This window comes from Pistacia vera, unplaced genomic scaffold (genome assembly GCF_008641045.1).
Source record: "Pistacia vera cultivar Batoury unplaced genomic scaffold, PisVer_v2 Contig20, whole genome shotgun sequence".
NCBI lineage: Eukaryota > Viridiplantae > Streptophyta > Magnoliopsida > Sapindales > Anacardiaceae > Pistacia > Pistacia vera.
The window spans coordinates 99,262-171,350 of NW_022196002.1; the positions used below are offsets into that span (position 1 = coordinate 99,262).

At 38.4% G+C, this 72,089-nt stretch overlaps 2 protein-coding genes and 1 non-coding gene across 4 annotated transcripts; 2 read left to right on the plus strand and 1 right to left on the minus strand.

Moving 5' to 3' along the window:
- Window positions 1-29,278: 29,278 nt before the first annotated feature.
- Window positions 29,279-29,385, minus strand: LOC116128443. The gene has a single exon (XR_004127759.1). It is a non-coding gene; the product is annotated as a small nucleolar RNA R71 (small nucleolar RNA).
- Window positions 29,386-29,720: 335 nt separating this feature from the next.
- Window positions 29,721-31,057, plus strand: LOC116128425. Its single transcript, XM_031414148.1, has 2 exons — window positions 29,721-30,770; window positions 31,046-31,057. Exons 1-2 carry the CDS (start codon window positions 29,721-29,723, stop codon window positions 31,055-31,057), a joined length of 1,062 nt encoding a protein of 353 aa, XP_031270008.1.
- A 7,297-nt stretch (window positions 31,058-38,354) lies between these two features.
- Window positions 38,355-39,695, plus strand: LOC116128438 (lignin-forming anionic peroxidase-like). Of its 2 annotated transcripts, XM_031414162.1 has the most exons (4): window positions 38,355-38,599; window positions 38,681-38,872; window positions 38,963-39,128; window positions 39,217-39,695. In XM_031414162.1, the coding sequence occupies exons 1-4, from the start codon at window positions 38,384-38,386 to the stop codon at window positions 39,441-39,443; spliced, it is 801 nt and encodes a 266-aa protein (XP_031270022.1). In that variant the 5' UTR covers window positions 38,355-38,383; the 3' UTR covers window positions 39,444-39,695. The 2 variants fall into 2 exon arrangements, with proteins under 2 accessions (XP_031270022.1, XP_031270021.1); XM_031414161.1 differs by having other exon boundaries at window positions 38,963-39,695.
- Window positions 39,696-72,089: the final 32,394 nt, after the last annotated feature.

Sequence of the window (72,089 nt, forward strand, 5' to 3'; positions counted from 1 at the left end):
TGAATCCTAAAATGTGTTGTTTGAGTCTTTAGTTTGAGTCTAAGTGAAGTCAGGTTGGATGTTTGTGGTATCACGCTGGAAACCCACGAGACTATAACTAGTCAACTAAAGGGCCGCCGAGGTTGTTTTAAGTCTTGTATGCAGATCAAACAACCGTGACAATCTACGGAAATGATTTAGGATAGTTTATATCAAAACTTTATGTTGCTTGCGTTTTCAAGCTAAAGGACTTGTTCTAACTGCTAGCTTGCTAGTACTAGCAAGACTAGTTGGGGTTGTGATAAGAGCTTGAAATACACTTTGGTTGTAGTCTTATGGGCGATTAATTGTGGGGAAATTAGGCTACATTTGGTAAAGTTACTTAGAATTTTCACTAATTGCCTTTTACACGGGATCACGGGTTGGTTTTGAGTGTTTTTTAGTGCTCGTGCTTAATGTTTGCTTGGATGAAAAATCCTGTCGGCCACGGATATGAGTGACGAGTGGAAACAACACGACAAGATCGAGTTTGAATTGAAGAAGTTTAGAGTTGAAGTACAAGAGCGATCTCTAGATTACGTTCTAGCTTAAGCATGCTCGGTTTTTGAGCATACTCGAACTATATAGAACTTTGATTAAGACGATTCTTAAACGTGGAACAGCTTTCAAAGGTTTACTTTCTATGTTCTACCACTTTTTCAAAATTCATCGTTTCGAGTTCAAAATCACTATCCTAACGAAATAGTGGATGTGCAGAAGAATGCCAACAGCTACTGTGCCGTGGCACCTTTTCCAGTAGCTACTGCTGCCGCGGCCATAGTCACGGAAGTTACTAACTTGTTATCCTTTTTAGGTAGGCGAATAGGGTTAAGGGTTCTAAATCAATAGAATTAAGGAAAAACAAAACCTAACCCTTAGGGGTTATAAATAAATCTTTTTAGTATTATTGAGGGATCTGTGGTGAGAAAAAGGGAGAAAATTCCTGCAGAAGCAGAGAAAAACAGAAATTAGGGAGCTTTGCTTCACAATGATAGATAAGTTTCCTTGTTCTTTCTTATAAACTCATGATGAATGTTTTTAATAAAGTGATGTTTCTTTCATGTTTATAATGAACTAATTTTATTCTCTAGGGTCTAAGAGTTAGCCCAATCTCTTAATTATGTATTGATCTTGATTGCTTAATGTTTATTAGATTCTTCGCTAAGTTTTACTATTTTCCTAATGCTTTTGATCTTAAGGGCCCTAACGAATGAAAACTAATGCACTAATGAGATCGGAGATGAACTTAGTTGGTCTACGGTAGTAAAACTATTAGGTTGAGCGAACCGCCAGTAGATATGTTACCCGCGTTTGTGAGTTTTGGTACCCCACAGAACGTAATGACTCTCCAATTGCTTACATCTGATTAGGATTCGAGTTAGTAATTAGGGGTTAAATTTGATAATTGTTCGAGACAAAGTTCTTGCAAATTTAAGGAGTTTGACCTGTCAAGAAGACCTTAACAAATAGCATAGTGACTACATCATGAATACAGAATTGTGTGAAATCTATACCCTAGGTCTAGTCTTTGTTTTTATTACACCACGTTATTTTAATTGTTCTTTTTAATTTCAATTGTTATTTTATTATTAGGTTCTTTGACAAAGTTGGATTGATCAATATAAGTAGGATAGTTATTGGTATTGTAATAGCTAATTCCCTTGGGTTCGTATACGTACTTTATAACACTTATACTGCCACGATTTCGTATATTTGCGAAAATCAACAACATGAACACTTTTACTTTATTTACATTCATAATATAGGTATTGATCTCCTGGATGTTGTTAATTATAATAAATTCTATTCACATTGTTGTTAGAATTCTTATATTATTTATTTAAACCTGATTTTTCTCTTATATATAATAATCTCACATAAATGATTCAAACAGCCATTTCGAAATTTTAAGAGATTAATAGCAATTCCCCTGGATTGACAGCTCAAGCCTTTGCTTATTTCAATCAAATACTTTGGCTCGGTCTCTGGTGGCTGCTTCATTGTTAAAAAATAATCTTCATTTGTTTTTAATTCGAAAACGTCAAATTTTGTTTGCTGCATACATGCATGGATGAAATGCATTACGGTTGCCTTGTTATTATTGTTGCTTCCATAAAACCTAAAACTATGAAATCGAGTTTGACAATCTGGAATTGACTTTATCTTTGTTTTCTTTCTAGCGTAGAACATATTTGTTAGTTGTAAGATTTCTAGACATAATATCAAAATTTCATAAATAAATCAGAAATATTATGGAAATTAATCAGTAATTTTCCTTAAAGTTTCATCAAATCGTCACAAACCTTATTTCGTAACATACTAACGAAATCTGAAACTGGTGTTATAAATTTGAACAGTTACGTACAAAATTGTGCGATTTTGTTGTATAATTAAGTTTCTAATAATTAATTAATTACGGAAAGCTAGAACATTTACTATTAAACTTTTGGAATTTTTGAATTGTATTTTTGCCATTAATCTTCATTTGACATATGTAAGGTACACCAAGGTTTTAACCTTTGATGAGTACAAGTAAAGAAGGTGAGAGATCCTTTCAATAAGTGCATTGCCAAGATATAAGCTTAGGAGTACCTGGGTTAAAATAAAATATTTGAAAGTAGTTAGTATTACTAGTAATTGGCTTTGGTTAAAAAGGTCATTATCAAAGCGTGAAGTAAGTGCGACGTGTTGCATCTACACTATATTAAGAAGGGTTAAAACTTTGTACAACTCTTTATACAAAAGAGTTTGTACAAACTACGATATGATATGTTCTGTTATATGAAAATAGATTTATATAACATTAATGCAATATAAGTTTTGTGGGACTTCAAGACCACATGATATGTTATATAGAAACTGTAATATGTCACGTCAATATCACAACTTTCTTTGTACAAGAGTTTGTACACAATACATCCCCGTTAAAAGAAAGCCATGTGCATTCTTGTGATTCAGATGACATAACAGAAAATTTTCGTTCTCTTTTCTCTCAAATTACTCTCAAGTTTTCTTTCTTCAAGTGTAGATAACACCTTTCATGCTTGCTACTTTTCACCCCTCATTAAGGCCATTTTTGGTACCAGCTGGTATCCTTAGCTTAATAAAATTTTGTACATAACTTTTAATTTCACTTATAATTTTAATTATTGACTAATTATATGCATTAAAGTTTAGTTTATCCTTAAACTCATTAAAATGATCAAATTAAAAGGAAAAAGAATAATTGACCAAGCAAATGCAAAATCACCGATTCTATTATCAACTAGATTTTTATATGAAATGGGTTCATCTTCTACGTTATTATAGTTGCTTCTATAAAACTTGGAAACTAATGAAATCCAGAGTTTGACAATCTTAAACATTGATGTATCTTGATATATCTTCCTTAATTCCATAAGGAGTTTTCTTAGTTGGTAAGCTTATTCATATACCCATACTTATTTAAAAATTCTCACCAAAAAAAAAAAAATGTTCATATTAATGAAAACTATCAGTCAGTCCGTCAGACTTTTTTTAATTATCACTGACGAAATCCAAAACATTGTTTTAATCAATTCTGAAAAGTTACATACAAAATCTTGAGGTTTTGTTTTATAAATTCTAATTAATTATGGATTTTTGTTAGTTTTAAATTTTAATCTTGACCATTAATCTATTTGACAAGTACTGGTACCACACTTTTAATATTTTAGATTAAATATCATAGAAGTGATAAGCGACCTAAGGTTTTCTTAGGTTTTGACACGGAACAAGGTATTATATCAATTTTCATAACCTTGTCAACTAAGGGCATCTCCAACCCCACGCTAAAATGTGTGCCAAAAAACACCAAATTGGCAGGGTTGGCACTCCAACCCACGCTAAACACTGCACCAAAATGGCGTGGTACTGTAGCAAAAAAAAATATTTTTTTAATTTTGGTTTTTTTGTTTTTTTGTTTTTAATTTTGTTAAGTTATTTGAGTATTAAATTTACATCAAAACTCACACCAAATTTGAGTTATTGTATTTAATTCAATTTGATTATTTTATAATATGATATATTTAAAAATGATGAAAAATAATATAGGAACTTTATTCAATGCAAAATAAACCTACATAACTCAAATAAAATTAAGCACTAATTTAGAAAAACACAAAATCAAAAGAAAATCAACATAAACTAAAATACAATTTAGTATGTCCGTGTAGATTAGTTTCCGGTATTCCAGATAGATCATCCAAAAGTCTTGAAAAACTTGAATCACAAACATCTTTTTTTTTTGTTGTATACATTTTATATTAGATTGTGAATGTTTTCTATAATGTTTTTCTATATATAAGTAATGTTTATTTGAATTAAAATAAATGTCTATTCATATTCAATTTAGTTAAACTTTTTCAAATATCTATTATTCAATACAAAATTCATTTCCAAATATTAATTATATATACAAAAATAATGAGTGAGAATGAGCTTATGTTACTTATATAATAAAGAAAAAAACAGATATTCTAAGAATATATCTTTTGGTGCAAATATTTGTGGTGGTGTGTGTGATGATGGAAGCTGTTTGCACCAAATTTGCACCAATTTGGTGTAACTTTTGCACCAAATTGGATTGCAATGGGTTTTGAGATGGTCTAAGGGTGTTTGTCTAGTTAAGAAAATTAGCTATAACAAACAAGTGCTTATAAATTAATTTTATTATAAGCATTTAAAATTTAACAATTTACGTGTTTATTAAAAGTACTTATAATGACTGCTAACGTACTAACGTGTTTGGAAACAAATGTGACTTAAAGTAATTTTATTAAATACATATAAAAGTAACTACATTAAATAAGGGTATCTATAGAATTTTAAATTAAATAAGGATAATAGTAAAGATACTTGGTCAAATACGCTTATAATCAGAGTGCTTATACAGCCAAAAAAAAAAAAGTGTCTCCCCTCCCACCTCAATTATTTTTTTTTTCTATTTCTTTATTTTTTTGCTTAATTAACGTTAGCTAATACTCATAAAAAGTTATCAAACAAACACCGTCCGCTAATTTTAGGAGTAAGTTAGTGTTAACCAACTTAAGCCTTAAAACAAACACCCCTTAATTTAAATTATTTTACCGAATCAAAATAAAAGGAAATGAATATTGATCGAGCAAACGCTGAATCACGAATTCTCGTTATCAACTGGAGCCAAACTTCATGAACACTCATAATTGAGCTTGAAAACCGCTTATTGCTAGCATTTGGCTTGCCAGCAAAATAAGATTGTAGAACAAAAACTGTCATTCATGTATGCGATTATATTATTATCATAGATGGTGATGAATTATTCCAAAAAGTTTGAAGGATACACACAAAAAAGGCCGTGATCAGATGTAGAATACAAAGACTTGATAGGTAATAATGCACGGCTGGCTTTTATTTTAACAGAGCCGCATCATGGACGAGCTTGATCACAATCTTTAGAACAGTATTTCGTTGACATTGAAGACTATACATAACTGTTAACATTAAGATTCTCATTCTTAATTATACACCATCGCAATCTCTTTCAACATTATTTCTCTAAGTACTATCACCAATTTAGTTTTTTTGCTTTCACGTTGCTAATAAATGGCTTCATTAATCTAGTTATCATTTCTAGTGTTGTCAATCGTTATACTTGTTGCATTACTGTATAAAGTGCAAGCTAACCTCTCTTCAACATTTCTATGAACTCTACATGTCCCTAATGCTCCACACAATCCGCACTCGCTATTAGGACTGCCATGTCTCGAGAGAGCGTAGAAGTGGCAGACTTCTTCCTCTTCGTCTCCATTTTCATGATGCTTTGTTCAGGTATCATAAGCTTGAAGATGAATTAAGCAGTTTTTTTTTTGATCATTTTTTTACTAAGACGTTGTGTTAATTAATTGCAGGGACTGGTGATGCATCCATTGTTGAAGGATGTCTCCACAATCACGCATGAGAAAAAATGCCCTGCCCAATTTGAATCGCAAGGGATAACGAAGTCAAGATAATGCAAAGTCTCAAGTCGAGCAAAATTTGTCCGGGTGCTGTTTCGTGTGCAGATATTCCTAACTGTTGCAGCCACCGGAATGTCTCATTTGCCCAGTAGTTATAATACATCATTTCAAATCCTTTTTCGTTATCATATATCATCCAATCCCTTTGTGAAATGGCTTTTTAATAGTGACAATTAAATAGAGGTTGGTGGACCATCATGGATAGGTTCGGAACTTGGAAGAAAGACTTCTACCACACGCAAGTTTAAGCGTCACTAATACGAACCTGCCCTGAGCGTGTGGAGATAGCCATTGATAACTTAGTTTCGATGTCGGAGCCAACAGGTTGGTGCAGAGGCCTGGCTGTCTTTCAGGTTCGCATACAATTTGGACAAGACACAGTGTTAACACTGTCTTCGTATATATGATTATAACAACGCAAGTGATATACGATGCTGGCTTTGCGTAGTACCGAAGACGTCATGTCCAGCTACTGGTGGGAATGCAAATCTTGCACCTTGAATTGGTCACAACCGCAATTCTTTCGATAATAACTACTTCAAGAAATCTTATTCAGAAGACGGGGTCTTCTTGCTCTGCTCAAGTACTTTATGAGGAATCTACTGATAGCATTGTGATGAATAGAGTAAGAACCAACAAAATTCAAAATCGATTTTGCAGCTGCCGATGAAAGAGGGGAATACAACTCTCTTAAGGTTCTGAAGGTGCCAATACGAAGTAGCTATGCTATTATGCTTTATATTTTATCAATTAATTGTTATGATGCATGTTAGTCTTTCGAATTAATATGGTGCCTTTAAGTGCATCCAATCTATTTTATTCTATTTTCATTAAACTTCAAGTGATGAAACAAATTGAATGGTTCTTACAATGTAAAATTAATAAGATTTTTAGGAAGAGGTGCATTCCTTAAAAAAGAAAGCATTTCTTTTGTATTAGCTTATAATTTAGTGTAATATCAAAGTTGTTTGTGTTTGCTTTAAATAAATGCAAATTTATATTCAATTTAGGTTATTTTCCAAGGAAAATAGCGTAAAGTACTGAAAGAAAACAATAAACGCTGATTTTTCATTGTCCAGGCATGGAGGTTTCAAATGATCCAAATAGATAATTAAAAACCATAAAAAATTGAATGAAGACTGATATGTTTTGATGCACAGGAGTGTATCTTTGTCATTATGAAAGCGCCATCATCGACAGGCTTACAATCAAATTATATCCAAAATATAAATATATATCCAGGGTGGAATTTAATTACAACAAAGTAAAAATACTTGTCTATATACACTAAACTCCGTCTCTAACTTGATTCAAGGTTCGTCACAATCGCTTCCTCCAGATACCTCCTGAATAGCTTCTCAGTTCATGGCCTTCCCTTCAATTCCGATTGGTTTCAACTCCTTGCTAACCCTTAGGTACCTAACAAAGAAACACAAATTCCTACACTCAATGATCAACAACTGATGATAAAGATTAAATAAAAAACAAAGAAACCTAAACAAAAAGACTCTAAAAAATTAGAGGTTTAATGGAGTTCAATATATCAAGTCAAAGAAACGCAAGGAAGAAGGGAACCATTATATCCTTGCACTTTTTCATCTCACAGTACACGTACAAGGCCACTTTTTCAATAAGGAGCCTTGGATCACTCTTTTGAAAGAGTGACACATAGATAGGTGCCAAAGCAATGCAAATATCATGCATTAAAATAAACTGATAATCAAGAAAGAAAAATGCCACATTATTGGGAACAAATTCTGCAACAGAGAACAATGTGTCCACGTAATTTGTTCAATCACATTCAAAGAAAACAAAGTAATTTGTGCCTCACTGAATTACAAAAAATCACCAGTTTTAAAGAAGGAGAAAGAAGCAACAAGGTAATTGAACTCTTTAGAAGAAATCCAAATCTTAGCTACTAGATTTCTTAACTGAAAAGAGCAAAGTTAGTTTAGTTTATAATAAAGAACGAAGACCAACTAACTCTCTAACGTCACCGTTTTGGTGTTTTACGAGACAACCTTTTGACATTTTGCCAAATTACACTTTGAGCCACTATGCTTGACATGCCTCCTCAACTGACTATCATGATCTGCTGCTGAATTGACCATATTTAGAAAGAGCTTAGTCCAATATAATTGACTCGCTCCAGTCAAACTAGACTTCATGAAGCCTTGTGAATTGCTCACTTCTTGTAGAGAACTTTCTGAACAGGTTGACTGTAGCACACTCATTCCGTGAAACCAACCAGGTGTCATTCACGAGATGCGAAAACAATGTTTCTTGAATCCAGGCATAAAGCACTTCCTTCACAATCATGCAAATAAACATATTGTAACACTAGTATGATAACACCTCACACTGAACTACCAGAAAAATAATGGTAATTTGAACAACCCAATTCGTGTTGACGCACACTTACTATCACAAGCTGCAAACACAATGTTTCTGATCCTAACAGACACAATCGTTCAACACTATAAACAACTAAACCTACAACTCTTGTTTAAATAGAATGCAATCAAAAACAAATGCATTTCCTGTTAGTAAAAACAAGCATCTCACATAAGCCAATACAAACTTTCCTTATAGTGAAAGCTTCCAATACTCAGGTTATAAATAACATCATCTCTGCAGAGCCACGTACAAACTTATTCCTATAGTGAAACTCCGTAACTCGGTTCAAACACGAACACATTTCTCTACAGTGCAAAGGTCAGCTTCTAAACAAACAAAGAGATGTATTGTTGTCAAAACAAAATCTTAGTAACCCTGTACTAAAAATTTACGCTCTCATACCAAAGCAGAATACACAACTGCCAGTAACCTTTTCTTAAAGCTCTGCCCAAGAAGTCTGCACAACAAAATTCAGCTCTAAACACAATTGCACGTGTAGTAGCAAATAAAAGTCATTTCAACAGGGGGAAAAACATTGGCGAAAGAAAATTCTACCCATGATTAGTAAACCTTTAGAATATTAAATCTCGTTTAAACCTAACACCAGTCAGGTATCTCCTTAGGTCCGCAAATGGGCATATGACAAAGGTTCGGGTTAATGATATCAGCTATTTGAGTTGGAATGGGAAAACATACAAATTGTAAACGTGTTTTAGCTATACCTGCTCCGAATGTAATGTACATCAATTTTATGGCTTAGTTCTAGCATGGAGGACAGGATTTTTTCCACGTAGACTCTTGCACTTACACTTAATAACCCACACCAATGACAGGTGGGGTGGACAAAGATACTCCTAATTCCAAAAACACTTTTTAACAGGGCCATTCAATCTCAATTTGAGCTGGAGCTCGATCATTAACAGCTTCGTGGGACTAATGAACAACTTTCGCTTCGTGGACTCCACTGTAATCAATAGGACCCATATTACACACAATATCCACTTGTAGACCTCAGTGTCTTTAGATATAAACCTCATAAGCTCGCATAGCATTCACACTTGAAAGACTCCTGTTTTTGTATATGTAAAACCATAATCCAAATGAACCTTTCACTACCTTAGTATGCTTTTACAGCTTGCCACTGTAGTCAGGTAAGAGCTGATAAAAACGACTCACACTTATAATAGGAAAGCTAGGATTAGGTCAGAGTTGAGGTACACGGAGAGCGCACCTATGGTGATTTAAGAGCGTCGATTTTCAATGGTGCATTGTCAGTGGAGACAACTTTATTCTCAATGCCTTGGAGTAAGGCAGAATAGCATCTTGCATCTTGTCGTTGATTAACAAATCGAAGCATACTTGTTTGTTTCTGAGGTGAATACCTCTTGAATTCGAGTAGCCTTTAACCAAGAAAATATGAAGAGAGCCAAGTGTCTTAAGGGCAAACTGGACCATGTTGCTCGTGCCTGACAATGAAACTGAGCGTAACATAGAGGGGGAAATCAAACCATAATTAGCGGATTCACTACACTAGGACCAAAACATAGTTAGTGAACCTTGTTTGTTTAAAATAAATAGGTTTGAATTTGACACATAGAGGTATCTAATCCTTTGCATGAAGGGTGGTATTTTGCTTATCAAACCAAACTCTGTAAGCTTGTTTGAGAACCATAAAGATCCTTATTTAATCGACATATATAAAAGGTTTATCAGGTTCTTCAAGCCTCAAAGGTTGCTGAATTAAACTCCTCAGTAAGTGTGTCACTTGAGAAACTACATTATTCACACAACTTGTTGAATATCCCATCCTTTAGTAACAGTTATATGAGGATTATTTCTGATGGTGCACAGGCTTTGATTACTGGGCTAAAAGTTTTAAGTAACCAGGACCACGGGTTTGTTGAAAACAGGGCAACAAGCTTATCTTTATACCTTGTCAAAGAACCCACAGGCATGATACTTAAATTCTAAACGACCCCTTTTTGCTGAAACATTGATATAAGGATTTGTGGCACAAGGGTCTAAGGTATTGTATATTTTTCAAAGCATCAAATTCATTTGCCATAGCAACTTTCCACTTAATATAGTAAGAACATCAAAGGTATGAACGGGCTTTGGTTTACTTATCTTTATTTTTTTTTTTGTGACTAGGGACTATAGTGTGACTGGTGCTAGAACTGGTAGAAGAAAACGGGTTCTGGTTCAAGAGCTCATGTTAGTATACTAGAGTTTTAGATTTGTGATTCGTGCTGGGTTACTAAGAAGATAATTTGTCTACTATTGCGCTTGTAATCATAGGATGGGTTTGAGAACTCAGATTTTGGACCAGAGAAGCACTGATTTTGAACCAATGGAACCATCATCAAACTTGGATAGTTGATACATCAACTGTCAATCGAGCAGATAGCCCTACATCTTAGGTGAGGCTATGACTAGTAGGAGGAAATTGGAACAAGAAGAAGTAGTGCTAGTAGTTACCTAATTGAGGTGAATGGGGTATTGAGTGTGAGGAGGTTGTGTAAGAATATGTGAGTTTGTTGTTGGTGTGGGTGTGGTGTGTAGTGTGTTTCTATGAAACCAGTTGTAGTAGTATCCTAATTGAGGTGAATGGCTGTATTTGCGTGTTTAAGGAAGGTGTGTAAGAGAAATGAGTTGGTATGGTGTGACAGTGTGGTTTTTTAGTGAGGAACCCGGTTGGTACTGCCTAATTGAGGTGATAGGATCTGTGTTCGTTTTTAAGGAAGTTGTGTAGTACTCGGTGAATGCAATGAGAGGTGTAGCATCAAGTATGTTTAGTGAAACAAGGTAGATTAGGATGAACTAGGAGACAATATTAGGGGTAGAATATTACTTCTGTTGTATGTGTGATGGATGTGCTGAGTGGGAGAAGAGGGCAAAAACTAGTTATTGCAGAGGAATAGCAGCTATCTCCAGTTGAAGACATGAAGAAAAGGGTTTGAAGTATGGTTAGATGCACCGGAATAAAAGCACAGGAAGCATGTAAAACAGAAGATGTAGAGAACTTGAATATTAGAAGAAGGACAATATTGGCTGGCACAAAACCATTGTCTTGCGAGAAAGAACTCACACTAATAAATTTTCACACTGGTGTGATAACAAATTTTACCATCCGGTTTTAAACATTTATACCTTTGTGTACTTAAGCTATAACGAACAAAGACCACTTGACTGAGTTGAAAACTACATTTGTGTTTGTTAAGAGACTAAGGAAAAGGAGAAACAAGAGCAAACACAAATACCTTAAGTGATCATTGGCATGACAATAGATAAATAACTTTTGATAAGGAGATATATTCACAAGTGTAGGTGTAGGCACATTTATTTATTAGAAAAACATAGTATCAAATGCTAACCACAAAAATTGTAAGGGCCTGGGACGCATGTGCAAGAAGTAGTTAAAAACCGGTTTCTATTGTGATCTAGTGTTTCCTTTCAAGTCTGCATTTTGCTGATGGTATATGTTGAACATAAATGTTTAAACTGAATTCTAACTAGTAGTCCAAGAGTGAAGAGAATGTTACTCTCCCACCTTGGTCAGAATGTCAAACACGTGAGTTTGTGACAAATTGCCCTTTCGACTAATGCATAAAATTTGATCAAAGATTGACTTATCTTCAGCCTTGGTTCTAAGAGGAAACAACCAATGTACATACTATGAGTCATCTAAAAATTGAATAAAAATCTCAAGAACCTGAGCGTGAGAAGGCAAAGGAAGCAAGCCATCCATACTCATTATGAAACAGTTGCAATGGTGCACTAGCAGTGAGGGAAGAGGGTGAGCTACTGGTGTGATGTAGTTTCCCTAATTGGACACACATCACAAAAACTTCCCAAAAAAACGAGAAACCAATTTGATGATAGATAGACTGATGGGTTAATATTTTTGGTAATGTAGTGAGTATGGTTTGCAGGGTAGTGAAGTTGGGATGGTCTAATCTTTTATGCCAATTCATATAAGAAGAATGAGTACTATTTACAACAAAAGTACAATAACTAAATATTGATATCATAAGTCATTGCACACTGAAAAGAACATTATTTTTATTCATAGGTAGAGTACAATCATTACATTGAGAGACTAACTTCACCTTTACAAAGACTATTAGACAGGTAGCGAATACAACATGTATATACTATAGTTTTGTACTATTTTCCAGGATAGTTCAATCTCTGGTTTCTTACATTCGACTCAAGAGATTCGTTTTGGACAATTGGGTGTAAATTTAACTGACTTAATTTGTACCGCTGCACTGAGTAAATAGAGCGAATTCTAAAAACAAACAGAACTTAATACCTAATAACTTTTATCTGAATTACGAGACAATGTGATGAATGACAAAGGGGTTTTAAAGAAAGACCTATCTATTGATACAAGCCACCTTTAAGCTCCCCTGGGCATAGTGTGCCTAGGTACGGGCTTGTACCTTAACAAAACAATCATTCAACATTAAAGTTCAACTAACTACACTATTATCCTGAGTAAATTAGAAAGCTTAAAAGGATTCTTTGTTATTTTAGGCACACACAAAATATTTCTAAGATGAAGATCATTTTGAATGTAAAAGCTATGGATAGAAGACACAACCAATATGAGAATCGGTGAACACTCACCTTACCCCTTGGAGTTGATACCAAACAGTCAAGGTCTGACGTTACTCCAAGGGCTCAAATCTGATGCTAACATGATCAGTAGCTTGTGAGTCATGTACCAAAGAGGATCTAGGGAGTAAGAAATGTACCCAAGGCTGAATGTGGAGCTTATGAGGTAGAAGAGGTGATAGACCAATAAGCACTATTGAGTGTGGTGCTGTACAACCCACAACATTGCTAGGCAAAGCTTGATTGGTTCACTCCTGACTTGTTTACTAGGTACTCCAAGAAATGGCTGTATGTGACGATTGGTCACCCATTATGTGCCTGAGGATGTGTTTGATAAGATCATTCTAATAGGGTTATTCTTATGTGTCTAAGGGTTGTAACCAAACATTTCCCTATTGAAACCTGTGAGTTTTGGACCAGAATTGTAACCACCTATGACCACGTGTCATATTAACAAATGGAATTGTAAACACTTGGAACCAGAATGCAGACCACTAGTATTTGTATTCCAACATGTAGATTCTAGTGTATGTCGTATTGAACTATGGTTGCACATTAGGCAGCTGATGACCAACTTTAGGAAAAACTGACAAATCAACTTGCTTATCCCATTTTCTTGACCTCTCGCCTATTACCACCAATTTCTGAAAACAGATGGTCTGTTGGGACAATTATAGGAACTGTTGGATTGGATAAAGTAGGCATTATCTCCACCATGTCAGAACCATAATCTTCTGTATAGGTTAGGATAAGTCTGAGCAAAGTGGGATTTCCCAGTGGAGAACAAGAAGAAGAGTATGATTGGTAAAATGAATGAGAAAGTAGGCTTAAATCCCTCCAGATGAGGCAATCTGCAGTAAGGCAAGGCTGAGTTATAGTAGGTTTAATGTCACTAACAGGCCATAATGATTACTTGCGCTATAATTGGTAGAGCTATTATAAAATCGTGGAGTACAAGTCTCAAGGTTTGCAATTTCAAACTTCTGACCAAAGAAATTGGGGCTATTGTAAAGTAACTTGTCCATTTTTATTCAGTCTAAGGTGAGATTAACAACTACACGCATCATTTGACTTAAAACCACCAAGTATGTATTGTCAACAACTTTGTCTCAATAACACCAACCCCATAGCTGAAGACTTTCGAAATTGCTTTCATTTTTTTAACATTTTCTTCAATACTTAAATTGCATTTTTGGGTGTTTTGTAACAGTTTTTTACGTGTTGATTTTGGCCTTTGAATCATTCACAACGCATGTTGTTTAATGTGAACACAATTTTTGTGGAAAATTTGTTCATTCTGAAAACATTGCCACATGTTCTTCATAAATGACTTCCACACACCCAACTCATAAGAAATACTATCCACGCTCCACATGTATAAACAAGACAAGTTGGATTCACCCAGAAGCATATCACTAGTGTGCTATAGATTCAGGATTTGTGGCTATTCATTCTCCATTTCAGAATTCGAAAATAAGACAGAGAGACTAGGAGACTTAACAAAATACCATGGTCGCAAGTTTGTGGAACCAACCACAACTACGACTTGTGAGCTCCGAAAATGGAGGTGTATGTCAAGTGCGCTAGGGTTTCTATACTTTTAGATTCGAAGCTAAGTGAAAGTAGTGCGAAGTGGAGGATTCCCGAACCTTCCCTCAACAAAACCGTTTAAGTAGTTGAGAAGAAGAGCCGGAAACATTCACCATGTGACGTCAGTCACTAAACGAGAAAGAGAAGCAAATAAAGGGAATTGAAGTCTTTTAGAAGATCACAGAATCTTAGTGCTGTATTCTTAACTTGAAAAGAGTATGGTAAGCTGTGGTTCAGTTTTATACAAAATGAAGATCTCAATACTCTAAACGTCACCGTTTTGGTTCGTATTATGACAAAGACAACCCTTTATTTTGCAATATTCCTTTGAGCCCTAGAACTTGAAAATTACATTGCAAACATAAAAAGAGTTCACAATTGTGCGTTAAGTACAAACTCGCACACAAAGTCGTAAGTCCGATAATACAAACTGTCAAGTATCTGTGGGAGAAGACCTTTTTCTATATCAGAACGCCAAATCTAAAACATGGTATGAACAAATTTTTGAAAAAGTTTTAGTAGTAACGCCCCAGAAACATCTATGTTGGTATATTGATTATGTAGGGTCATGAGTCTATTCTTTCTATACTGTATCTAATATATGCCACTTGAGTGGTTGAACCTGACGATGGGAATCCACAAGTAGTGATAAGTCTTGATTGTGAGATCCCTATGATCACCTTTGGTGGCCATGTCTAGAAACGTCCGTACACACAAAATTCCTGATTAGGGCATAGATAATTACGTCTAAGATTATCATCAAGCGTTGAAGACCTTACGAAAGGTAAAGTGGACAGACTCTCGCATGTCAAGGTTGTTTAGTGGACACTGGTGACACATACAGGGTGCTTGGTATTAACGATCCACTAGACTGGCCCATTATAGAGGATTCTTTATAGATGGCAACCTATTTTCCATGGATATATAGCCTTTAACCAGAATGATGGTGCATGTGTCCTTAGACTTGAGATTACCGGAGTGTAATATGGGTTGAGTTTGCTACACTAGCCAAACTAATCCTATTGTATGGTTATCACATGGTGGTGATTGACTGCTTAAGAAGTAACATCAGACTATGGTGGTACGAGTTATGTGTCCGTGATCGTTGGTCCAGTAACCAAATCTGAGTATGTTCACGGTGTTTATCTTGAAGTTGGACATTCTTTTAATGCTTCAAACTTGATGGAAGATAGGATAAAAGGTTTGATCTGAACAGGTAACCATATCATTGATAGGTAAAGAATATGCCTAAATCGAATCTGTCGAGGTTCCCGACCATGATGGCCTTGTTAGAGGGCCACTATCTTAGTCTGTGTGCATGAGAGTGAGCTGATTAGAGGGTGTGATCATGATGTTACATCCTGGCAGACGATTATAGGCAGACCCTACGAGTCACACACTTAAAGACAATTTAAAGCGATAACAAGTAAGGGGCATTTGACATCATTACTAAGAAGGGGTATTTGTAAATCTCTATGGAGCAATAAATTGCTAGAAAATGTTTGTTGTCTGGATACCCATCTTGAATGGACCACTTTAGCTATGTACGATGCCATACTTACCTTTTACAGATTATTTCATATGTATATTGTAATAAATAAAACGTCATTATTTCAATATATATATTGAGGTATTCTGTTTTAAATACTGAAAAATCATATTAGATGAAATAAAATAATATGAATTAACACCACGGTTAGTGATTTTCTTCGGAAATAAGAAATCTAATTATGTTTACTAGGAACAGGTTATATTTGTACTATACTCTAATTAGGGATAATATACTCTAATTAGGGAAATGGGGGTGCTATTAAAAAGACACTTTGCCCCAAATTTCCCTAAGACTCCTTCATTGCGCTCAGAGAAAAAAGTTGGGAATTTTTCTCTCTTGACTTTCTTACTTCCTTCTGCTTTAAACAAATCAACCAATGCAACTAGCAAAGTGATGTGTGTGTTGATCTTGCCTTTGGTGGTATAGTATATGCTCACTTCTATCCTGATGTGTGACATTTTTTTCATGTCAAACGTTGGAGCCTCCAACGGTGGGTAAGAATCTAAAACCTTGGAATAGGTTTTTGATGTTCATAACTGTAAACAATGTATATCTCATATTTGGATTTTGGGGCTTTTAGTGTTAAGTAGGTAAATTTTTGTTTTCTGCTACCTGTTTCTTGATATTAAATCCTAACAAAAGTTACGTACAAATTTGTGTAGAGTTTTTTTTATAAGTTCTAATTAATAATTTGAAATGGAGATGACATTTATTTTTGTATTATTAAAATTTGGATTTTTGGGATTTTTTTTTTTTTATTTCTACCTTGACAAATGTTAATGGACAAATAGACACGTAGCCACATACAAACATGTGGATTCATTGAAACCCACTAACTTTAAAAAAAAAAAAAAAAGTAAAAAAGTCTTTAGGTTTTATATCATTTACAGTTTGAACCACCCCACAAGGGTTCATTGGTGACCCAACAGAAAATGGATTATTAATTAAACATTTTTTAAACTTTTCTCTCTTCTGCATTTCCCCTACTTTTTCCTCGTTAAAAAAAGGTTACTTCTTTGGATTACAAAGTAAATTGATGTTCATTTTTTTTTTTTTTTACTTAAAATTCTTTTCTTTTAGCTTTCCTGTAATTGATAAAATCAGGCTATGAGTTTTTTGTGAGTTTGAAATTGAAAAGTTAAATTCCTATATTTGATGTGGGTTTTGTATTAATCTTGTTTATGTTGAGGTAGGGTTAACTAGTTAGTTACACTAAGTTGGATTTGAAAAATTCTGTGTTAGTTATTGAGTTAATTTTAAAATTGGTTGTTTAAATAATTATGAAATCTTAAGTTGTAGATATTAGAGTATTTAGTGGTAATTTTGATTTATTGATTAATTGTTTGATATTTAGAGTGGGCTTGGAGAGGTTTTTATGGATTATGGTTGAATTTTAAATTGTTGGAAAAACCTAAGTTACAAGATTTGGGGCTTTAGTTTAGTGATGCTTTGGCCCCACTGACTAAAACTTGGCTAATCAGTGGATACAAACACACATTTTAATCTTCTTTAGATTAAGTATTCGATATAAGAAGCAAGAGAGATCCTTAAGATTTCCTTAGGTTTTGACATGGAAACAGTAACACCCCCACATATATTTTGACATAGAACAGTATTAATCAGTTTCCATAACTTATGGCTGATTAATTATTTTAACGAATCAAAATAAAAAGGAAACAGAATAATGGACCAAGCCAAATGTTTGATCACAAATTCTATTATTAACTGCACCAAATCATGAACTCATTAATTAGTTGGAAACTGCGTAAGAGCTTGGTATGTGTAGCTAGCAAATTGGCAAGCTCCAAAATAAGAAATGATATCAAGCAGCATTAACCACAAATAGAAGAGTAACACTGTTTATCCCACCTAAGGTTTGCCTAACGACACACTGTTGTCACCCCAAGAAAACATATCAAATATCACTTTTCCATCAAAAGGTACAATTTGTTACTACCCAAAATAGAAATATTAAATATGTCATAACGTACCCACCTCGTACCTCCCAAAACAGCTCATCTTTAGTAATAATCTAGTTCTTGTTTCAAGCGCAGTTGTAATGTAGCTTAGCTTACGGCGGCTGCTATAGTTTGTGTGATTTCCTTTATTGAACTCTTCACTTGATTTCTGTGTTATGTTAAGTTTTTTGTTGATTGCGAGATTCTAACACAACTAATTCAACACGGTGCCGTAACGTTGAGTGGTCCAAGAGACAACCATGATTATGGGTTTTGAAAATACGAAATAATGCAATGAGAGCTTTTAAAGTGTTCGGAGCTAAGTAGCAAGTCCTACGTCTACTGATTTGTCTAGTATTGTGGTCAGGTCGCAAAGCGACTGACTTACAAATGATTGGGCAAAGTAAATACAAGTTTTTCAGAAGCGAGTGCTCAAGGTAAAATGGGCCCGCATCCCTTTAATGAACATGGGCTTTTCTCTCTTTTTACACGGGATGATGCATGTAATCATCATTAAAATCCATGGGTTGGCTGTGAAGTCAGGACATAATCCGGCTTTACGTCCCATTGCTCCCATTTCCTAGCTGATTTCACGCGATTTTGGAGCAGGGAACGGACACGGTGAGCGTCGTAGTATTGGCAGACCTGACGTGCGCTTAACGTTCTGATGGGAGCAGGTCACACGTCATCACGGACTCCCCACTCAGCCCTTGATTTGCCCAGGATCGTATTAGATAGTCCGTCTTTTTTAGAGTTAGAGGACGAACTCTTGGAACTAACTTCATGAATCCACGTTGAGGTTCTAGTCATTTCGACCTGACGGAGAAGCTCGAGAGGGAACTTTTGAAAACACGACCCCACCAATCTTTGCCTAAACGGACCTAAAATCGTGCATCCAGCGACCTGTATTCATCGGACACGCTCTCCTCACGTCCTAGTGGTAGATTCAATAACCTGTTTCGAGTTTGTCAGGCGCTCTAACACGTGTGTAAGGCGTCTGAACAACGCATAAATGCGTTGTGGCGGACCCGGCGTTGTTTGACAGCTTAATTGGCACGACGCAGTTGAAACGAGTGACCCTCATCACCAACATTAAATGCGAACGTTGGGCACATTTAATGCGGAGAGAGAGAAGGCTGTCGTTTCGGATTCCGAGGCCAGGGTAACCATCGGTTCGCAATCCATTAAAAAGCCGCACTTTTTTTAGATGATGCCCCACCAGAATCCCCTTCTTCCTCAAGCGAAACATCTTGCAAATCGGAAGCTTCGTTCTTCTCGCATTGGCACTCTCGTCGTCCAAAACAAGATTCGTCACGTCGGCACGCGCCTGTCCGAAAGGTAACGGGTCCTTTTCCTTCTTCCTTTTTTTTTGTTGTGGTTGGTGGGCAATGCGTTGGGTCTCCTGGTGTTTCATCAGAGACGCGCTTCGTCGGATTCGAGCAGGGGGATGTCACGACTCGAGTTATGTTAGGGTTTAAGGGAATTGTCACCATGCCCCTCCGCGCAGGACTAACATGCAATGGCTAAAATGACCCTGTCTGTCGGTGTGTAGAACTTGGCGATGGAACCGTAACGTCGCGAGAACAGATGACTCGTCTTTCGCGGGACATTCCCACGGACGCATCCCTTGTGTCTTTCGGTTCCCACCCAGCAGAAGTATCGATAGGATCAAAGGCAGTTCGACGTCTGTGCAGTAGTGTCCATCGCAACACCCAATTCGTCACGGCATCCTTCTGATGGCTGCTGCGATCTCTGAAGAGATCTTCAAGGGTTGAGTGGATTGATTCCCTTCATTCTTTTCCATCAATTCGTCCTGGTCACTCGGGATCGACCGATGCAGTTTGACGCCAAAGCATATGTCATCGCTCTCGACGCTGTACATCGCATGTCGCGAGAGTGGCTTGGCAAGCCAAACGGCGTGTAGAACTACGGTTTGCCTACTATCTCAAAGTAGTAAGGACCAAGGATATTCCCAGTTTTACTTGTCACAGCGTACCTACCATCGCCGGAAGGGATACATAGCTATCCCAGCAACGCGGTGGGGCCCTACGAGCCCACAAAAATCTTCTTTTTCTGCTTATGACGCGCCAGTCCGCTTTCAGAAACCAAGTAGGTTCTTCTTCGCAGGTTCATTGTCTGTTCGCAATGCTTTTGTCATACGACCTGACCCTGTTCTTTTGCAGTTAAATAAGACTGACCACACAGACGCTTGACGACTCAGACAGGGGCTCGTGTCTTTTGGATGCCTACCCGAGGAAAGCTGAGACGCAGGAAGCTCGTGACAATCGCGAATCTTGCGGCGAGTAGCGTTTCATCGTAACAATGCGTCTTTGGAGACTCTAGAAGGTAAGTACACTGATATCCTCTCTGGTCACGGAAATAATTTTGTTTACTAATAACGTTGCTGCAGCGACATGCTTCCAAATAGAGTCCAAGCCAGCCTCGCTTGCGAGCACCGTCGTCTTCCCTCGCATGAGGAGAGAGAGTGTGCGACTAAGCCTCGTCCCATTACGGGCACAACCGGTGAGAACAGCCGCCCTTTCCAGCCCCGTTGTGCCAAGAAGCGACTAGGACAGAATAGGTCGCCTTAGGACACCACTGCTCGCCCAGCGGGAAGGCTTTAGCCCAGAGGTCGGAAAGGAAGTAGATTCAGGTCGACGAGTCGAGACTGATATGAGGAAGAAACCCTTGAGGTCGCGACCGGACCTCATAAAAGACGGTCGTGCAAGGAACCCTGGACGAGGGCAATTGCTGCCGAAAGGCGAGACGCACCAGGGTGTGACTCGTTGGGGAGCCCTGCCCTAATATCTTGCAAGTCGTAGGTCCTATTCTTGCCTTGAGTGTGTGTTCTAGGACGTCATATGACGAGGTTCGCCGATCACGGCCCGCTGACCTGAGACCCACGTCTTCAAGCATCTAACAAGGTAACGAACTGCTCTTATAGTTTGTCCGCCGTTTCATTCTAATCACTTCTGAGCCGCGCACTTTGATTGGCGTAGGATGGCTATGGGAAGACTTCGGCTGGGGGGACGCGAAGGGGGCAAGCGACTAAAGGATGGAGGTCGCGAAGCTCAAGACACAGCCGGAGTTACGTCGAAGCGAAAGAACCAAGTATCGAAGCGTGAACATGTACCTGAACCAAAAGGATGCCGCTTTGTGAACAGGAACTCCAAAAGGTGGACTTTGAACGACGTGCTGAGGAAGTAAAGGAGCTTCAAAGGACACACCGCTAGCTCTCTAAGTAGGTCGGAGAAAAGGACCAGGGATCCAGTGACCTCCTATGGCTCAGCGAGCTGAACAAGAACGGAAGACTTCTGAAAAGGAAAGTCTAGCTCCGACGGTTCCGAACTATAAGAGCAGTCGTGGAAATGATTTCTTCACTCTGAAGACGAATTGCGGATCCGATTGAGGAGATCGAGGACAAAGGACGCGTTGGGCAATCGGTGTCCACTCTATACCCTACGACCAAAGAACCCAGATCTGGATATTCGCCTCTTAGAGCGGAGGCACAAGACCTTGCGGGTTCTGGCGGAGGAAGATGATCAAGCAGCAGCGGCCACCAGGCGATTCGACCAGCAGAGGGTTTTGGCTCCTGCTGTCCTACGGATCCCCTGACTAGCCATTGTAACAGAGTCTGACGTCCATTGAGATAGGGTCTATACTTTTTGTTGTAAATAAATGAAAATTCATTTTGCTTTCAATTGTTGTTCGCTTTTTCAACATAAGTGCGTTTACATTAGTTTACATAGGCAATTAATGGGAATCGTTACAACGTGAACAGAATAAATATGAACTGTTTCAGCGAACAGAATAAGGACTTTCAACAAGAGGGAATCAAAATAAAAAACTGATCATGAAGCGGTAATCGGATTACTGATAGTCTGGCAGAGGTGGCTGTGGCCATCCAAGCTCGAGGTATTTTGGACCGTTCCAATCTTTAGATGGGTAAGTCCCACGATCTGATCACTTTGTCGACCTGGTACGATTGCTCTCCCAGTTAGGTGTAGTACCCCCGCACTTGGCTCTCTAGTTCAACGGAGAACTTGCTTTAGCACAAGGTCTCCGACCTGGAAGTCTCTTCGGGTTTCTGACCTTTGAATCGAAGAACCTGTTATGCACGTTGCTAGTAGGCCTTCATCCTTAGCGAAGCCTTTGCTGCGGTGCTCTTCAACAAGATCCAAACTTCCCTAATAAGCTGTTTCGTTTCACTCATCGTCAAGTCTCTTCCGAAAAGAACCGTTCCCACCTCTACAGGAACTGTGCTTCGCAGCCATAGGCTAGCGAATAAAGTAGTTTTGAGGTGAGGTTCCTTGGAGTGTCCCTGTATGCCCATAAGACTTCGGGGAGTATCATCCCAATTTCCTTTGGCATCTACCCCAAGTTTTGACCTTTAGTGTTGTGCTTGAGTGGTCTTGTGGACAGCGTAACCTTGGCCATTTCTTGCGGCCCTGTCCTGGCGACTGAGGGACTTTTTTTTGGATGCCCGCTTCGTCCAGAAACTGGTTTGAACTCCTCGTTATCGAATTGCCTTTTCATTATCCGAGAGGAGGGTGTTGGGGAATTTCCGTAGCGGCAAACTATGTTCTTGAAAACGAAGTCCTTTCAACTTTCCTGTCGTGATCACGGCCATGCGGTTCGACTTTCCACCCATTTCGTGAAATAACTCTACAGCACTACGGCAACCTTGACCCCTCGATTCTTTCGATGGAATGGACCGATAGTCGATCCCCAATGAAAATGGCTAGGGGCTAGACACGTCGTTATCAGCTCGTCGCTGAGGGGGCTACGGATATGTTCGCGAACCGCTACACTTATCACATTTCTGACAAAATTGTGCGTATCTTCTTGGATCCCGGGGCCAATAATATCCCTAACGAACAACCTTGTTCGCAAGAGATCGAGCACGGTGTGATTACCTAGATCCCTTCGTGAATTCCCTCATGGATGTAGTCTGCTTCTGTCACTGGTTTACACATCGGAGGAGAGGGGCATTGAAAAAATCCTCTCCTATAACAGCTGGTCCACGAATCAGTGTGTAACAAGCCTGTATCTTGCTCGCGGACCCTTGCCCGACCTTATCGTTGGCAGATCTCATCCTTGAGGTATTGGAAATGGGAATCTCCCAGAATCCGGTTGAGTCACATTTACTGTGGTTCGGGAGCTGATAGTTGGACTATCCACGAAAACGAACAGGATGTTGTCTGGAGCTTTGAATCCAATCCGAGGCTTCTTTGCTGGGCATCGCTATAGATTGACTTCTGTTGGGGATCTGAGTGATTTCAAAAGTTTAAACGCCCAAGAGCGTCCTTAGCTTCTTTCAGGTAGGGACCATGTTCTCGATCTTTGGCTGGTATTCCCCTAAAATTTAGTTTTGACGACTAGGCATGGAGCCTGTAACATATGATCGCGGTTTGCCTCCTTTCTTTGGCAAGTCCCAACCTGGCAAGCAGGACGTCATACTCAGCCTCCTTGTTGTCGCCTTAAACCCAAATCGGGAAATACCATGAATCGACCGAGCCCCCTAAGCTTCACAGGAGAAGACCTACCCAGGTCTTCTTATCCTGTTCGATGACCCGTTTGACGTAGAGGTTCCAAGTTGATAGGTTTTGAATTCTTTCCTGCACGACTGTTCGACTTGGCTGTTGCTCGCTTGGGATATAGGAAATTATGTCAAGAAGTCTGCAAACAGTTGCCCTTTAATGGTGTCGATCTGGGCTTGTACTGTCGGTCGACTGGCCTTAATTCCAGGCCCAATTGGCAGTTACCATGAGACTTCTGGTTTATGGATGACTGCCTGAGGGGGTAATTAGTATTATGTGATTTGGGGTCTCCGTGGACGTAAGATCGTAGCTTTTTGGTGCGATCAGCAGAGCAAAGGCTAGTCCGGCTCCTTTTTCGTAATACATCTCGGCATCGATAGATGATTTGCTTGCTAATATAACTGGCCACTGCCGCCTTTTTCCTCTTCCCTACTAAAGCTGCACTAAACCCGCGAACTGAGAGACTGCACAGGTAGATGAGACAGGATTCCGTGGGAAGAGGTTAGAGAAGAAGGGGGCCTTCCTAGGGTGTTCGTTGATACTCTGTGTATGCCTGTTCGCTTCGGGGAGTCCATTCGAATTTCTCTTGTTGGACCCGTTTCAGTACATTGAAAATGGCAAGCACGCGTTGTTTATCTCCATATGTAAATCGACTAGACGTGCAAGCCTATTGGCCCTTTAGGACGACTCATGGGACGCCTTTCGACCTTGCTGGTCGGGGCTCTCCATACAGCAAAGCTTGAATCTTCTCGTGGTTTACTTCTATGCCCCGACTTGATTAACCATTATCTAGGAACTTTCACTGACATATACCCGACACGAACACTTGTAGAGGTTTTAAACTTCTTCTGTAATAGTCCGACCCGAGGAGGTCAACATCTTAGGAGATGTGCATATGGTTCTGAGGTTACCTGGATTGGACCACGCGTACGTCACATCAGACCTCCATTGTCTTCCCGATCTGTGTCGAGAACATCCGGTTAAACCAGACCGTTGGGAGGTTGCACCGGCATCTTGGTAGGCCGGGGGGCAGCTGAACTGTTGAACAGTACAGCCTACCGGTCCATATGAAGGACGTATGACTCCATCGCTGGCCTAACATCGGGATTTTGATTGTATCTCGGACTCGCATCCATGTAAGCTTAACAGCTCATGCCCGAGGTGGCATCAACACGCCTCGGTCGAATTCTCGGCGAGAGGGAGTTTGTCTTTCAGGCAATGCTTCCGCTTGAGGTCGCTGAGTCGCAACAGCGAAGTTCTGGCCGCTTTGCGTTGGCTATTTTACCAGGACCGGGGTTTGGCAACCAGGTCGAGTTATAGTCGCCTCTCGGACTGGACGCATTATGTCGAGGAGGTTTTCACTTCGGATTTAGTGCAGCGTACCGCTCCGGATCCATCGCTTTCTTTTCTGGCAAACCGGTTTGGCTTCACGCTGCTGCGTTTAATGAAGGCAACAAATGTCCGGGGCGATCCCGACCCATATCTGCATGCGACCAGGCAACAGGTCAATTGTTTTCCTTAAGAAAGCTTATCAGCTCGGAAACGATACCTTAGGGGTTTGAGACAGTTTCCAATCTTAACACTCCGGCTCGATTGTGTGATCAGCCGAAGATGTGCAGAACGATCCGTCAACGGCGGCCGGGTAGAGGGATTTCCTGGATTCCGCGAGTCTATGTTTAATTCCTCCACTGGACCAGGGCCTGTGGCTCGTTCGGCGATCGCCATAGACTTGGCGAGCTGCAACATGCGAAATGCCCGTGCTTGCATCTGCAAACCGCTTTACCGTGCGATTCGCGAATTGCGTCTACGATCTGCTCACTGTACCCTAGCCTCGTTTGGAGTGGGGAACTTCATCTTGAGGTGATATATGGAGTGACGCCATTACAGTTCTCAACAGAGGTCGCCCCAAGATTCCATTACAAGGCCGTAGGGGCAGTGCCACGACCAAACTTCGATAACCCTAGTCACCGTCGTCGTAGTATCGAAGGTCGTGACTGTTAGCTGGCAAATCGTTCTTTGGATCAGGTGATCCCTGTAAAACGTTAGAGAGGATCGAGGCGGCTTCAGGTCGACCTCGTCTAGTTCTTCAATATCTGTCGAAGCGCTCTTGAAAGGATGGTTCACCGGTCGATTCCGTGTCCAAAAGCATTCTGCGACATTATGGCACCCTATCAGGGCGTGATCACCCAGGGGCGTCCCTTCATAGGATGGTGCAAGCGAGACTGCTGCTCCTTGTTCGCAAAAGGTGATCCGGTTCCTCCTTTCAAGCCTTTTGCGCGGTCGCTGCAAGTGTTCATACCTGATCGGGTCATGATATGCTTCGCGTAGCGTTACCTTTCTGCGTCTCCTACGCGGTTTCCCGCGAGACGTGCTCCGAAGAATTATTAACCTTTTTTATACTGTATCCTGCGATCCGACTCGCTTTCTTCTTCTGCTGGACTCCCTTGGTGTCTCTTTCTTGGAGAGTCTCAATGATCTCGTTGATGATGGCCCTTTCCTTGATGAGCTCCTCCTGATTGCCTACTTAGAGCGTGGCATTCATCAGTTGTGATTCCCGTTTCCTATGACAACGACCTTATTTTGCTGGTTACTGGATAGTAACAGGGGATTTTCATGTGTTCGCGTTACCGAGCAGGCTGCCTCCTCGATTTTTCAAGGATTACCGATTCGGGCCACGGTCAACGGAGATGGTATTGAGTTCGTGTCCACGGTCCGACGAGGGACACGGAGCATAGGACTTTTTGTGCTACAGTTAGCAGTGGTGTCTTCTCATTTTTGACTGATCGAGCTGTCCTTAATTGGTCCTAGCTCAACGTCTCTTCTCGAGCAGCTCTCCATTTTCCTTCCTCCCGACCAGACATATGATTGAAGGCCGTGATCGCGACGGCGGCAGTCTGCCAGATTCTCTCATCGGAGATATTTTTTCTGCAAGCATTGTAAATACGGTGAGGGAAACATCGTACCCTAATACCTACATTCTTCTTCCAACAAGGTGCGTGTTTGCCCGGGCCGAACGCACATGCTCCATTATATGTATCGGAATGGACTCTTCTGGGCCTGAGCCACCTTGTTATTCCGCTGTGCAACGTCGATGTAACGATTGCAGGGAGTTCATTCTCTTCTTGGCCTTATGTTGCTGAAGGGTAGTCAAGGCCAAATCAAACACTTCCGTTGCTTGGAAATGCCGTAGGAACTCATGCTCATATGGGCCATGACCTGATCGCTCTCCACGGGGGGGGGGGGGACCTTTTTTCCCCCCCCCCCCCCCCAGCTGGGAGCGACCTTAACCACACGTGGCTATGCGAAGTGTAGCGTCACGGCCCCAAACAATGAACAGTCTACAAGGTCTGAAAAACCTGGGGGTTGAGCTCCAATGCAGGTCCGTGAACTCATACCAATGATCGGCGGTCCATGGTTCCGCATCAAACGGTCCTATGGTCGCCGGGGCAGATTGAACCCCGATGGGCAGTGGAGGCAGCTAGGTCAACTTCGGGAGAGAAACGGGGATGCAGAGGATGCACTGGGCCTTTCGTTTGAGCTAAGCTTCACCTTACCTGTCCAGAGGACATACAAACTGATAAATAGTACCGCTCAATCTGGAGGTCAACAGAGCCAATTGGGGGTTGCGTTTCATCACCCATGCATTTTGTGCCTTCGCGGATACGCTGGTTCAGGAAACGTACTGGAGGTAGACCTCCTCTTGCCCGCTGGCATTTCGCCGCACTTGACACACGTGCAGGGCTGTTCGTGGAAGGCGATGGATTGCGCAGAGGGCGTTTTTTTTCACTGACACTCGCCGGTGTGGTAACGAACTCCCCGCGAGGTGTAGGTACCACCCGCCTGATAACGATCAATGGAAGTCGTGTCACTGGCGGTGATAGAATCGTCGCGCCGGTATTTTTTGCTTGGGTTCGCCTGTGACGTGCATGGACAGTCTCGGGATTCACTTTTTCAACGAGTCCTAGCTTTGCCGGCACCCTGCTGGGGGCACGGTTTGTGTTCGCTGGTCCTTGGGTGCGACGCAGGCTTACCTTTTGCACTTGCGTAATCCCTTACTTACTGCGCTTGCAGTGCCCCCTCGCAGCACGGGACTATTTCCCTTGCCGTGCTTTCGTCGCGCCTGCAGGCTGTTTTTGGCGGTTGCACCGCCCCAGCATTTGTAGAGAACATGCCTTGGTCCAACGGGTCAACCTCTCTGTTGTTGACCGTCTGAAGAGTATTGTTCGAACCTATCCAGGTAGCTTACTGAGGCGGGGTCAAGCATGTCCGGGACTATCCACCGCAGCATTTTGAAATGGAAGATATCCTGGAAGGGATTATCCCCCGGGGTAGGGGAACCTCCGCGACAAGCTAGTTTGGCTTGCCAGGTTTCAAGATGGCGGGCCATTGTGTTGCGATAGGACCGTAAGGTGAAGATTCTCCGATGACGGATAAACGACTACATACAGGCCCTCCTTGCTAGTGCCAGAACTGTTGATTGCGGATTCTAACAACACACCAATCAACACGTGCGTAACGTTGGAGTTTGGTCAAGGAGCCAACACGTTATTAGGGTTTGAAAATACGAAATAAATGCATGAGAGCTTTTATAAAGTGGTTTGCGATGCTATGTAGCAATTCAACCGCCGATTGATTTGTATTAGTATTGTGGGTCGTGTCGCACAAACGCGGATGAACTTACAAATGGATATGGGAATAGTTTAATACAACCAGTTTTTCTAGAGAGAGAGTTCAAAGTGTAAAATGCGAAGCCCTTAATGAAGGGTACTTCCTCTTTTTCTAACGGATGAATGCATGTAATCATCATTAAATCCATGGGTGGTGTGCAATTTCAGTGACATAATCCAGTCTTGCGTCCCCGATTTGTCCATTTCACTAAGCTATTTCACGCGATTTGGAGCAAGTAAACGGACACGGTGGGAGCTCCGTAAGATTTGCAGACCTGACGTGCGCTTAACCGTTCTGAGGGAGTAGGGTCACACTTCATCCCCATACGGTGACTCCCACGTTAGGCCTTGATTTCCCAAGTCATAACATTTTGGGGGATAATTTTTTTATCAATATCAATACAAGCTATCTAGTTGCTAATTTGGTTTGTAATTTATTTTTATTTATTTATTTTTTTTTTGTTTTTAGGGCTTTAATTTTTATTCCTGTATTTTTAGTGTTGGATTGTACAGAGGAGTTAGTTTAATGGCTGATACAGGAGTTGAAATTGTTCAAAGAGCATTGAAGGACTACTCTAGTCCTATTGTTGAAGGGTGCTATTCCAGCATCAGGAGGCCACCAGTTCAACCAAATACGTTTGAAATAAAGCTAGCAATTATTCAACTGATATAGCTTGCGGTTCAATTTGCGGGGTTACCTAATGATGATCCCAACTTGCATATCACTAACTTTCTGGAGCTCTGCGACACATTCAAACACAATGGAGTATCCGATGATGCGATTAGGCTTAGATTTTTCCCATTCTCTCTTTGGGATAAAGCTAAGACTTGGTTGATTTCTTTGCCGTTAAGAAGTATCACTACATGGAATGAGTTGGTTCAAGCATTCCTTACGAAACACTTCCCACCTGTCAAGTCTGTTAAGATGAGGAGTGATATCACTAATTTTTTCCAGCAAGATATGGAGTCACTCTATGAAGCTTGGGAGATATTTAAGGATCTCTTACGAAGGTGTCCTCACCATAGGCTGCCAATATGGTTGCAAGTGCAGACGTTTTATAATGGGTTGCTGCCAAATATACAAGTGATGATTAATGCTGCAAGTGGGGGAGCTTTGAATTAAAACTCATTCTCTAACATGTGAATTTTGTTTAAGAAATCATTTATCTGGAGATTGCCAGGAAGGAAGTTTGTTTGCTCAACCCGAGCAAGTGCATTATGCCAACAATTTTCAAAAAGGGCAAGGGAATCCATACTTAAGCACATATACTCCAGCATGGGAAAATCATCCAAACTTCGCATGGAGTAACAACAATGAGCACAAACCACCACCAAGCTTCTAACCTCAAGAGAAGAGATCTAATATGGAGAGTGTCCTCACTAAATTCATGGAGGAGTTAGGAAAAAGATTTGACAAGAATGAAGCTCAACTCCAAAAGTATGAAGTTTTATTGCAAAACCAATTCGCTTCCATAAGAAATCTTGAAACTCAAATGGGGCAAATCCATAATATTTTAGCGGGAAGAGTTCAAGGAACATTACCGAGTGATATCGATAAGAATCTGAAGGAGAGAGTCAATGCTATCATGCTGAGAAGTGGTAAGGAGTTGAAGGAAATAAGGAAGGAAGAAGAAACAAAAGAAAAACTCGAAGAAGGAAAAGAAGGCACAGGGACAGAAATTGACAAAAATGCCCATGTTGCGACGAACGATGACAAGACCCTCTCGTATCCTCACAGAGTGCAAAAACAGAGATTGGATAAGCAATTCGGTAAGTTCATGGATATGTTTAGAATTTTACACATTAACATTCCTTTTGTAGACATGTTGGAGCAAATGCCGAAGTACGCGAAGTTTCTGAAGGAGATTATCACCAAAAAGAAGAGGTTTGAAGAACATGAGACGGTGATGCTTACGGAAGAGTGTAGCGTGTTGTTATTGAAGAAATTACCACAAAAGCTCAAAGATCCAGGGAGTTTCACAATTCCTTGCACAATAGGTAATGTTCATTTTGAAAAAGTTTTATGTGACCTAGGGGCTAGTGTTAACCTCATGCCATTTTCGATTTATAAGAAACTAGGCCTAGAGGGAGTAAAACCAACCACAGTCCATCTTCAACTAGCTGATAAGTCTATAAAATACCCCAGGGGAGTAGTAGAAGATGTATTGATCAAGGTAGATAAGTTGATTTTCCCGGTGGATTTTATTGTTCTTGACATGGAAGAAGATCGGGAAGTACCTCTAATTCTAGGAAGACCCTTTCTAGCTACGGGTAAAACTTCTATAGATGTTCACCAAGGGAAGCTAATCTTAAGAGTAGAGGATGAACAAGTAGAGTTTAATGTGTTTGATGTCATGAAGTACCCATCTTTGAGGGAAGATACTTGCTTTAAGATTAGCATCCTTGATGACAAAGTAACAGAAACCTTAGAAGAAAACTACCCTAGCTCACCCCTAGAAAATTGTTTAGTCAACTCTAGGATTATGGAGGCTAAATTTGAGAGGGTAGATGAACAACAATTGAAGCCTTATGTGTATGGTGGATTGAAGGATAGAAAAGTTTGGATTTTCTTAGATGATCCAGATTGAATGAGTCAAAAAGTCGAGCTTACGACTCTAATAAAGCGCTTCTTGGGAGGCAACCCAAGCTCTTTACTTTAATTTTGAGTTTTCTTTTGAATTTATTTTAGATTTTCGTTTAATGTGTAAGTTGTGATAACTTTGGTTTGGTTTGATATGTTAGTTGTTTATGTTTTACCCATTATTTCTGTTATACACACTAAATTGGCCAAGAAAGGTGCATAGTTTGTTTTCTTTTGACTAGATTCCTGATGACTATTGGATACAACAAACAATATACATAACTTCACAAGACTAGCTCCACATAAATGTTACGCACGAAGAGTATTATAGTTGTTCTCTTTGCACATTGAGGACAATGTTCATCTCTAACGTTGGGGGTAAGGAATATTTTTGGCAAAATTTAGTTTCATTCGATGGACATCATTGAATATCTTTTGCTTTGAATTATCTCTTTAAAAGCTTTTGGGTGGAATTGTTTTAGGTGTGTTGTAAGGTCAAAGAGTTAATGTATTTTGTTTTGTTTTGGAACTCATACATAAGTCAATGATAAGACCATGATTGTGAATTTGTGACATTGAGATTTTATTAACTTTTGCGTAATGTAAAGATGATAGTAGATGACAATTGCATTTAGTTATGACTTTCTTGGGAATGGTTTTGATTGGTTGAATAATTCGGAAACTTAGAGACGTTTTATATGTGTTTTTATGGCCAATAATTTTTTTTTGTGAAAATTGGGCATAAACTCTGGAACTCACTTGATAACCACTTGAGGCAAATCTTAGAATCTGCATTGCTTAGGATATGATTTAGGCAATTTTCTTTGGAACGATTGAGCCTTTCAAGCCAACCTATATTACTTTATCCCTAGTTAATAACCCTTTGAGCCTATTATTATACACTTGGTAAGCCTTATTTTTTGTTGTTGTAAACCCACTATAACTCACTTTGACGATGAAGCCTAAAACACTTTCCGACCCATCTTATTGTGAGAAACTTAATTTAGGGTGACCTTATAAGAAAAACTCATAAAAAGAAGTGTGGTAGAGGAAAATGAATATATCTTTTAGACCACAACCTGAGTATGTGCAATGAGATAGGTTGGGGGTTGTGAAAAGAACAAAAAAAATGATAGTAGAAGCAAGGTGAGGTAGATGAAATTTTTTTTTTTTTTTTTTTTTTGAGTTACTATCTTCCTTTAAAAAACAAAAACAAAAACAAAAACAAAAGAAAAATTTGGAAAAAAAAGAAAAATTTGCAGAAAAATAGGAAGAAGTCTAGGGAGAAGAACATGAAATGAGGTACTTTGCATGAGGGTTTGTGCTAATGTTGGAAGGAAGAGTTCAATCAATGTAAAGGGTAGAGAGTGAATGAGAAGGGAAGCAAGAAAGAGATTGTTCATGGTCATTTACTGTAAAATATTAAGTCTCTTACATTTTGTTAAAATCCTTCCGTTCTTTCATAACCATTACCTTAGCGTAACGTTACAACCATGAAAAAAAACCTAATGATCCGAGGTATGATTGGATTCTACATTAGTGGAGAGTGATTTGAAAAGTGAGCCTATGGAATTTGATTGCACATGTGTTTGATTTTCGTACTTTGCCTATGGAAGCTATGCATCAAATCATCTGAGTTTTTGGATGAATGGTTTGTAATGATTATGAGAGAGGTCAATACAAAAGTGAGTTGAAATTCACTTATTCTTTGCATTTGCATGTTGTAATTATTCAATTTGTTCACATTGACACAATTTTTGAGACGATTTATGTATGAATCCTAAAATGTTTGTTTGAGTCTTTAGTTTTGAGTCTAAGTGAAGTCAGGTTTGGATGTTTGTGGTATCATCGCTGGAAACCCTCACGAGACTATAACTAGTCAAACTAGGGCCGCCTAGGGGTTTAAAGGCTTGTTGCATATGCAAATGCAACCGTGACATCTACGGAAATGATTTAGGATAGTTTATATATAACTTTATTTTGCTTGCGTTTTCAAGCTAAAGGACTTGTTCTATCGCTTAGCTTGCTAGGACTAGCAGAAGCTAGTTGGGGTTGTGATAAAGCTTGAAATACACTTTTTTAGTATTTTATGGGGATTAATTGTGGGAAATTAGGCTTAATTTGGTAAAGTTACTTAATATTTTCATAATTGCCTTTTACATCACGGGTGTTTTTGAGTGTTTTTTAGGCTACTAGTGCAATGTTATGCTTGGATGAAAATCATGTCGGCAACGGAATGAGTGACGAGTGGAAACAAACGGATCAAGAATCGGAGTTGAATTGAGAAGTTATAGAAGTTGAAGTAAAGAAATTCTAGATTACGTTCTAGCTTAAGCATGCCTCGGTATTTTGAGAATATCATGAAATATAGAACTTTGATTAAGACATTCTTAAACCGTTGGAAAGCTATTCAAAGGGTTACATTTCATATGTTTACCACTTTTTCAAATTTCATCGTTATCGAGTTCAAAAATCACTATCTCTAAAGAATAGTGGAATGATGCGAGAGAAGTGCACAGCTACTGTGCCGTGGCACACTTTTTCCAGTAGCTACTGTGCCGCGGCATAGTCACGGAAGTTACTAACTTGTTATCCATTTTTAGGTAGGAGAATAGGTTAAGGGTTCTAAATCAAATAGAATTAGAAAAACAAAACCCTAACCCTTATGGGGTATAAATAGAAGTCTTTTAGTATTATGAGGGATCTTTGGTGAGAAGAAAGGGAGAAATTCTGCAGAGAAGAGAAAACGAAATTATGGAGCTTTGATTCACAATATGATAAGTTTTCCTTGTTCTTTTCTTATAAACTCATGATGAATGTTTTAATAAAGATGATTGTTTCTTTCATGTTTATAATGAACTAATTTTATTCTCTAGGGCTAAGATGCCCCAATCTCTTAATTTGTATTGATCTTTGATTGTTAATGTTTTTAAGAATTCTTCCTAAGTTTTACTATTTTTCCTAATGCTTTTGATTCTTAAGGGCCTAAGAATTGAATAACTAAGGGACTAAGTGAGATCGGAGATAAACTTAGTTGGTCTACGGTAGTAAAACTATAGGTTGAGCGAACGCTAAGATATGTTACCGCGATTTGTGAGGTTTTGGTAAACCCACAGAACGTAATGATCTCCAATTGCTTAAATCTGATTAGAGATAATTCGAGTTAGTAATTAGGGGTTAATTTGATAATGTTCGACAAATTTATGAAAATTTAAGGAGTTTGACCTGTAAGAAGAACTTAACAAAATTAGCATAAGTGATCAATACATATGAATAAGATTTGTGTGAAATCTATACCCTAGTCTAGTCCCTGTTTTTACCCAAGGTTTATTTTAATTGTTCTCTTTTTAATTTCAATTGTTAATTTTATTTAATTTAGGTTTTTCCTTGATAAAATTGGATTGATCAAATAGTAATAGGAGTTTAATTGGTAATTGATATTTAATTCCCTTGGTTCGTATACGTATTTATACACTTTATTACTGCACGATTTCGTATATTTGCGAAAATCACAACATATAACCTTTTACTTTTAATTTAATATTCTATAATATATGTATTGATCTCCTGGAATGTTGTTATTATAATTAAATTCTATTCACATTGTTGTTAGAATTCTTATTTATTTATTTTATACCCTATTTTTCTCATTATATATAATAATTCTCACATATAAATGATTCTCGCCAGACATTTCGAAATTTTTTAAGAGATTAATACGAATTGCCCCCTGGATTAGAAGCTCAGCCTTTGCTTATTATTCAATCAAATACTGCTTTGGCTCTGTCTATGGTGCTGCTTCATTGTTAAAAAATTAATTCTTCATTTGTTTTATAATTTCGAAAACGTCAAAATTTTGTTTTGCTGCATACATGCATGGGATTGAAATGCATTTACGTTGTCTTGTTATTAATTGTTCTTCCATAAACCTTAAAACTAATGAAAATTCAGAGTTTGACAATCTGGAATTTTGACTTTATCTTTGTTTATCTTTCTAGCGTAGAACAATATTGTTAGTTGTAAGATTTATCATAGACACTAATTATTCAAAAATTTCATAAAATAAAATCAGAAATATTATGGAAAATTAATCAGTAATTTCCTTTAAAGTTTCATCAAATCTGTCCCAAACCTTATTTCTAACATCACTAACGAAAATCTGAAACATGGTGTTAATAAATTTTGAACAGTTACGTACAAAATTGTGAGATTTTGTTGTATAATTAAGTTCTAATTATAAATTATTTTGAAAAGCTAGATACATTTTAACTATTAAAAATTTTGGTTTTTGATTTTATTTTTGTCCTATTAATCTTAATTGACATATGTAAGGTATAAACAAGGTTTTAATCCTTTAGATGAAGTATTCAAAGTAAGAAGAGATGAGAGATCCTTTTCAATAAGTGCATTGCCAAGATATAAGCTTAGGAGTACCCTGGGTTAAAATAAAATATTTGAAAGTAGTTAGTATTACTGTAATTGGCTTTGGTTAAAATGTCAGTTATCAAAGCAGTGAAGTAATGCGCACGTGTTGCATCTACACTATATTAAAGAAGGGTAAAACTATTTGTACAAACTCTTTATACAAAAGTTTGTACAAACTGATATGATATAAGTGTCAGTGATATGAAAATTTATATAACATTAATGCAATATTAAGTTTTGGACTTCAAAACCACATGATATTGTTATAACATGTAATATGTCACGTCAATTTATACAAACTTTCTTTGTACAAGAGTTTGTACAAATAACATTCCCCTTAAAGAAAGCCATGTGCATTCTTGTGATCAATGAACAGTAACAGAAAATATTTCGTTCTCTTTTCTCTCAAATTACTCTCAAGTTTTCTTCAAGTGTAGAATAACACCTTTCTGCTTGCTACTTTTAACTCTCCTCATTAAGGCCATTTTTGGTACCAGCTGGTATCCTTAGCTTAATAAATTTTGTTACATAACTTTTAATTTCATTATAATTTTATTAATTGACTAATTATTATGCATTAAAGTTTAGTTGTTATCCTTAAACTCATTAAAATGAATCAAAATAAAAGGAAAAAGAATAATTGACCAAGCAAATGCAAAATCACCGATTCTATTATCAACTAGATTTTCTATATATGAAATGGGTTTATCTTCTCGTTATATTAGTTGCTTCTATAAAACTTGGAAACTAATGAAAATCCAGAGTTTGACAATCTTAAAAATTGACTTTTCTTGATATATCTTCCTTAATTAGAATGAGTTTTTCTAGTTGTAAGATTTCATACACTACTTATTTAAAATTTCACCCAAAAAAAAAAAATTTCATAATTATAATGGAAAACTAATCAGTAAGTCCGTCAGACTTTTTTATTTATCACTGGAAAACACAAACATGTTTTAATCAATTCTGAAAAGTTACATACAAAATCTTGAGGTTTTGTTTTATAAATTCTATTAATTATGGATTTTTGTTAGTTTTTAAATTTTAATCTTGACCAATTAATCTTATTTTGACAAATGTACTGGTACAACACACGTTTTAATATTTTAATTAATATCATAAGAAGTGATAAGAGATCCTTAAGGTTTTCTTAGGTTTTGACACGGAACAGTATTATATCAATTTTCATAACCTTGTCAACTAAGGGCATCTCCAACCGCTAAATGGTGCAAAAAACACCAAATTGGCATGGTTGGCACTCCAACCCACGCTAAACACTGCACCAAAATGGCGTGGTACTGTAGCAAAAAAAATATTTTTTTTAATTTTGGTTTTTTTTGTTTTTTGTTTTTAATTTTGTTAAGTTATTTGAGTATTAAATTTACATCAAAAATCACACCAAATTTGAGTATTTGTATTTAATTTAATTTGATTATTATTTATAATAATGATATAATTTAAAAAATGATGAAAAATTAAAAATAGAACTTTATTCAATGCAAATATTAAACTACAATAACTCAAAATAAAAATTAACACTAATTTAAAAACACTAAAATTAAAAGAAAATACAACATAAACTAAAATAACAATTTAGTATTCCGGTAGATTAGTTCCGGATCCAGTAAGATCATCAAAATATTGAAAAAAACTTGAATAGACAACACATCTTTTTTTTTTTTTTTGTATCATTTTATATTAGATGTAATGTTTTCTATAATGTTTTTCTATATTAAATGTAATGTTTATTTGATTAAATAAATGTTTAATTCTATTAAATTAGTATAATTTTCAAAATAATTATTATTTAATAAAAATATCATTTCCAATATTTAATTAATATATACAAAAATAATGAGTGGAATAGATTAATTGTTGATTATTATAATAAAAGAAAAAAAAAGAATATTCTAAAGAATATTCTTTTTGGTGCAATATTTGGTGTTGTGGGTTGGAGATGGAATAGTGTTTTGCACCAAATTTTGCACCAATTTGGTGTAATTTTGCACCAAATTGGTGCAATGGGTTGGAGATGGTCTAAGGGGTGTTTGTCTAGGTTAAGAAAATTAGCTTATAAGCAACAAGTGCTTATAAATTAATTTTAGCTTATAAGCATTTAAAATTTTAAGCAATTACGTGTTTAGTTAAAATACTTATAAATGACTGATAAGTAATTAACGTGTTTGGAAAAATGTGACTTATAAGTACATTTTATTATAAAATGAATAAAAAAGGTACTACATTAAATAAGGGTATACTATAGAATTTTAAAATTAAATAAGGATAATATGGTAATATACTTGGTCAAACTAGCTTATAATCAGAGTGCTTATAAGCCAAAAAAAAAAAAAGTGTCTCCCCTCCCCACCTCAACTTATTTTTTTTTTATTTTTTTATTTTTTTGCTTATAAGCTTAACTTATAAACTCAAAAAAGTTATAAACAAACACGTCAGCTTAATTTTAGAGCTTATAAGTTAGTTTAACCAACTTATAAGCTTAAACAAACACCCCTTAAGTTAATTATTTTACACGAATCAAAATAAAAGGAAAATGAATGATTGATCGAGCAAACGCTGAATCACGAATTCTGTTATCAACTGGAGCCAAAATTCATGAAACTCATTAATTAGCTTGAAAACCGCGTATAATTGCTAGCAATTGGCTGCCAGCAAAATAAGATTAGAGATCAAAACTTGTCATTCATGTATGATTAATATTAATTATCATAGAATGGCTGATGAATTATTCACAAAAAGTTTGAAGATACAACAAAAAAAGGCCGTCAATGCTAGAATACAAAGACTTGCTAGAATACATGCACGGCTGCTTTTATTTTAAAGCCGCCATCATGGACGAGCTTGATTCACAACTTTAGAACAGTATTTCGTTGACATTGAAGACTATAAATAACATGTTAACATTAAGATTCTCATTCATTAATTCATCCATCCATCAATCTCTTTCAACATTATTCTCTCAGTCTACCAATTTAGTTTTTTTGCTTTCAGTTGCTAATTAAAATGGCTTCATTTATTAGTTATACATGTTCTAGTGTTGTCACCATATTGTTGATTATTTGTATACAAAGTGAAGCTCAACTCTCTTCAACATTCTATGACTCTACATGTCCTAATGCTCTCACTACAATCCGCACTGCTATTAGGACTGCCATTTCTCGAGAGCGTAGAATGGCAGCTTCTCTCATTCGTCTCCATTTTCATGACTGCTTTGTTCAGGTATACATAAAGCTTGAAGAGGAATTAAGCAGTTTTTCTTTTGATCATTTTTTTTACTAAGAGTTGGTTAATTAATTGCAGGGCTGTGATGCATCCATCTTGTTGAATGATTCCTCCACAATCACCAGTGAGAAAAATGCCCTGCCCAATTTGAATTCAGCAAGGGGATACGAAGTCATAGATAATGCAAAGTCTCAAGTCGAGAAAATTTGTCCGGGTGCTGTTTCGTGTGCAGATATTCTTACTGTTGCAGCCCGTGATGCATCATTTGCAGTAAGTTATAATATTATTTCAAATCATTTTTCTTACCATATATCATCCAACTTTTGTGAAAATGGATTTTTAATAGTGACAATTAAATAGGTTGGTGGACCATCATGGATAGTTAAACTTGGAAGAAGAGACTCTACCACAGCAAGTTTAAGCTCAGCTAATACCGAACTGCCTGGCTTTGGAGATAGCCTTGATAGACTTGTTTCGATGTTCGGAGCCAAAGGTTTGAGTGCAAGGGACATGGTCGCTCTTTCAGGTTCGCATACAATTGGACAAGCACAGTGTTTCACCTTCCGTAATAGGATTTATAACAACGCAAGTGATATAGATGCTGGCTTTGCTAGTACTCGAAGACGTCAATGTCCAGCTACTGGTGGGAATGCAAATCTTGCACCGCTTGAATTGGTCACACCCAATTCTTTCGATAATAACTACTTCAAGAATCTTATTCAGAAGAAGGGTCTTCTTGCATCAGATCAAGTACTCTTTAGTGGAGGATCTACTGATAGCATTGTTGATGAATATAGTAAGAACCCAACAAAATTCAAATCTGATTTTGCAGCTGCCATGATAAAGATGGGAGATATCAACTCTCTTACTGGTTCTGAAGGGCAAATACGAAAGTTATGCTATGCTGTTAATTAAACTGCTTTCATATTTTATTCAAATTTCAATTGTAAACTGTAAATGTGATGATTCAATTGACTGTGGTTCATTTTCTAGAATTAATAAGGGATGCCTTTAGTAAGAGTGGCATTCCAGAAATGCATACTTCTGTTTTGTATTTATTCTTCATTAATTTCAAGTGTAATATATAAAAGTAGTTGTGTTTTTGCTTTTAAATAAGATGCAATTTATATTCATTATGGTTATTTTCCAAGGAAAATAGCAGTAAAGTACTTGAAAAGAGAACAAATAAGCTGATTTTCATTGTCCATGCATGGAGGTTTCAAATGATCCAAAATAATAATATAAAAATCCATAAAAAATTGAATGAAGACTGCTATTTTTTGCAGACAGGATGTTATCTTTCATTATGAAGCCGCCATCATCGACCAGCTTAAATCAAATTATATCCAAAATATAAATATAAAAAGTACTTCTAGTTAGATTGTCAGCATCTTGATTAATACTCATGTCATCTAGTTTTCTCATTATATATAATATATTCTCACATACAAATGACTCTCGACAGATATTTCGAAATTTTTTAAGAGATTAATACAAATTCCCCACTGGATTGAGAAGCTAAAGCCTTTGCTTATTATTTAATCAAATACTGCTTTGGCTCTGTCTATGGTGGCGGCTTCATTGTTAAAAATTAACTCTTCATTCGTTCAATAATTTCAAAAAAGTCAAAGTTTTGTTTCGCTGCATGCATGGGACCCGGAATATATGAAATGCTTTTGTCTTGTTATTAATTGTTGCTTCTATAAAACCTTAGAACTAATGAAAATTCAGAGTTTGACAATCTGGAATATTGACTTTATCTTTGTATATCTTTCTAAAGTAGAAATAATATTGTTAGTTGTAAGATTTGTCATATACACTACTTATTCAAAAAATAAAATAAAAAATCAGAAAAATATAATGGAAAAGTAATAAGTAATTTCCTTTAAAGTTTCATTAAATCTGAAAGAGTTTGTCAACTCTTTTTTAAGCACAGCAGAATGGTTATGGATGAGTGTTACACTAATTTGTTTGATGATCATAAAACAATAAAAAAATCAACCAACGATGAGCATAAACGTAAAGCACACAAGGAGATACATGGTACGACTAAAATACACTTTTACCCTACATCCATGAGACTTGATCCATATCGAAGCTAATCCACTATAACACAAACCATTACAAGACAATCTAGAGTTGAATTTAATTACAACAAAGTAAAACTCCTTGTTCTATAATACACTAAACTCCATCTCCGATTGCTTCAAGGTTCTGTCACAATCAGCTTCCTCCAAGAATCCTCCTGAATAGCTTGAGCTCCCCTCAAGCTTCAATGGTTGAAGCTTCCCTTCAACTCCTTGGCTTAACTCCCTTTAAGCTTATAAACAAAGGAACCAAGTTCCTACACTCAATGATCAACAAAGTGATTGATAAAGATAAATAAAAAACAAAGAGAACCTAAACAAAAAGAACTCTAAAAAAATTCAGAGGTTTAATGGAAGTTCAATATATCAAGTCTTAAGAAACGCAAGGAAGAAGATGAACATTATATATCCTTGCACTTTTTCATCTCCACAGTACACGTACAAGCCACTTTTCAATAAGGAGCCTTGGATCACTCTTTTGAAAGAGTGACACATATAGAGTGACAAAGCAATGCAAATATCATGCATTAAAATAAAACTTGATAATCAAGAAAGAAAAATGCCACATGTATTGGGAAACGAAATGTCTGCACAGAAGAAAAATGTGTCCACATAATTTGTTCAATCACAATCAAAGAAAACAAAGTAATTTGTGCACATTCACATGATATTACTAACAATACACCGTTTTGTATTTCTAAACATCAAGAATCTTAGCTGTTGTATTTCTAAACTGAAAAGAGCAAAGTTAGTTCAGTTTATATACAAGAACGAAGACTCAACTAACTTCTCTAAACATCACCGTTTTGGTGTTTTACAAAGACAACCTTTTACATATTTTGCAATATTACACTTTGAGCCCAATATGATTGACATGCACCCTCAAACTAGACTGCATGATCTGCTTGAATTGACATTTTTAGAAAGAGCTTAGTCCAATATTATTGACATGCTTCCTCAAACCAGACTCCATGACCTGTTGAATTGCCACTTCTTGAGAGAACTTTCTGAACAGTTGACTAATACTCCTCTTGAAAGCAGACTAGGTTTTCATTCACAAGATGCAAACACAATGTTTCTTGAATCCAGGCATAAGCACTTCCTTCACAAGTCATGCAAAATCAACATATGTTTAACACCAGTAGATAACCAACTACACTGAACTACCAGAAAAATCAATTTAATTTGAACACATCTTGAGCACACTTACTTCACAAGCTGCAAACACAATGTTTCTTGAATCCTAAACGAACAAACTTCAACACTATCAACAACTAAACCTCAACTCTTGTTTTAAAAATAGAATGAATCAAAACAAAATGCATTTCTGTTAGTAAAACAAACTCATCTCTACGGAGCCAATACAAACTTATCCTTATAGTGAAAGCTTCCAATAACTCAGTTCAAAATAAACTCATCTCTGCAGAGCCAGTACAAACTTATTCCTATAGTGAAAGCTTCCAGTAACTCGGTTCAAAATAGAACACATTTCTCTACAGTACAAAGGTCAGCTTCTAAACAAAAAAGAGATGTATTGTTGTAAAACAAAATTTAGTAACCCTGTACTAAAAATTTAGCTCTTATACCAAAGCAGAATAGACAACTGCAGTAACCTTGTCTTAAAGCTCTGCCTAAGAAGTCTGCACAACAAAATTCAGCTCTAAACAAAATCAACTGTAGTAGCAAATAAAAAGTCAGTTCAACAGGACATTTGCCAGAAAGAAATTCTACCCATGATTATAAACCTTTAGAACTATAAATCCAGTTTACTAACAACAGTTAGTTTATGCCTTAAATCCGCAAATTGGGCATATGACAAAGGTTCGGTTAATATATCAGCTATTTGAAGTTTGGAGGGAACATACTAAATTTTAACTTGTTTAGCTAATACCTGCTCTCAAATGTAATGTACATCAATTTCTATGTGCTTAGTTCTAGCATGGAAGACAGGATTCGCTGCTAGAGCTCTTGCACTTACATTAACACACCAAATGACAGGTGTGGTGGACAAAGATAATCCTAATTCACTAAAAACACTTTGTAACTAGGCCACTTCAGTCTCAGTTTGAGCTAGAGCTCGATATTAAGCTTCGGTGGAGGATAATGCTACAACTTTCTGCTTCTTGGAACTCCACTTAATCAAATTAGGACCCATATACACACAATATCCACTTGTAGACCTCATGTCTTCCAGATACTACCCCAATCAGCATCAGCATAGCATTCCACTTGTAAAGCTCCTATTGGTTTGATATGTAAACCATAATCCAAATTACCTTTCACATACCTTAGTATGCTTTTACAAGCTTGCCACTGTAAGTCAGTAAGAGCTGATAAAAACTGACTCAACTTATTAATAGGAAAGTTGGGATTAGGTCAGAGTGAGGTACAGGAGAGCACCTATGGTGATTCTAAAGAGAGTACGATTTTCAAATGGTGCATTGTCAGTGGAGAACAACTTAGTTCCAACAGCCGTTGGAGTAAGGCAAGAATTAGCATCTTGCATCTTGGTCTTGATTAACAAATCTGAAGCATACTTAGTTTGTTTTAGGTGAATACCTCTTGACTTTCGAGTAGCCTTTAAACCAAGAAAATAGTGAAGAGAGCCAAGTTTCTTAAGGGCAAACTGACCATTTAGCTCTTGCATGAGACGAGTAACATAAGAGGAATCAAACCCAGTAATTAGGATATCATCTACATAGACCAAAACATAGGTTAGTGAACCTTTTTGTTTAAAAATAAACAGTTTTGAATTTGACACAGAGTTATGGAATCCTTTGCTATGAAGGGCTGGTTTTAGCTTATCAAACCAAGCTCTAGAAGCTTGTTTGAGACCATAAAGAGCCTTGTTTAATCGACATATATAAGAAGGTTTTTCAGGATCTTCAAGCCTCAAAGGTTGCTGCATATAAACCTCCTCAGTAAATGTGTCATTGAGAAAGACATTATTCACAACAACTTATTGAATAACCCATCCTTTAGTAACATCTAATATGAGGATTATTCTGATGGTAGAAGGCTTGATTACTGGGCTAAAAGTTTCAAAGTAATCAAGACCAGGGGTTTGTTGAAAACAGGGCAACAAGCCTATCTTTATACTTTTGCAAAGACCCATCAGCATGATACTTAATTCTAAACACCCACTTTTTGCTGACAACATTGATATAAGGAGTTGGTGGCAAAAGGGTCTAGGTATTGTTATTTTTCAAAGCATCAAATTCACTTTGCATAGCAACTTTCCACTTAGTACTAGTAAGAACATCAAAGGATGAAACAGGCTTTGGTTTAATATCATCTTGTGCAGTGACTAGGGCTATAGATTGTGACTGTGTGCTAGAACTGGTAAGATAGAAAACGGGTTCTGGTTCAAGAGCATCATGTTTAGTAACTAGAGTTGTAGATTGTGATTCGTGCTGGTACTAAGAAGTAAATTTGCTACTACTTTAGCTCTTGTAATCATAGGATGATGGTTGAGAACACCAGATTTTGGACCAAGAGGAGCACTAGATTTTGAACCAAGGAAACCATCATCAAACTTGGATAGTGATAGATCAACTTCAATCGAGCAAGATAGCAGTAAATTAGGTGAGGCTATGACTAGTAGGGAGGAAATTGGAACAGAAGAAGTAGTGCTAGTAGTGCCTAATTGAGGTGAATGGGGTATTTGAGTGTTTGAGGAAGGTTGTGTAAGAAAAGTGAGTTTCATGTGGGTGTGGGCATGGACGTGGGTGTGAGTATGGGTGTGAGTATGGGTGTGAGTATGGGTGTGGCAATGGTGTTTTCCATTGAAACCAGTTTAGTAGTGTCTAATTGAGGTGAATGGTGTATTTGCGTGTTTAAGGAAGGTTGTGTAAGAGTAAATGAGTTTGATATGGGTGTGACAGTGGTGTTTTTCAGTGAAACCGGTTTGGTACTGCCTAATTGAGGTGAATAGGATATGTGAGTGTTTAAGGAAGGTTGTGTAGTACTCGATGAATGCAGTGAAGGTGTAGCAACAATATTGTTCAGTGAAACAAGCAGATTAGGAGAACTAGGAGACAATATAAGTGTAGAATTATTACCTTCTGTTGTATTGTGATGGATGTGCTGAGGTGGAGAACTAGTTATTGCAGAGGAACTAGCAGCATATCCAGTTGAAGAACCATCAAGAAATGTGTTTGAAGTATGTTTAGAATGCACAGGAATAAAAGCAAAGGAAGCAGGTGAAGATGTAGAAACTTGAATATTAGAAGAAGGACAATCATTGGATGGCAAAAACACATTGCCTTGAGAGAAAGGAAACTCACACTCATTAAATTTTAACACTTGGTGTGATAAAAAATTTACCATCAGGTTTTAAACATTTATACCCTTTGTGTACTAAGCTATAACGAACAAAGACACACTTGACTGTGTGAAAACTAAATTTGTGTTTGTTAAGAGATCTAAGGAAAGGAAAACAAGAGCAACCAAATACCTTAAGATGATCATAGGTATGAGCAATATGAAATAACTTTTGATAAGGAGATATATTCCCAAGTGTAGGTGTAGGCAGTTTATTTATTAGAAAAACAATAGTCTCAAATGCTAACCACAAAAAATGTAAGGGCATGGACGCATGTGCAAGAAGAGTTAAACCGGTTTCTACTTTGTCTGTGTTTCCTTTTAGGTCTTCCATTTTGTTGATGTATATGTGAACATAAATGTTTAAACCGAATTCCTAAATCAGTAAGATAAGAGTGAAGACCAATGTACTCTCCCCCTTGGTCAGACTGCAAACACTTGAGTTTGTGACAAAATTGCCTTTCGACTAAATGATAAAATTTGATAAAGATTGACTTATCTTCAACCTTGGTTCTAAGAGGAAACAACCAAGTGTACCTACTATAGTCATCTAAAAATTGAACATAAAATCTAAAACCTTCGGAAGAAGGCAAAGGAGCAAGCCTCCATACATCATTATGAACAAGTTCCAATGGTGCACTAGCATGTGAGGAAGAGTGTGGAATACTGGTGTGATGTAGTTTCCCTAATTGACACACATCACAAAACTCAACAGAGACATTTGATGATATATTAGACTGATGGGTAATATCTTTTGGTAATGTAGTGAGTATTTTGTGCAAGGTAGTGAAGTTAGGATGGTCTAATCTTTTATGCCAAGTCATATAAGAAGAATGAGTACTATTTACAACAAAAGTACAAGTAGAAATATTGTTATCATAAGCATTGCAAACTGAAGAAGAAGCATTATTTTTATTCATAGGTAAGAGTAAATCATTACATTGAGTAGACTTCACATGTGACAAAGACATATTAGCAGTAGGAATACAATGTAATACTATAGTTTTCTCTTTTCCAGGATCAGTTCAATCTCTGGTTTTTACATTAGGACTCAATGATGTATTTGGACAATTGGGTGTAAGATTTAATGACTTATTTGTACAACTAGCAACTGAAGTAAAACTAGATGCAGAATTCTAAGAAACTAAAGCAGACTTAATACCAATAGACTATAATGAATTACGAGACAAATGTGATGAATGACAAAAGGGTTTTTAATGAGGAACTCTCAATTGATACAAGCCACCTTTAAGCTCCCCTTGCAATAGTGTTGCCCTAGTTAGCTTGTCCTTAACAACACATCATTCAACATTAAATTCAACAACTACACTATTATCCTGAGTAAACTTAGAAATGCTTAAAAGATTCTTTGTTATTTTAGGCACACACAAAATATTTCTAAGATGAAGACATTTTGAATGTAAAAAGCTAGATAGGGAAGACCAACCAGTATGAGAAATCGGTAAACACTCACCATTGCCCGCTTGGAGTTGATTACCACCATCATAGGTCTGACTTATGCTCAAGTGGCTCAAATCTGATGCTACATGATCAGTAGCTCTTGAGTCCATGCACCAAAGAGGATATAAGGGAGTAAGAGATATAGCCAAGGCTGAATATTGAGCTTATTGATGAGAAGAGGTTGACAGACTAATAGCACTATTGAGTGTGGATTGTACAACACCAACAGTTGCTAGGAAAGCTTGATTGGATCCTCCTGACATTTGTTGACTACGTACTCCAAGAAATGGTGTATTGACAGTGTCACCTCCTATTATGTTGCCTGAGGAATGTTTTGATAAGAGTCATTCTAATATGGGTTATTCTGATGTGTCTTAAGGTGTTGTACCAAAATTTCCCATATTGAAACCTTGAGAGTTTGTGGACTAGAATTTTAACCACTTGGACTAGAATTATAACCACTTGGACCAGAATTAAGACCACCAGAATTGTATCCAACAATGTAGATTCTAGTGTATGCAGTATTGAACCTATGGTAACATTAGGCAGCTGAATGACCAACTTTAGGAAAAACTTGACAAATCAACTTGCTTATCCCATTTGCTTGACCTCTGCCTCTACCACAATTCTGAAAACCAGATGGTCTTGGACAATTTATAGGAACTTTAGGATTGGGATAAAAGTATGGATATCCACCATGTCCTGAACCATAATTCTCTGTGATAGGTACAGGATAAGTCTGAGCAAAGTGTGGATTTCCCAGTGAGACAAGAGAAGAAGTATGATTGGTAAATGAATGAGAAGTAGGCTGAATCCCTCCAGATGAGGCAATCTGTCCAGTTAAGGCAAGCTGAGTATTAGTAGGTTTATGTTCACTAACAGGTCCATAATGATTAATTGAGGCTATATTGGTAGAGCTATTATAAAATCGGTGGAGTTAAATTTCTCAAGTTTGATTTCAAACTTCTAGACCAGAAATTGGGCCTCTTGTAAGGTAACTCTGTCCATTTTTATTCAAGTCTAAAGGTGAGATTAACAACTACAGCATCATATTCTGGACTTAAACCACCAAGTATGTATTGTAACAACTTTTCATCAATTACAACCAACCCAATAGCTGATAGACTTTCAGAAATTTCTTTCATTTTTTAACATATTCTTCAATACTTAAATTGCATTTTTGGGTTGTTTGTAACAGATTTTTTTAAGTGTTGAGTTTTGGCCTTTGAATCATTCACAAACTCATGTTTTAATGTGAACCAAATTTTTGTGGAAAATTTGCATTTTGAAACATTGCCAAACATTTCTTCATAAATAGATGCCAACAACCAACTCATAAGAAATATATTCACACGCTTCCACATGATATAAACAGGATCAAGTTTATCACCAACATAATCACTAGTAGTCTTAGATCATGAATTTGTGCTAATTCATTCTCAATTTCAGAATTCGACAAAATAAGAGGAGGACATGGGACTTTACCAAGTAAATGGTCCTCAAGTTTGTGTGAACCAACCACAAATAAGACTTGTGAGCTCCGAAAATGGTAGTTATTTCAAGTGAGCTTAGGGTTTATAACTTGTAGATTCGAAGCTAAAGTTGAAGTAGTGCGAAGTGAGGATTCCCGTAACATTTCCTCAACACGTTTAAGTAGTTGAGAAGAAGAGCCGGAAACATTCACCATTGACGTCAGTCACTAAACGAGAAAGAAGCAAAAAGGGAATTGAACTCTTTTAGAAGAATCAAGAATCTTAGCTGCTGTATTTCTTAACTGAAAAGAGTAAAGTTGGTTCAGTTTATATACAAGAATGAAGACTCAACTACTCTAAACGTCACCGTTTTGGTGTTTTACAAAGTCAACCCTTTACATTTTGCAATATTACCTTTGAGCCCAATATGATTGACAATTACAACATGTGCAAACCAATAAAAGAGTTCACAATTGTGCTTAAGTACAAACTCGCACACAAAGTTCGTAAGTCGATAATAAAACTTTACAATATCTGTGAGAAACCTTATTTCTAATATCATGAACGCAAATCTAAAACATGGTATGAACAAATTTTGAAAAGTTTTAGAGTACGTGCCCCAGAACCAATCATATTGTTGTATATTGACTTTATGGATCATGAGTATTCTTTCTATAATGTATTAATATATGCCCTTAGAGTGGTTGAACCATGACGAGGGAATCAAGTAGTGATAAGTCTTGATTGTGAGATCCCTATGATCACATTTGGTGGCCATTCTAGAAACGTCCGTAACACCAATAATATCCTGACTTAGGGCATAGATAATACGATAAGATTATCATAGCGTTGAACGACCTTACCGAAAGGTAGTGACAGATCTCGCATGTCAAGGTTGTTTAGTGACAACTTGGTGCAATACATGGGTGCTTGTTATTAACGAGTCCACTAGACTGGCCCATTATAGAATTCCTTATAGATGGCAACCCTATTTTCCATGGAATATATCCTTTAACAGATGATGGTGCATGTGGTCCTTAGACTTGAGATTACCGGAGTGTAAATATTGGTGTAGTTTGACACTAGCCAAACATAATCCTATTTAGGGTTATCAGCATGGTGGTGATTGACTGCATTAAGAAGTACATCACGACTATGGTGGATCGAGTTAGTGTTCGGTTGATCGATTGGTCCAATAACCAAATCTGAATATGTCAAGGTGGTTTATACTTGAAGTTGACATTATTTCTATGCTTCAAACCTTGATGAGATAATAGATGATAAAAGGATTTGATTGCACGGTAACCATATCATTGATAGGTAAAGAATATGCTAAATTCGAATCTGTCGAGTGACCATGATGCCTTGTTAGAGGCCAATCTTAGTCTGTGTGTAATGAGATGATTGATAGGGTGTTGATCATGATGTTACTCACTGGCGACATGATAAGGAGCCTACGAGTCACACACTTAAAAGACAATTTAAAGAAGATAACAAGTAAGGGGCATTTGCATCATTTACTAACGAAGGGGTATTTTGGTAAATCTTATGGAGCAATTAAATTTGCTAGAAATGTTGTTGTCTGGATCCAATCTTGTATTGGATTTAGTATGTAAGATTGATTATTTGTTTAAATATATATATTGTCATATGTATATTGTAAATAAATAAAACGTCATTATTTAAATATATATATTGATGTATATATGTTTTAAATACTGAAAAATCATTATTAGATGAATAAAATAATAATGACTTAACACCCGGTTAGTGATTTTCTTCGGAAATCAAAGAATCTAATTATTTTACTAGTGAACAGTATATTGGTAATATACTCTAATTAGGGTAATATACTCTAATTAGGGAAATTGGGGTGTGCCTATAAAAAGACACTTTTCCCCAAATTTCCCTAAGACTCCATTCATTGCCGCTCAAGAGAAAAAGTTGAGAGAATTTTTCTCTCTTGATTTTTCTTACTTCCTTCTTCTTTAAACATCATAAATGAAACTAGCAAAGTGATTGTGTGTTGATTCTTGCCTTTGTGTGGATATAGTAGGCTCACTTCTATCCTTGATGTGTGAGCATTTTTCAATGATCAAACGGTGGAGCCATCAACGTGGGTAAGAATCTAAAACCTTGAATAGGGTTTTTGATGTTCTATAACATGTAAACAATGTATATCTCATATTTGGATTTTGGGGCTTTAGGTTTTAATTAGTAAATTTTTGTTTTCTGCTACCTGTTTCTTTAATTAAATCCTAACAAAAGTTACGTACAAAATTGTGAGATTTTTTTTATAAGTTCTAATTAATTAATTAATTATGAAATGGTAGATACATTTTAATTATTAAAAATTTTGGATTTTTGAATTTTAATTTTGTCTTATTATTCTTACCTTGACAAATGTAATGGTACAAACAGACACGTAGCCACATACAAACATATGGATTCAATTGAACCCACTCAACTTTTAAAAAAAAAAAAAAAAAATTAAAAAAGTCTTTATGTTTTATATAATTTACAGTTTTGAACCCACTAAAATTCATGTTGACCCAACAAAAATGAATTATTAATTAACATTTTTTTAACTTTTCTCTCTTCTTCATTTCCTCTACTTTTCTCTCATGTTATCTTTTTTCTTTAGTTGGATACTAAAAAAAGGCTACTTCTTTGGATTACAAAGTAAAATGATGTTCATTTTTTTTTTTTTTTACTTAAAATTCTTTTCTTTTAGCTTTCTTAATTGATGAAAGATCATGAGCTATGAGTTTTTGTTGAGTTTGAAATTGGAAAATTAAATTCCTATATTTTGATGTGGGTTTTGATTTAATCTTGTTTATGTTGAGGTATAAGTTAATTAGTTATTGCCCTAAGTTGGATTTGAAAAATTATGGTTAGTTATTGTGTTAATTTTAAATTGGTTTAAATAATTGATGAAATCCTAAGTTGTAGAAATTTAGAGATTTGGTTTAATTTTGATTTATTGATTAATTGTTTGATATTTAGAGTTGGATTTGATGAGTTTTCATGGATTTATGAGTTGAATTTTAAATTGTTGGAAAAACCTAAGTTACAAGATTTGGGGCTTTAGTTTATAGTTGATGCTTTGGCCCCACTGACTAAAAATCTTGGCTACATCATTGGATACAAACACAATTTTAATCCTTTAGATTAAGTATTCAGAGTAAGAAGAGATTAAGAGATCCTTAAGATTTCCTTAGGTTTTGACATGGAAACAGTAACACCCCGCATCATATATTTTGACATAGAACAAGTATTATATCAGTTTCCATAACCTTATTGGCTGAATTAATTATTTTAAACGAATCAAAATAAAAGGAAACAGAATAATTGACCAAGCAAATGTTGAATCACAAAACCTATTATTAACTGGAACCAAAATTCATGACACTCATTAATTAGTTGGAAAACTGCGTATAATTGCTTGTAATTGGTAGCTAGCAAATTGGCAAGTCAAAATAAGAATAGATATCAAAGCAGCATTTAACCACAAATAGAAGAGTAAACGACTTTTTCCCACCTAAGGTTTGCCTTAACGACACTTTTTCACCCAAAAAGTATCAAAATATCACTTTTCCATCAAAAGTTAACAATTTGTTACTACCCAAAATAGAAATATTAAAATATGTCATAAACGTACCCCTCGTACCTCTCCAAAACAAGCCTCATCTTTAGAATAATCTAGTTCTTTTCAAGCTGCAGTTGTAATGTAGCTTAGCTTAAGGGGGGCTGCATATAGTCTTGTGGACTTGTTCCTTTATTGAACTCTTCACTTTGATTTCTAGTGTTATGTTAATGTTTTTGTTGATGCGAGATTCTAACACCAACTAATCAACACGTGCGTAACGTTGATTGGTCAAGAGACACACATGATTATGGGTTGAAAATACGAAATAAATGCAATGAGAGCTTTTTAAAGTGGTTCGGATGCTAAGGTAGCAAGTCCTACGTCTACTGATTTGTATTAGTATTGTGGGTCAGGTCGCAAAAGCGGACTGACTTACAAATGATTGGGCAAAGTAAATACAAAGTTTTTCAGAGAGAGAGTTCAAGTGTAAAATGGCCGAATCCCTTTAATGAAAGGGTCTTTCTCTTTTTATAACGGGATGAATGCATGTAATCATCATTAAATCCATGGGTTGGTGTGAATGTCAGGACATAATCCGGCTTTACGTCCCATTGCCCATTTCCTAAGCTGATTTCACGCGATTTGGAGCAGGGAAACGGACACGTGGGAGCTCCGTAGTATTTGGCAGACCTGACGTGCGCTTACCGTTCTGATGGGAGCAGGTCACACTTCATCACGTGACTCCCCACGTCAGCCCTTGATTTCCCAGGCATTATAGAAGTCCCCTAGTTTTTAAGGTTAGAGGATCGAACCTTGGAAACTAAGTCATGCCACGGTTGGAGGTTCTAGTAATTTCGACCTGAACGGAAGAAGCTCGAGACGGGACCTTTTGCAAACACGACCCCACACAATCTTTGCCTAAACGACCTAACAATCGTCATCCTAGCGACCTGGATTCATCGGACGTTCCTCACCGTGCCTTAGGGTTGGAGATTCAATAAACCTGTTTTCGTGTTGTCAGGCGCTCTACACGTGTTAAGGCGTCTGACAGACGCATTAAATGCGTTGTGTGCTGACCCGGCGTTGTTTTGACAGCATTAATTGCACGACGCATTTGAAACGATGACCCTCATCACAACATTAAATGCGACGTGGGGCACATTTAATGCGGAGAGAGAGAAGGCTGTCGTTTCGATTCCGAGGGGTGGTAACCATCGGTTCGCAATCCATATAAAAGCCCAACTTTTTTAGATGATGCCACCAGAATCCCTTCTTCCTCAAGCGAAAAATCTTTGCAAATCGGAAGCTCTTCTTCTCCGATTGGCATCTCTCCGGCGTCCAAAACAAGATTCGTCCTCGGTCACGCGCCTCAGAAGGTAAGGTCCTTTTCCTTCTTCCTTTTTTTTTTGTTTGGTTGGTGGGCAATGGCGTTGGGTCTCCTGGTGTTTCATCAGAGACGCGACGCTGTCGTCGGATTCGAGCCGTGGATGGCAGCTCGAGTTACTGTTAGGGTTTAAGGAATTTGTCCCATGCCGCCGCGCAGGACAACATGCAATGGCTAAAATGACCCTGTCTGTCGGTGTTGTAGACTCTGGCATGGAACCGTCAACGTCCAGAACAGAGGAAGGAACCAGTTCGTCTTCGCGGGACATTCCCACGGACGCATCCCTTGATGTCTTCTCGGTTCTCACCCGAGAAGAGTTCGATAGGATCAAAAGGCAGTTCGACGTCTGTGCAGAGGTGTTCCTCGACAACACCCAATCGTCACGGCATCCTTCTGATGGCCTTGCTGCGATCTCTGAAGAGATCTTCAAGGGTTGAGGGATGATTCCCTTCCATCTTTTCATCAAGTCGGTCCTGGATCACTTCGGGATCGCACCGATGCAGTTGACGCCAAACGCATATGTCATCGCCGTCGCGATGTACATCGCATGTCGCGAGAGTGGCTTGGGCAAGCCAACGGCGGTAGAACTCGGTATTGCCTACTATCTCAAAAAGAGTAAGGACAAGGATTCCCATTACTTGTCCCGGCGACCTACCATCGCCGAAGGGATACATAGCTATCCCAGCAACGCGGGGGCCTACGAGACAAAATTCTTCTTTTTCTGCTATGACGGCCACTGCCGCTTTCAGAAACCAAGTAGGTTCTTCTTCGCTAGGTTCATTGTCTGTTCGCATGCTTTGTCATAACGACCTGCCTTCTTTTGCAGTTAATAAGATGACCAGCCAAGACCTGCTTGACGACTCAGACAGGCTCGTGTCTTTTGGAGTCCTTCCCGAGGAAAGCTGAGACGCGAGGAAGCTCGTGACAATCGCGAACTTGCGGAAGTACGGTTTCATCAGTAACAATGCGTCTTTGGAGCCTCTAGAAGGTAAGTTACACTGATTCCCTTCTGGTCACGGAATAATTTTGTTTACTAATGTACTTGCATGCAGCGACTATGCCTCCAAAAGAGTCCAAGCAGCCTCGCCGAGCACCGTTCGTCTTCCCTCGATCGAGGAGAGAGAGAGTGGACGAAGCTGCTCGTCCCATTACGGCACAACCGGTGAGAACAGCCGCGCCTTCCCAGCCCCGTCCTGTGCAAGAAGCGACTAGGACAGAATAGGTCGCTTAGACACCACCTGCTCGCCCAAGGCGGAAGGCTTTAGCCCAGAGGTCGAAGAAAAGGAAGTAGATTCAGGTCGACGAGTCAGAGACTGAATCTGAGGAAGAACCCTTGAGGTCGCGACAGGACTCAAAAAGGAGGTCGGGCAAGGAACCCGTGGACGAGGCAATTGCTGCCGACAAGGCGAAGGACGCACCAGTGCTGGACTCGTTGGGGAGCCTGCCCTAATATCTGCAGTCGATAGTCTATTCTCTGCTCGAGTGTGGGCTATCGGAGTCATATGACGAGTTCGCCGATACGGGCGATGACCTGATGACCACGTCGTTCCAGCATCTAAGCAAGGTAAACGAACTGCTCTTAAAGTTTGTCCGCCGTTTTCATTCTAATTCACTTCTTGCTCGCAGGCTTTGCTTGCGATGAGGATGTCTATGGAGAAGACTCGGCTGGGGGCCGCGAAGGGGGCAAGCGACCTAAAGGAGGAGGTCGCGAAGCTCAAGCACAGCCTGGAGTCCGTCGAAGCGGAAAGAACGCAAGTATTCGAAGCGGTGAACAGGTACCTGAACCAAAAGGATGCCGCTTTGTGAACAGTAGACTTCCAAAAGGTGGAGCTTGAACGACGTGCGGAGGAAGTAAAGGAGCTTCAAAGGACAACCGCTAGGCTCTCTAAGGAGGTCGGAGAAAAGGACCAGGAGATCCAGATGACCTCCATATGGGCTCAGCGAGCTGAACAAGAAAGGAAGACTTCTGAAAAGGAAAGGCTAGCTCTCGAGGCCGAACTCTAAGAGAGTCGGGAAATGATTGCTTCACTGACTGAAGAGATGCGGATCCAGTTAGAGGAGATCGAGGACAAGGCCGCCGATTGGGCAATCGGGTCCACTTATACCCTACGACCAAAGAACCCAGATCTGGATATTTCCGACCTCTTAGAGGGATGGCAAGAGACCTTGTGGGTTCTGGCGGAGGAAGATGATCAAGCAGCAGCGGCCACCAGGCGATTCGACCAGGCAGAGGGTTTTGGTCCTGCTTCTAAGGATCCCCCTGACTAGCCATAGTGTAACGAGTCTGACTCCATTGAGATAGGGTCTTAATTTTTGTTGTACATAAATGAAAATACATTTTGCTTTCAATTGTTGTTCGCTTTTTCAAACATAAGTGCAGTTTACAATTCAGTTTTACATAGGCAATATTACATGTGAATCGTTACAAGTGAACAGAATAAATATGAACTGTTTCAGCGAACAGAATAATACTTTACAACAAAGAGGGAATTAACAAAATAAAAAACTGATCTATGAGAGCTAAGTTCGGGATTACTGATAGTATGGCAGGAGGTGCTTGGCATTCCAAGCTCGAGGTATTTTGGAACCGTTCAATCTTTTGAGATGGTAAGTCCCCGGTCTGATCACTTTGTCGACCTGGTACGATTCTTCCCAGTTAGGTGCTAGTACCCCCGCACTTGGCTCTCTAGTCCCAAGGAGAACTTCCTTTAGCACAAGGTCTCCGACCTGGAAGTCTCTTCGCTTGACCTTTGAATCGAAGAACCTTTTCGCACGTTGCTAGTAGGCTGCTATCCTTAGCGAAGCCTTGCTGCGGTGCTCTTCAACAAGATCCAAACTTGCCCTAATAAGTGCTTCGTTTTCAACCTCATCGTACAAGTCTCTCCGAAAAGAACCAGTTCCCACCTCTACAGGAATCATTGCTTCGCAGCCATAGGCTAGCGAAAAAGTAGTTTCTGAGGTGGAGGTTCTTGGAGTTGTCCTGTATGCCCATAAGACTTCGGGGAGATCATCAGCCCAATTTCCTTTGGCTACCCCAAGTTTGACCTTTAGAGTGTGCTTGATGGTCTTGTTGACAGCTTCAACTTGGCCATTTACTTGCGGCCTGGCGACTGAGGTGAATTTTTTATGGATGCCCAGCTCGTCGCAGAACTGTTTGAACTCCTCGTTATCGAATTGCTTTCCATTATCCGAGATGAGGGTGTGGGGAATTCCGTAGCGGCAAACTATGTTCTTGAAAACGAAGTCTTTCAACTTTCTGGTCGTGATCACGGCCAGCGGTTCGACTTCCACCCATTTCGTGAAATAATCTACCGCGACTACGGCATACTTGACCCCTCATTTTTCGACTGGCATGGGACCGATAAGGTCGATCCCCCACATGGAAAATGGCTAGGGGCTAGACATCGTTATCAGCTCGTGCGAGGGGGCTCACGGAATGTTCGCGAACCGCTGACACTTATCACATTTCTTGACAAAATTGTGCGTATCTTCTTGGATCCGGGGCCAATAATATCCCTAACGAACAACCTTGTTCGCAAGAGATCGAGCAGCTGTGTGATTACCGTAGATCCCTTCGTGAATTTCCCTCATGATGTAGTCTGCTTCTTCACTGGTTACACATCGGAGGAGAGGGGCATTGAATCCTCTCCTATACAGCTGGTCCCCGATCAGTGTGTAACAAGCAGATCTTGCTCGCAGGACCCTTGCCTCGACCTTATCGTCTGGCAAGGTCTCATCCTTGAGGTATTGGAAAATGGGAGTCATCCAAGAATCCGGTTGAGTCACATTTACTGTCTGTTCGGTTGAGCTGATAGTTGGAGCATCCACGAAACGAACAGGAATGTTGTCTGGAGCCTTTGAATCCAATGACGAGGCTATCTTTGCTAGGGCATCCGCTATAGAATTGCTATCTTTGGGGATCTGAGTGATTTCAAAGTGTTAAACGACCCAAGAGCGGTCTTAGCTTCTTTCAGGTAGCGGACCATGTTCTCTTCTTTGGCTTGGTATTCCCCTAAAATTTAGTTGACGACTAGCATGGAGTCGCTGTAAATACTGATCGCGGTTGCATCCATTTCTTTGGCAAGTCGCAACCTGGCAAGCAGGGCTTCATACTCAGCCTCATTGTTGGTCGCCTTAAACCCAAATCGGAGAATACCATGAATTCGAGCCCCCTCAAGGCTTACAAGGAGAAGACCTACACCGGCTCTTTTCCTGTTCGATGACCCGTTGACGTAGAGGTTCCAAGTTGACAGGTTTTGAATTCTTTCCTGCACGACTTCGCTTGGCTGTTGCTCGCTTGGGAGATAGGAAAATTCTGAGATGAAGTCTGCAACAGCTTGCCCTTTAATGGTCGATCTGGGCTTGTACTTCAGGTCGAACTGGCTTAATTCCATGGCCCATTTGAGCAGTTTACCTGAGACTTCTGGTTTCTGGAGGACCTGCCTGAGGGGGTAATTAGTCATTATGTTGATTGTATGGGCGTGGAAGTAAGATCGTAGCTTTTTGGATGCGATCAGCAGAGCAAAGGCTAGTCGCTCCATTTTCGGATACTACATCTCGGCATCCGATAGATGCTTGCTTGCATAATATACTGGCCACTGCGCCTTTTCCTCTTCCCGTACTAAAGCTGCACTAACCGCGAACTGAGAGACGCACAGGTAGATGAGCAGGATTTCCTGTGGAAGAGGCTTAGAGAAGAGAGGTGGCTTCCCTAGGTGTTCTTTTATACTCTGGAATGCCTGTTCGCATTCGGGAGTCCATTCGAATTTCTTGTTGGCCTTCAGAACATTGAAAAATGGCAAGCAGCGGTCTGTTAATCTCCATATGAAGCGACTAAGTGCCGCTATTTGCCCATTTAGACTCATGACCTGCTTTTTGCTGGTCGGGCTCTCCATATCAAGCAAAGCTTGAATCTTCTCGGGGTTTATTTCTATGCCCCGCTGATTAACCATATATCCTAGGAACTTTCCTGACGATACCCCGAACGAACACTTGAGAGGGTTTAACTTCATTCTGTATAGTCGGAGGATGTCAAACATCTCAGTGAGATGTGCAATGTGTTCTGAGGTGACCTGGGATTTGACCAGCGTATCGTCCACATAGACCTCCATTGTCTTCCCGATCTGGTCAGAGAACATCCGGTTAACCAGCCGTTGGTAGGTTGCACCGGCATTCTTGAGGCCGAAAGGCATGACTTTGTAACAGTACAGCCTCCGGTCCATAATGAAGGACGTATGCTCCTCGTCTGGCCTATACATCGGGATTTGATTGTATCTCGAGTACGCATCCATGAAGCTTAACAGCTCATGTCCCGAGGTGGCATCAACGAGCTGGTCGATTCTCGGCAGAGGGAAGTTGTCTTTCAGGCAAGCTTTGTTGAGGTCGCTGAAGTCAACGCAGTTCTGCCACTTGCCGTTTGGCTTCTTTACCAGGACCGGGTTGGCAACCCAGGTCGAGTATAGCGCCTCTCGGATGGACCCATTTCGGAGGAGGTTTTCCACTTCTGATTTTAGTGCAGCGTACCGCTCCGGATCCATCGCTCTTCTTTTCTGGCAAACCGGTTTGGCTTCACTGCTGACGTTTAATGAATGGCAAATAATGTCCGGGCTGATCCCGACCATATCTGCATGCGACCAGGCAAACATGTCAATGTTTTCCCTTAAGAAGCTTATCAGCTCGGAAACGAACTTAGGGTTGAGACAGCTTCCAATCCTTAACACTCGGCTCGACTCTTTTGGATCAGCCGAAATTTCAGACAGATCCTCAACTGGGCCGGTAGGAGGGATTTCCTGGATTCACGGATCTATGTTATCCTCCGCTGGACCAGGCTGTGGCTCGATTCGGCTGATCGCCATAGCTTGGCGAGGCACACATCGCGAAATGCCCTTGCTTGCCATCTGCACCGCTTTTACGTAGCATTCGCGAGATGCGCTCTACGATCTGCTCACTTACCCTATCCTCGTTGGAGTGGGGAACTTCATCTTGAGGTGATATATGGAAGTGACTGCCTTGAAGCTTCTCAACAGAGGTCGCCCCAAGATTCCATTAAAGGCCGATGGGCAGTCCACGACCAAAAATTCGATAACCCTAGTCACCTCGTCGTAGTCATCGAGCGTGACTGGTAGCTGGATCGTTCCTTTGGGGATCAGGTGATCCCCTGTAAAACTGTAGAGAGGTATCGAGGCGGGCTTCAGGTCGACCTCGTCTAGGTTCATTCTGTCGAAAGCGGTCTTGAACAGGATGTTCACAGCGCTTCCGTTGTCCACAAGCATTCTGCAGACATTATGGCACCCTATCAGGGGCGTGATCACCAGGGCGTCCTCATGAGGATGGTGCAAGCGAGCTGCTTCCTTTTCGCAAAAGGTGATCGGTTCCTCCTTTCAAGCCTTTTGCGGTCGCTGCGAAGTGTTCATTACCCTGATCGGGTCATGATATGCTTCGCGAGCGTACCTTTCCTGCGCTCCTCGCGTGTTTCCCGCGAGGTACGGGCCTCCGAAGATTATATTAACACTACTGTATCCGCTGCGATCACGACGCTTTTTCTTCTGCTCCCCTTGGTTCTCTTTTGGAGAGTCATCAATATACTCTTTGAAGTGCCCTTTCTTGATGAGCTCCTCGATTGCCTACTTTAGAGCTTGGCATTCATCAGTGTGATTCCCGTTATCCTGATGGAAACGACAGTACTTTTTGCTGTTTCTGGCCGTAACAGGGGTTTTCATGTGTTCTGGTTCACCGAGCAGGCTGGCCTCCTCGAATTTTTCAAGGATTACCGATATGGACACGTTCAGCGGAGTGTATTGAGTTCTGTCCCGGTCACGACGAGGGACAGGAGCATAGGACTTCTTGTGCTCGTAGCAGGGTTTCTTCTCTTTTCGCTGATCATCAATGTCTCCTTTCCGATCAGCTCTCCTATTTTCTCCCCGACCAGACATACTGCTTGAAGTGCCGTGATCGCGACGGCGGAGTGCTGCCAATGAATTCTCTATTCGGAGATATTTTTCTGCAAGATTGTAAAATCTGGTGAGGGAAACATCGTCCTCAACCTGCAGTTCTTTCCACAGGTCGGTTTGCGGGCGAACTCCAGCTATTATAAGTGTTCGGATGGACTCTTCTGGGGCATGAGCCACCTTGTTGAGTTCCCTGTGGAAACGGTCGATGTAAGATTGCAGGGATTCATCTCTTTCTTGCCTTATGTTGCTGGGGTAGCTCAAAGGCATCAAAAACTTCCGATTTGCTTGGAAATGCCGTAGGAACGTCATGCTCATCTGAGGCCATGAACTGATCGATCCCGCTGGGAGCGACCTTAACCACCGCTTGGCATGCGAAGTGAGCGTCACGGCCAAACAATGACATTCTACAAGGTCTGAAACCTGGTGGAGCTCCATCAGGTCGTTGAACTCATACAAATGATCCTGCGGGTCATGGTTCCCATCAAACGGTCGCATGTCGGGCATTCTGAACCCCGATGGGAGTGGAGCAGCTAGCACTTCGGGAGAGAAAGGGGATGCAGAGGCGACCTGGGCCTGTTCGTTTTGCTGCTCCCTTAACCTGTCCAGAGCTCACTGTAATTCCTCAATCTGTGGTAACAGAGCCAATTGGGGGTTGCTTTCACCCATGCGAGTTTGGCCTTCGCGATTACGGTTCAGGAAAGTCTGGAGGTAGGACTCCTCTTCGCCTCGGCCGGCATTTCCAGCCGCACTTGACACACGCTGGCTAGAGGCGTGTGAAGGCGATGGATTGCGCAGGGCGTTTTCACGACCCTCGCGGTGGTACGAACCTCCCCGCGAGGTGTAGGGACCACCCGCATGATAACGATCGGAATCGTTCTACTGGCGGTGATAGGAATCGTCGCGCCCGGTATTTTTGCTTGGGTTCGCCTGTGACGTGGCATGGGACATCTCGGGATTCACTTTTTCACCGAGTCTCAGCTTTGCCGGCACCCTGCTGGGGGCACGGTTTGTGTTCGCTGGTCCTTGGGAGCCCGTAGGCTTACCTTTTGCCACTTGCTTAACCTTACGTCTACGCGCTGCAGTGCTCGCAGCACGGGCTATTTCCCTTTGCCTTGCTTTCGCGCGACCTGCAGGCGTTTTTGGCGGTTGCACCGCCCCAGCAGTTGTAGATGACATGCCTTGGTCCAAACGGTCCAGCCTCTGGTTGACCGTCTGAAGAGTATTGTCGAACCTCTCCAGGTAGCTTCTGATGGCGGGGTCAAGCTGTCGGGATATCCACCGCAGCATTTTGTGAAACTGGAAATATCCTGGAAGGGATATCCCCCTGGGTCAGGGGAACTCCCTCGACAAGCTAGTTGGCTTGCTCAGGTTCAGATTGGCGGGCCATTTGTTGCTATAGGACCAGTAGGTTGAAGATTCTCCTGATGAAGGATAAACACTAAATCAGGCCCTCCTTCTAGTGCCAAACTGTTGATGCGAGATTCTAACACCAACTAATCAACACGTGCGTAACGTTGATTGGTCAAGAGACACACGTGATTATGGGTTGAAAATACGAAATAAATGCAATGAGAGCTTTTTAAAGTGGTTCGGATGCTAAGGTAGCAAGTCCAACGTCCATTGATTTGTATTAGTATTGTGGGTCAGGTCGCAAAAGCGGACTGACTTACAAATGATTGGGAAAAGTAAATACAAAGTTTTTCAGAGAGAGAGTTCAAGTGTAAAATGGCCGAATCCCTTTAATGAAGGGGTCTTCCTCTTTTTATAACGGGATGAATGCATGTAATCATCATTAAATCCATGGGTTGGTGTGAATTTCAGGACATAATCCAGCTTTGCGTCCCATTGTCCATTTCCTAAGCTGATTTCACGCGATTTGGAGCAAGGAAACGGACACGTGGGAGCTCCGTAGCATTTGGCAGACCTGACGTGCGCTTACCGTTCTGACGGGAGTAGGTCACACTTCATCACGTGACTCCCCACGTTAGGCCTTGATTTCCCAAGCATAACAGTTTTCTAGAAATTGAAGATGTAAATTGTGGTCCAGATAGTTGAAATATTGATTCTATAGAAGCTGAATTCTAAAAGAAGTAGCCGAATGAAAATTAGCTGAAGCCATGATGACATGAAAATGCAGAATTTTAGAAAGGGACACCCATTCCTATGAAAAGGGATGCCCGTCCCTATATCCTCAACTGCAGAGCAAGTCATCCTCATAACTGTCGCTTGTTCTGCCAATTTTTGAGCATATTGAAACCAAGGCAAGGACGCCCATTACTATGAAGGACACCAATCGCTATATCCTCAACTTTAGAGCAAGCTGTCCTCATGTAAGACGAGCCCTTTTCCTTATTAACTGTAAAGACTAAGAAATTTCATTGATTGACTTCAACCATTGATCATACATTTTATCATAAGCTTTTTGTTGCTTAGCATACACATCACTAGAGTCATCACATGACACACTCTCACTATCTTCTTGATTAACCGTAAAGGCTAAGAAATTTTCATTCTCAACAGACTCCTCTTCTTCACTCTTATTTTCTTCTTCATCATTCTCACTCAAAGTAGCAGCCATCACTTTACCCTTTTTTTTTTTTTTTTTTTTTTTTTTAAGTGCTAGCACATTCAGATTGGATGTGCCCATATCCTTCACACTCAAAACACTTAGTCTTTATTTTCTTCTCATTTTCTTTTGAAAACCTTTTTGGAAAAACACCAGGACTAGACTGATAAGATTGTTTTTCATGAAGAGTTGTTTACCTTTTCTAGCCACATTGATTTTTTCACGTTATCTTAAAAATTTGGCAAACTTTTGTTGAGTAGAGCACATTTATCTTCATTAAGTAGAACACATTATCTTCATTCAAGTCATTTACCTCAATATTTTCAAAGACAATAGAATCAATTTCATGCTTAAGTGTAAGACCTTTACCTGATTTTTGCATATCCCACATTTTCAGATTGAGTTCATTAGTTTGAAGTGATCCAATAAGCTCATCAAGATCCATTCCATCCATTTCTCGGCATTCCTTAGGAAAGTCACCTTTAACAAAAATTTCTTGGGCAGTGAGCATAAAACTTTCTTGACAAATTCAACAATAGAATAAACTTTTCCAAAGGTATAACATTCATTAGAAACATCACAAATCATACCATGAAAGTCTGTAATAGTTTCATCATCATGCATAGTCAAATTTTCAAAATCAGTGACTAATCTCATAAGCCTTGTCTCCTTAACCACATCAGTTCCCTCATTCTTAATTTGAAGCTTGTCCCATGCATGTTTAGCTATCTCACAATTAAAAATAATTTCCATTTGATTAGCATTCACAACATTAAAGATGGCATATATAGCTTTGGAGTTAAAGTTAGCTAGCTCAAGTTCATTTTTGGTCTACTCATCTATGGTTTAGGTTTAGACACCTCATCTTCTATAACTGCAGGGGCTTTCCAACCATGAACAATAGAGATGCAGACCTGTTTGTCAATGGATTTAAAAAAGTACGCATTCGATGTTTCCAATAAGGGTAGTTAGGACCTTCTAATATGGGTGGTCTGTTAGTAGACCCTTTTTCACTAATGAAATTCATTTTAAAACACAAGACATATGTGGACACATATAAGACAGATGCGGACACACACAGAGAAAAGGAGCAGATTAGATCAAAATGGCACAAAAACAATCAGATGCAAGTGCAGGCAAGAACAGAGCATATCAAAACAAAGCTAAAACATAATCAAATAAACTGGATCTACTGAAACAACTCTTCGGAACACGCTTTCATACCAAATGAAAGTTTGTTTAATCGAGTTAATTAAACTTTTTGCAGAATGGGTTAGATTGTGTTCGTTATTGCCTAGAGGAATGGTCATTTGACATCAACACACTATCAAGCGAATAAGACATAATGTAAAAGCACACCAAAGATTTTTACATGGTTCGGTTAAAAACCATTTTAGCCTACATCCATGGGACCAAGCTCAACTGAATCATATCCACTAGCATCAAGCAACAATGTTAATACAAGCTAGAGGTTAAATACATAAAAGAGTAAACTACTTCTTGTTTACACATTTAACTTCGCCCTTTTGATTGAACACACGCTCAGCCACAGTCTGATTGGACCCAAGCTACCTCTTGGTTGACTCAAACTACACTCGAACTTGGACAGCTGGAAAACACTTCTCAACTCACTAGCTTGAACTTTCTTGAAGCTTCTCCAATGGAACCACATTCCAACAAAATACTCAACAACTAGATAAGATAAGATCATCAAAGTATGAACAATAAAACAATAAACAATGAAGGGAAGTTGACCAAATGAAACAAGCTCCGAAGAATTTTAGAGAACAAAAAATGGAAACATTCAGGTTCAAAAACGCAAGGAAGAAGATGATGGAAATAAATATCCTTGCTTAGACAATCTCTTCAATACACGTAGCAAACAAGCACTACCAACTTTTGTTGGACCACAGACAAGTTCTAACAACCTTTGCTCGACCACTTTAGGATAGATAGACACTTGGAAAGTGACCTTTTACACAAGATAAATATCCTAACAAACAAGATAAAAATGCCACCTGTACTAAGAGATCTGAACAAAACAATGTTTACACAATAGAGGAAAATGTTCGCACATATATGCAAGATGTCAAGACCAAGTAAATGTGCACACATTTTTGTAATATGTCAAGACATGTGTAAACTGTAGATATGATTGTGCTTAAACTACTAAATGTGCAAACATTAGAATAAATGTTCACACGTATCTTCATAAGTTCACAAGAAACCTTACGAAGATCATAATTCTCTTGGTTTTTTTCTTTTTTAATTATTATTATTATCTTTTAATTTGATCTTATAAAGTATTAACCATCTATTTATCTTTACTTTTTATTCTCTATATGTATCGTAATACTTGTTTATCCAGTTTATCTTAACAATTGACATCTCAATTGTTTCTAGAACAAAAAATAAATTAAAAAAAAAAAAATCTAAGAAACTAATGACCTGAGTATAAAGTTTATGTCAATTACTACTAGTACTTTATATGATTAAGAAAATCGGTAGAGTTATTATAATAAGTATATAAACTAAAGAACCGAGACTCACTTCAAGAATAATAAAATTAAGGAATCGGTAATTTAATTATTTATATTTTTCATCTTAGATTATAATTTCAAAAATAAAGAATATACCATATATTAGGGGTGTGCCAAACCAAATATTCGATCTGGTTTTGCAATATTCTGATCCGATTTGGTTATTTGTATCAGGATAAAACTAATACGAATCCGATCCAGATTTCACATGATCCAGTTTTAATCCGATCTGAATTTCCAGATCCAAAAAAGGGATATCCGTATTATATCCGAATTTCAATAAAAGCATGATTAAAAATCAAATAATTCTGCATTTTTTTCATATAAGTTTCATCCATGATATAATCCAATTACATTGAATTAAACTAAGTTACAAAATTGCTTCTTCAAATCCCAATCAAATAATAATTGATGTTACAACATCATATTAAGAAATTTAAAAAAAAAAAAAAAATCATAACCGTAAGAGACTAACAGAGCATGGATTTCTCAAACTTTACCTTTCAAATTTGAGGGCTTTTGTTATTTGAGCCTTCTAATACAAGGAATTACAAGTTACAACTTCAATTATTGGTAGAAATTACAAGTTATGACTTCAATTAATGGTTGTAGGTGCTTAATAAGTAGGAGTGATCCGATTTGGGGCTTCGATTTAGGGATTATTGTAAAGCCCTAATTTTGATTTGGGGCTTCAATTTAGGGATTTAGGGAGGCCAAACTAGCAAAGTTGCTACCGTTGGGAATAGGTGACTGTAAACGAAGGATAGTCCCTCACGACCCCAGGCAATGCATTACAGTTGTTATCTCTTTCTCTTTGCAAGAAAGTTTGATGGAAAAATGTCAGGAATGAGAGAGGGCGACTGTAAACAAAGGATGTGTGACAGTTGGTAGTGAAATGAATTGACGATCTTGGTTTATATGATAAGAGTGAGTCTGCGTAAGTGAAGAATGAATATGGTGATGGTGTCGAGAGTGTTTAGAGTTAGATTGAGTTTGAGTCAAAGTCAAAATCGGATTTGGATATCCAGTTCTTTAGCAACCTCGATCCGGTATCTGATCCAGAAATTCAGATTTTCTAATATGCAATCCAGATCCAATCCAGATTTCTCGATATCCCCTTTTTTCAGATCAGGTTGGATCCGGATTGGATATCATATATCATATTTTTTTGCACACCCCTACTATATATTTATCCAACATTATTTGTAATTCATTAACTCTTTAAGAAACATCATCTTACTATTTTCTATAGTTCTATCGATGTGATAATCAAAACAATCAATAAAAAAAGTTGTTGACGCTTGATTTTGGACGCCAACGACTCGCACGTGGGAAACGTTGAGCTGACTCAGGAGACACACGTGATGGATCCATAAGATTTGAATATGGAGTTGAGATTATATATTTTGCAGAAAAATAAATAAAAGATTGGCAAGAGGGGTTTTTATAGTGGTTCGGATGCAACAAGCGACTCCTACATCCACTGTTATTTTATTGATATCTGACTATTTCTATGATTTTGCCCGTAAGGCATACAAAGATGAAGAAATACAGTGTTTACAGAGAGAGAATGAAAATGAAACTCAAATCTCAGCCCAGTCTCCAGCCCCCCTTCTTCGTGAAGAGAAATGCCCATTTATTCATTGCAAGTTGCCTTGACACATGGAAGGCTCTCGTCCATTCATCTCTTGAAATGAGATATAGTTGGTGAGAATATCTTTGAAGATATGGGTTTGGCAGCTGGTACAAGAAGACATTAAATGAGTTGACATAAGCGTGACTTTTTAAGCATAACAAAAGTAAACAAAGCAACAAATTGGAGAACACAGTGAAATCAATTCTACAAAGATGTATATAAATATAATTGCAACTCAAAACTTAAATATGAATTTTACATTAAATTGAAAATTAAAATAAAAAAATAATGCTAATCTTGAAAACCTATGGCGCTTCTAGTTTTCTATACTCAGTAGCGGTTTTCGTGATTTGATCACCTGAGTTTGAACACGCCCTCCAAAGCCACCACTCCAATATTGATGATAGTTTAACTTTCTAAAGAAAGTGCATTTATTTGATATTTATAAATTAACACCAGAAATCGAGTACGATTGAATTTCTAAACACATAACCTGATCTCCAATTTAGCGATGGGCGTTTTCCTCACCCTGTCGCACCCCAAATGAGGTAGAGATTCCCGAATTAATCAAGGATCGGGATGGGCATGGCCCAATGGCATTCCTCATACTCAAGAATGGGCTAGTGATAGAGGTGGTCACTTCCCCACACTGCCCCGGCTGAATATAGATAATTTTGTGGAAGATTAGTAAATTTATTTTTTTCCTATTTTAATTCAAAAAGTATATTACTCAGTAGACCAAGAGGCAAGAATAAAAATGAATTTTAAGGTTTTTTTATTTTTTAAATGAAGAAAGTCTAAAAAAAGTAAATTAATAATGAAAATTTAGAAATAAGATAAATATAGATCTTGAAATCCATCCATAAAAATCCTTCATTATAAATTAAAATAAGGAGATAATCGTGTAATCATGGAATTAGAATCAATTATCAATGGATTTTTTAAATATTTCGGTGGCAAATTAAAACATATTATTTCCTAACATAAATTATATAAGCTAGAAGTTAAGATCTATAAGCGAAAAGTTAAAACATATTTTAATTGTTATATACTTATATCAATTATTAGATTCTAAAAATGTTCTCTATTATTATATATATAATATCGTACAATAATGTTCTAATTTTATGGATGATTATTGATAAGATTGCATACAAAAGAACATATATTTAAATTTTTTTTCTTTTTTTTTGGGTAAACTTGGTAATTGTATTAGAGAAAGAATAAAGAATTACAGCTTAGAAAGGGAGTACCTCTTTAGACACACAACCTTGGGCATTCCCAAGTGACATGGCTAAGCAAAGGTTAAGAGGAGCCAAAAGAAACTTAAACCAAAACCATCAAAACCATGAGGAATAAGGAACCTACAGTATGGGTTAAAAATCGTCTTAAGCCTTATCAGGCCTAAACACGAAACGTCTACTACGTGGCCCAGTGCCATGACCTAATTTCGATTTGGTCTACTCTAAGATCCATGTCATGGGCTAGCCAATTACACCAGTTAAGCTTCTCATGGGTTAGATCATCCATATTAGGCCTTTCTATTAGCCCACTTGGGCCCAACCCATCGATCTAGGATCGCTCCAAGGAACCCAAAGTTCCATTCATACTCGAATTCATCTATTTCTTATTTCATCTACACCATAATTCATCTAAGATCTTGAATCTTGCATGAATTAGGACTCCTACTCTTACAAAGGCAAGTAAATGAGGACTTTACTATTTACCAAAACTTTGCCATTATGAACTCAGAGTTCTAATAGGATTCGAAGATTCTATGTTCACTATATAAACAGAGGCCTGACCTCTCATCAAACATCCAATATTTAATATCACCTACTAGCTCTTAAAGTTTTTGCTCCTAAGAACTAGTACCTTCGTCGAACTCTAGAAATATTTCCTCCTGTTAGCCCTAAATAAATAGCCTATTTCAGCCTCACTGACTTGAGCATCAGAATGTTTACGATAGACACCATGCTGGTGTTCCTCGTGAGCTTCGCGCTTACTTTCTTTGTGTGTACAAGTCCAACAGATTGTCAATGTCTATCGATGTCTCCCATGAGCTTTGTGCTTACTTTCTTTGTGTGCAAAACAGATCATCAATGATCTCAACCTCACAAAATCAATTCGATCTGAAACCGTGGATTTTACCGTCTAAATCTACTAAGTACACAAAAAGGAGCCTACAAAAACCAAACAAAAATCAAGGCTCTAGCTTCTTGGCCCACCAAAAGCTTAAAAAATAAGGGAGAATGACATTTTTCCACCCAAGATTTGGCGAAATGACACTTTCCCACCCTTCATTAGGTTCTATTATATTTTCTGTTAATATTTGACTGAAAAGACGAAAATACCCTTAAACATTTGATTTTATAAGTTTTTTATTATTTTTTAATTAGCAAAAAAGTCAAATATTAAAAGTCAAAAAAGAAAAAATAGTTAGCCCCAACTAAAAAGTTAGGGAATAATGCTATAGAATTATTTAAAGTTAAATGATCTTAATATTTATTTATTTTATAATGTCATCAATTTCTCATCACTATTATTCGATAATCTACTAAATTTATAATGTTTTTCATTTTACTAATTAACCTAGAAAATCAATATTCATAATTAATTAAATAAACAAAAGAAAAAAAATGTATCTTTACACTTGAAGTAATAAATAATCGAATATAGACTTTTACTTAATTAAATTTTAATTTATAATAAACTATTTAAAGATATTTTCATCTTTTCAATCAAATATTAACATAAAATACTAACAGAATCTGACAGAAGGTGGGAAAGTGTTATTTCGAAACTTGACGGGTGGAAAAGTGTCATACTACCAAACCTTGGGTAGGAAAATGTCATTCTCCCAAAAAATAATCTATACAACTAGCGAGCCCATACCAGCACCAACCTATAACCATCTGCACAATAAATATAGCCTCGTAAAGACTAAGAGCCGAAGAGATAGCCCAAGGATAGTAGTGCTTTTAAGCCAACCATACAGTACAACCAGAGGGGCAAAAGCAAAACTGCAGTCGCAAAAGCTTCTGGATTTTCTGGGACATTTTCTAGAAAATTCGAAAGGATAAAAAAATCCAACTAAAGCTCATTCCCTTCTCAACTAGGATCCCGCAAAAGCAAAATAAAAATACAAGTAGACCAAATCATTCCAGCAACCTATATGGCAACATTTTCGCGCCCTCTAAAGTAGCCACTTTCCAACACAATCTCCCAAAAATACAGCAACATCTCAGAAACAATAAAATACAGGCAGGAAAGGCTCAGCAGAGTGTGCGCCTGAATGCAAGCAGCTAACAAGAGGAAACCGATCCAGCATACAATTAAAGATACATCAGAGCCATAAAAACATACAACAAAGAACTCTGCAGAAAGTGCAAGAAAGTGAATGACAATGCAGCAGCAGCAAAGAAAAAAAAAAAAAAAAAAAAAGGCATGAACCTCCCATCTAATCATAGAGAGGCGACTGGAATAGTTAAAGAGGAAGGGATACCACTGCTGCTGGATGCAGCAGATTGCACAATAAGTCATGAGGAGAGCTATAGCCCAAATACGAGAAATCAGGCCATAGATCTCGATAACTAGTGAAGCGGGCATAACAGCCAGTCCAGGATTTAGAGAACATGACACAAGCATTGAAGTCTGCAAACTCCGTTGCGAAGACACTTCATGGTAAGACTCCATTCCGCTACCAATTTGCAGGAATTGGCTGTGTTCTTAAACTGAAGGCTGCTCAGTCTAAGTCTTACGACTTCAATCACTTGCCTCTTAACAAATTTCAGGTTTCTAGTATTACCTTTAAAGAGGTGAAGGTTTCTCTCCTGCCACGGAATGTAAACCGGCAGCTAACAAGAAATGGCCAACCACAACTTTTAGTGTTTTAAAGGTAAAGTATATCCAAAATAATGAACAAATATCATACTACCATTATAACTATTATAGAATAAGGATAGTAGCTTTATTGCAGTTATAAGAGTCTAGAGATAGAGTGAGAAAGTTTTCTTCTAGCCGTTACTACGTCTGGCACCGCCACCGTCGGTGGCTCCCAAGGTTTCTCTGGTTCAGGGTCTTTTTCCAGTGACGGAGCAGAATTTAGGACTTTGCCAAGCTGATGAAGCCTGGCAAGGATATCGGTGATGGCTCTGGAGCTAAAGAGCAGCTCCTTCGCCGAGTGAGGAAACCAGTCAGTTTCTCGCCTAGAGAGCACCGTCTGGGAACAAAATGGACACTCTGTCCAGTGCGGAGATGATTGATGAAGGGGAGTGTGCTGATGGATATGATTTTGTGAAGGGAGATAAGGATGTTCAGGCGGTAAGCCTTGTTGCTAAAGGGATGGAGTATGGGATGATTGTGGAGGCTGATTATCCTAGGGGTACATCTCCTCTGGATGTGATTAGGAACAGCGATAGGATTGTTGTAGGGAGGCAGGTGAGTGGGGTATCGGACGATGGTAGTGGCCGGGATCGCTCTCGCAGTCGTCCTACGAGAGGTAGCGGTGGTTTTACTGAGCGAAATCCGACGCCGATGGAGGCTTTCAGTTCGAAAGGGGTGGAAGCTCAGTCGGGCCAAGGCTGATTTGTCAAATTGGGTATGGGGTTTGGGCCCGGTGGTTCAGGAGGCTCCAGTGATCTCTCAAATCGTGGGCTGGGGTACCAAAGGCTGGCCTCAGGTATTAAGGAGTCATTGAGCAATGAGTTTGGGCTGGGCGAGCAAAATGTTTTGTACAAGGAGCTCCCTATTTACACATTACAATACATGTAGAAGAGTTCTCTATTTTTACATTACAATACATGTTAGAATCATGCTAATGAATTATATTAATGGCTAAAATAAAGTTTTGCTTAATTCAAGCCATTGATCAATCTTTGCTTAATTTTGGCTAACAATTGGATTTAAATTTCTAAATAAAGTGAATTTATTTGATATTTTTAAGTTAACAACAGAAATTGTGTACGATTCATTTCTAAACACTGTAGCCTCATCTCTATGGCATCAACTAATAACCAATATTTATTTAAAAAATTTATTACCATGCATAAATTAGACACTGGTTTCAAAACCGTTATCTTTGCTAAAATATAACGTTATACTGTTTAATTCTTGATTACTATTTTAATAGTCTTTAAAGTGTATATATAGTACACTCACACTAAGCATAAACATGTGCAACCAAGTAAACAACTTAACTCCATTAACAACACAGCCAAATTACTCTTAGCTCATGATGAAAAAGATGGAGAAGACATCACTGAAGACCGGGCTTTTGGTTTTGCTCCTTACTATTGCATCAAGGTCTGGTGACTCTTACTAATACTTTACATGTTTTATCCCATGTTTATGATTTTTTTTACAGTAAACGACATGTTCCCACCCAAGGTTTAGTGAAATCCCAGTTTGGTACCCCTGGTTTTATAAATTCTAGATTCCCACCCTTAAATGGATACCGTTTCCTTTATTTTACCTGTTA

What these genes read in the sequence shown, in the direction of transcription:
- LOC116128438 (XM_031414161.1), top strand. Translation starts at nt 38,384, where the DNA reads ATGGCTTCATTTATTAGTTATACATGTTCTAGTGTTGTCACCATATTG. An exon ending in TTCATGACTGCTTTGTTCAG is followed by an intron (nt 38,600 to 38,680) that starts GTATACATAAAG and finishes AATTAATTGCAG; the next exon opens with GGCTGTGATGCATCCATCTT. An exon ending in CCCGTGATGCATCATTTGCA is followed by an intron (nt 38,873 to 38,962) that starts GTAAGTTATAAT and finishes ACAATTAAATAG; the next exon opens with GTTGGTGGACCATCATGGAT.
- LOC116128425 (XM_031414148.1), top strand. Translation starts at nt 29,721, where the DNA reads ATGGAGAGTGTCCTCACTAAATTCATGGAGGAGTTAGGAAAAAGATTT.